Source organism: Convolutriloba macropyga, chromosome 15 (genome assembly GCF_964194025.1).
Source record: "Convolutriloba macropyga chromosome 15, txConMacr16.3, whole genome shotgun sequence".
NCBI classification, from domain to species: Eukaryota; Metazoa; Xenacoelomorpha; order Acoela; family Convolutidae; genus Convolutriloba; species Convolutriloba macropyga.
In genome coordinates, this window is record NC_134482.1 from 37,523,025 (window position 1) to 37,588,154 (window position 65,130).

The 65,130-nt window shown below is 36.8% G+C and overlaps 1 protein-coding gene across 1 annotated transcript; it reads right to left on the bottom strand.

The window, feature by feature from the left end:
* Positions 1 to 27,994: 27,994 nt before the first annotated feature.
* On the bottom strand, positions 27,995 to 60,567 carry LOC142354315 (uncharacterized). The gene is made up of 3 exons (XM_075406583.1): positions 60,283 to 60,567; positions 59,553 to 59,676; positions 27,995 to 28,887 (listed from the first exon to the last, which is right to left on the bottom strand). Exons 1-3 carry the CDS (start codon positions 60,520 to 60,522, stop codon positions 28,091 to 28,093), a joined length of 1,161 nt encoding a protein of 386 aa, XP_075262698.1. The 5' UTR covers positions 60,523 to 60,567; the 3' UTR covers positions 27,995 to 28,090.
* Between the last annotated feature and the right edge of the window lie 4,563 nt (positions 60,568 to 65,130).

Sequence of the window (65,130 nt, forward strand, 5' to 3'; positions counted from 1 at the left end):
TTTATTATACATCAATTTCCGTTCAGAGAAACAATTCTTTCACGACAATTTCAAAAGACAAGCCAGCAAATGTAAGTCATTTCAAAGATAATAACCCCTCTACTTCTCACTTTGGAAGCCTGGTTGAAGACGTGCCCGCCCGAAAAAAGAGGTTGCCATCTAAATCAAGTGTAAATGATAACACTTCTACAACAACAACAACAACTTCGACTTTTTCTCGTAAGCAATTGTATAGTTATGGAGACCTTGAAACGCTAGTTTGATTGATGGATTGATCATATCTTGCAAACGAGGAGGAGCAGTTGATGATCATTTTTAAAGCAGAGACTCGTGGCTGTCTGTCTGTCTCTCTATGTTTGTGTACCATATCTCGAAGTTTTGTATTGTATTTCAGCAAACATTTGTGATGAATTAGTCTTTATTGATGACAGTACTTGTTACTTTTTACATTACAAAAGATTGAAGTGAATGAAAAGAGAACTGCCAATTTGAGGCAATTTTTTGTAACTTTTAGATTTTTGATAGTTGTAGGTAGATCTAATTGTTTAATTACTAACCACCGCACTTATATGTTTTTCTTTTCGTTTTCATTTGTTTTTTCATTTGTGTACCTATTATTAATTGTGATGCAGGGGGGGGGCACTGATTCTTCAGAGTTTTGGTATGGAGTTTCGTCAAGGTGCCACCAGGAATTACGCGCATTTTGTGTTCTACCCCACCAATGATTGTGAGAAAGGAGCAATAGAGCAATGTGATCACATTTTGGAGGAGCTCTGTGTAATGCTACAGCGTGAGCACATTGAGTTTGTGATTGGTACCCATGTCTTTAACTGCCTAAAACAATGCGGTTTTCCAAATGCAGTTTGTGTGACACGAAAAACTTCACAGAATCAACATCGTGTTCCAAATTCAGCTCAAAGGTGCAATCTTATGTCGTCCACTAATAAGGAAGCACCGGAACTTTGCGAGAACCATCTTCATTTGTTGATATACTGTAGAGATGACTCCCAATCATCTACCAGTAATGCCCAACCAGCAACCACAACAAACTGGAGACTTGAAGAAGCCGTAGCACGCGTAAGGCACTATTTCAGTTTTCAACTACCGAGGTCAGAGATGAGATCAGGCTTCAAGTTCTTTCAAATACAAGTGTGGTGTCCCTTCTCTGTGTATGCTGCTTTCGCTGGACAAATAAAAAATAAACAACCTTATGCTCTTGCGCGCGGGGAACAATTCGACTTGTTCAGTTCTACATATGACGCAAATGCTGACTTGAACAAATATTTTCCAAAAAGAGCACCAATTCTCCGTTCCAAGTGCCTGTTCGAAATGCAGATAAAATTCTTGGTAAAATAGTGTTGTGCATATGGACCGCAATTTAGATTATGACATCTTTGGTTTTTCTTAATACAGTTTAATACATAAATGTAAGATTGAAGGCAGGCAAGTAGTATGTATCCTTGACTCAACTTTCACGCGCTCTACGCAACATTATCCTGGTTGGTAGCCTTTCTCATAACACAAGGTTTGGTCTTTTCAGAGAGAGATTTAATGGCTCTCCTGCCAATTTCTAGTCAATATTTTGTTCGCATTTGGTCAAAAGACTCGGTCCTCAATGCATCTTTGCATCAGAACCCGCTTTTGCAGCAGCATATCGAACCCAATATTGAGGTGTTTGAACGTATCAGCATTTTGAGCTGCGAAACACAAATTCCAGTGAGCACCAGGCACCTGTTTCTGACAATTCAGTTAGACGCTTCTCGTGTAGGAATCTTCAAGAGCATTGCTACTTTCTCCGTAACAGAAATGAATCGTATTTGGGGTTTGAAGCCAGCCATTGACAGCCTGCTTTTTTTACTACAATTCAGTCTACAAGCGGCAACATCATATTTGCCTCAAAACCAATTCCAGAATGCTTATAATCGGTTCGCTCGACAACAACAACAACAACAGCAAAGCAACAGCCAAATGAATTCATCACAGTTCTTTTGTCCACAGAATGATAGTGCATCGGACGCAACTTTGGATTTCAATCTGCATTGTTTCAACCAAAACAACAACAACGCACATTTACGTGAAGATAATCAGTCGCACGTTGCAGCTAGGTCAAGTATTTCCACACAGCAGATACCGTTTGCGGCTGCCGTTCAAATCGACTCTCATTCGCTTCCAGTGCAAAATCAGCAACCATCACCAGTGAGATATATTGCTGCACCATCTGCTACGTTGTTGCAGCAGCGAAACCGTTTTCAACAAAATCAATTTGGTAGAGCTGCCAATAACAATCTAAACGTTTGACATTATTCCTCGGCTGATCTTTCAAATCTTTCCAATTACACAATCGGAGAAGAAAGTGAAGAAAACAACAATTCCTTAGCGAGAGTAGCCTGTGTGTCTCAACACGTGAGAGATGGATCAAGCAATGATACCAAACAACAAGTTGCCGGGAGGGAAGACAGAAATCTTACTTCGTCGTCGGCAGAAGCTGTTGTAATAGCTGGTGTTCCTGATGGTTACTATGATGACGCTGAAGAAGAAGATGATGAAGAAAATATCAATACTACTGACGTTAATTAGAAGCTGATGCTATCTATTAAGCTGCTGTTTCGGAAAACACTTTTTTTTATTTCTTGCTACTCCTTTACATTTTACTTTACATTTTTTATAGCTGCTCGCTTCTTTGCTGCCAGAAAAAAAAGCTGCTCGCTTCTTTTTGTTTTTGTACTGTGTCTTCTTTTGTTACTACAAATGGCGCTTCTTTTCCTGTTTCCATCTAATTTTCTTAAATTTTCGTTGTGCATGGGAAAGTAATCAAAATTTACTGTTGTTGTTGTTGTTGATGATGATGATAGATTAATTAATATAAGAAAAATTGTTGTCAAAGACCTAGATCATACGCCTAGATATGCAGTTTTTCATTATCAAGTTCCTTTTTTAATGGTTGTTTAGTTGGTTGGTTGATTGATTGATTGATCGATTGATTGATTTATTCATAACAATAATTTTTTTGATAGATATTTGTTTGTATGGCAAAGGAAAAGCAAAGAAAACAGCAATGAGGAGTTTGTCAACAATGAGATGGATGAATGGATGGATAGATGTGATATACATCAATTTTTCATAAACTAATTTTTTTGGTATATTTTCACAAAAAAGGACCTGTATTTCTCAATAGAAAAAAAAGTATTTTGTTTTTCAGATGCTTTGAAGACAAAAAAAATCGTTACAAACAAATTTTCTGCCTGGTTTCAATTGACTGACTGGCTGCGTGTGTGCGTGTCAAACAAGTATTTTGCCCGATTTGTCAACTAATTTCTAAAGTGGTGGCTCCCCATCATTTGCAACTGCAGCGAAAAAACACATTATTCACAACAGCGAGAACAACGGGATGATTAGACAACAACAACAACAACAACAACAACAACAACAACAACAACAACAACAACAACAACAACAACAACAACAACAACAACAACAACAACAACAACAACAACAACAACAACAACAACAACAACAGGTGGCGGAAGAAAGAAGCAGTTGTTTTAATTCTGAGTTGAAGAACGACGGACCGCCCGCGGACGACGTGGGCGCGCGCTATCCGGACGGCGCCGATGGCGGACGCGCTGCCCGAACGAACGACGGGCCACCCGCGGACGACGCCGAGCGGGGCTACGGCGGCGGACGCGCTGCCCGGACTTCGGATGGCGCGCAACCTTCGGGCGGTGCGACGCCGTGCGGAAATTATATGAAATTGTTAGGAACTAACGCAACAACGACATCAATGGAAAGCAGCCACTTTGATTTAAATGGGAAGAGGAGCAGGAGGATGACTATATCCGAGCACGATGTAGACGAAAAAGGATTGAACTCAATGCGTCCAATTGCAAGTTCGCTCCCCTTTTGTGGCGTGTCAGCTCTACTGTCAAAGACAACGAGAGTGCATCCCTCCAGTCAGTCCACTGCACTGCGTTCAAATAGTCTTCAACATTTTGATCAAACAACAACAACAAATCATCCGCTGCGAAACCTTTGTCTTTTGGAGGCCTACCTCTGACATTTGGTCTAGTTTTCCCTCATCCAATTTGTTGAACTCAACACACAAACACACACGCATGAATCGAACTAACTAACTCAACTAATCAATTCAACTCAACTCAACTCAACTCAACTGAACTCAACTCAACTAACTAAAGAAAAAACTCAATGGAATTATTATACTACGCTGCTGATTGATGATACTGCAATCAATTGGATAAAGCAATTAGACAAAAATTCTGACTGTCAAAATTTTGGATTTTTAAGGCTACTTTTTTTTCATTTTGATACTAATCTATATCTATCTATCTATCTATCTATCTATCTATCTATCTATCTATCTATCTATCTATCTATCTATCTATCTATCTATCTATCTATCTATCTATCTATCTATCTATCTATCTATCTATCTATCTATCTATCTATCTATCTATCTATCTATCTATCTATCTATCTATCTATCTATCTATCTATCTATCTATCTATCTATCTATCTATCTGTCAATCAATGTCAATTGAAGTTTTTTTCTCTGTTTTTCTTTAGTCTTAATGAGATGTAATAAAAAATACAACAATTTGTCGCTCCAATAGAGGTAAGAGACGAAATTAAGCACGTGCTCTCTCTTTTTAATTTTGAAAGACACTAATCATCAGCAGCGGTCGTCTCATGTACAAGAACAAACAACAGATTTGAGCTTTGGAAGAACGTCTTACAACATTGGCGGAGATAATGTAACTGAAGATTGCAAGGTTCAAGGAAATTCAGTCTTTACCAAACCAAGACTCGGCACTCGTCGTTACTTTTGGCCCAATCAACAGATTGTATTTTTCACACAATGCATTGTGAAGTGTTTGTTACCTTTTTGTGTCTCTACAAGTTATCTAAGAGTGGGTTCTCTGGTCGAAAGAAAGCAACCGCGGGTTCTACAAGTGATGAAACGCACCATTCCTCGCCTTTCCTCTGCGAAGAGAATACGACGTATCTAACTCTGTTGAGCACTTGTATCGGCTATCTCGTGCCTGCTCCGAAGCCAACCACTGAAGTTCACGTTGTTAGAAAGTTGCAGAGAGGTAGTAAAGCTGGCGATTCTGACATTGATGATGCTGTTGACCAAATAGACGGAGCCGACAGGATTCAAAATGCTAAAACAGCAAAAACCTCACAGCAGCATAATGTTTGGGAGTTTGTGTGCTGTGCAATAGAAAAAACCCGTGCTACCTTCTATACTCAATTTTTTTTGTAATTGTGATGGTTTCAATTGCGTGTAGCCAGCTTGCGTTTGCTTCTGACAATCTCAGTTTTGAGCTAAAAACTGCATATTTTATGGTCATTACATGACTTTTTTGTTACCCCCCGTTCACTCCGCAGCACAAGTCAACCACATGTATGAGCAGTTATGAATAAATTAATATCAACGAAAAAGCGTGTTTTTATGTGTGTTTGCGGAAGCTCCGGAACTGGAAAAACTCAGCTGATCCTTTCAATGCTATCATTTCCTACTGTCCTACAGGGAGTTTTCCAACCACCCTTTGAACACATTGTTTACATTTATCGCTACTGGCAACCATTTTATTACGATTTTTTGAAGACTTTGGGAAAAAGTGTCAAAGTAGAAATCAAGTGCTGCATTCAGTCAAAAAATTTAATCATAAATACCCTTAACAACAGCAGCGGTGCTAGCAACGAAGAAAATTGTGTTGACGATCTTATTTTGAGTGAGCTTCATGCTATTTCCGAGAAGCACAGCAACATCGGCTACCCACAAAAGAAAAAGCTGCTAATTTTTGATGACTGCGGCGAGGAAGTTATGGAGAGCAAGGCTTTCGCTACATTGGCGACAGCCGGTAGGCATAAAAACATCTCTACAATTTTCATTAAACACAATCTCTATCAACAGGGCCGTTATTCGGTTACCATTGATAAGGGCACAACAAATATCGTTTTCACAAAATCACCACGCATTGGTAAGCAATTGAAAAACTTAGGCTCTGAGCTGGATACTGCAACGCCTGCGTTTCTCAACAGCTGCTATAAGCATTGCATGAGAGTTCCATTCGGTCATTTCCTAATTGACTTGACACCCACATGTCCCGATAGTCTGAGATTTTGCACATACATCTGCAATACTACCGTATGTAGCAAAAAAGATATTTTATTATCATCTGACACGCAATCAAAGCAAAGGAGAGCAGTCAGTGGTTCCTTTGCGAATGAAACAGATGATCAGTGCCAGTTGTCGTTAGACTCTAGTCAAAAACAGCCGGTACCTCGGCGCGGGGAGTGCACCCATTTCTTTCTCTCCTTTCAACAAAACGGCTCTATTCTAGTGGACGAATTACATGGTTCGATCCGTGAACTTTACCAAAATTGTGCAATCACACTAGCGAGTGGTGGCAAAAGTGATCTGCAAAATGTGAGTTAAACATTGCATGCACTGGAGATGAACAAAATCCGAAAAAATTTTTTCCCCTATTTTAACATTTTTTTTGTGCTTATTGTTATGTCATATCGAGCAAAGCAGGCCTCGTCGAATACAGCGTCAAAGTTTATTGAGTTTGCACTAGTTCCATTGTTGAAAGAACTAGAAGAGCCAAAAAATGCTATTCATACAAATTTTCTGGCAATGCAGCCACTGTCCAAAAGGTCATTTTCCTCTGTCCCAAAAACAGATAGCTTCAATACAACGGATATCAATAAAGAGGATCACGACAACGAGTCAGCTGCTCACAACAACAGACAAGACAACCTGTCAACAAATATTGAAGGAAACTCTTCTTTCGACCCTGTTAGGGAAGATTCGGTTGTCAGTTCTCCTTTGAAACAGTTGGATAGAAAAAAGAAAGGAGGTCCGCGCTCCCAAAAGTCAACAGTCAGAAAAAAAGATCGTGCTACGCTGAAACGTTATCGCATGCGAGCTCTTTTGTCTCTGATTGACTCCAATCCCAGTCTTTCTTTCAGCCAATCTAGTAATCGCTTACTCCTCGGATCTAATTCATTTCAGTCGGGCGATCAAGTTGACATTACAAATTCTGTTAACCTGATAGAGTTTCTTAAGAATTTGCAGATTCATAATAAAAAGTTGAATGGGATGGAACGTCAAATTGTTGAAACATTATTGCTGGTGCCGATAACAAAAGAGAAAGTTGATCATCTAAAGTCCTTGCTCCTAAACAGGTCGGCGATGCAAGTCATTGACGATAAAGTTAGCTCATCCAAGCTAAGTCTTGAGTGATAGTTATTGTTTTGTTCTACTCATAATTTCTATATACTGAATTGAAATCTTTAAAGCATGGTGTCTGTTAAAACTACAAAAAAGGCCGGTAAAAAAGCTGAAAGACTCTCAGAAGCTGAGTATCGTTACTTGAAAGGAATCTATACATCGCTGAACAACCCTGCGGCTTATGATGGAATTTCTAGTCTGAGAAAAGCCAGCGGGTTACCCTTGTCCAAAGTGCGAGAGTTTTTGGAGAGTAGTAAAGTGTATACAAATTTTAAAGCTGCAAGACAAAAGTTCAAAAGACTTAAAGTCAGAAATCTTGGAGTGAACCATATTTGGTCCGTTGATGTCGCTTTTATGAATAAATTTTCAAAGGAAAATGACGGCGTACAGTATCTCCTGATTGCATTTGATGTGTTAACACGTTTTCTACGAGTTCACACAATGAAATCAAAATCTGCTCAGGCAGCTTTTGATGCTTTTTCAAAGATGATTATTATCAAAAAACCAACATCAGTGCCCATACAACTTTGGACAGATCAAGGGAAAGAATTCAAGGGACATTTTAGAAAACACTGTGAGGAGCTAGAAGTTGAAGTTTATAGCACTTATGGTGATTCGAAAAGTGCTATTGCAGAGCGGTTTGTGCGGACGTTGAAGAAAATTTTATACAAATTTTTTGAAGAAAGTGGTTCATGTAGATATTTGGGTCATCTTCAACAATTTGTGAGGCTGATAAACGCTCGAGTCTACTCAAGCATCGGTTTAGCTCCCGCAGACGTCTCTAAGCAACATGTTAGGAGTCTTGTTCTGCAAAACAGTCCCAATGCTTACGATAAAAGACCAAATTCAGGTATGAAGAGTTATCGTACGCCACCAAAACTGTTTGGGCGAAAAAAAATGTTCAGGAAAAAACAAACTGTTCGCTTGTTTTTTCAGCGAAAGCCCTTCCAGAAAAGCTATAAGCAGCGATTTACAGATGAAGTCTTTACTGTTGCAAGAGTGTCCATTCCGAGTAATCGTAGTGAACCTATAACCTATGTACTGCATGATAACAAAGGCTAAGAAATTCTGGGACGTTTCTATGCTTCTGAACTAGTTGCTTTTAGGTATGACGAAGATAGACATCGTGGCCGCCAGCAAGTAGGCTTTGCAGCTGAAGGCCTGGTTAATTGGTCATCTTAAGAAATCGTTTGTGATTGGGTTGATGGGCAACCTGCAGTTCAGTACTCATATTGATTGTCAAGCGATTCAGTTGTCAACGCCTTGCTTCACCGTCAGCGGGGGAAAGGCAGAAACTTTTTTGTTTGTAGACAGTTCTTGAATGGACGTCAATTACCATTCTAATCGCATACTTTATTCACGAGCCACTCCTAGTTTTTATTCTGGTTCAACAAATGGTCAATACGGCAGTGGGCTGAGTTCTGCGCTGCGTCTCGGTTTGAAAAGTTTTGTGATACCACTTGCAAAGCGATACGGTCTACCCTTAGCCAAAAACTTGGTACAAAGTGCCGCTCCGGAAGTGCTAGGGATAATAGAGGGACGTACAAAACCAAAAGCTGCCCTGAAAAAAACTTTACGCGAAACGGTAAAAAAACAAATTGGAAGTGGTCGCTCGAGAAGAAAAAGAAAGAGAAGTTCAACAAAAAAGGGGCGACGACGTCTGTCATCGAAACCTAGACGGAGAACCAAAACAAAAAGAAGGACAAAATCAAAGAAAAAACGCTCCCGCTACCAGAGAAGAAAATCAAAAGGCTCCGCACGAAAAACGATCAGAAAGCGTTCCACAAGGAAAAAGCGTGTCTTGAGAACAAACCGTAGTCGTACAGCGAAAAAAAAGAAGAACTATAACAAGCAAGATTTCTTTTCCTCCATCGTCTACGCTGCGACTTAACTGATTGATTGCAATGTCTCATTCTTTCACCTATGCCGATCCCCCAGTTTCAGCAACCAGCTCAATGTTGGACCTCTTTGGTACAAGTCAAGTTTTGGTTGATTTTGTCCGCGCTTACGACAAACAAATTTCTCGCCAACAAACTCTGATGGCCCAGTGTTGGAGTTTGAATTTCAGGCGCCACGTACGGAAATATGTGAAACTGTAGCCGATCTAAACAACATTTTACTCAAAATGGAATTATTGTTGATTAAAAAATCATCAGGCGATGCAGCTGTTAGGAAGAAAAAAAGTGATGGCACAGACGGCGAGCCCCTACCAATTTTTGTGAATAACATCGCTAATAGTTTGTGGCAAAATGTTGAAGTTTTTTCGAATGGCACCATGGTCTCCTCGTCCAGCAATTTGCACCCCTACAAGTCAATCTTAGAGGCTGACCTCACAACCAAGCAGAGCATAATGGCAACTCAAGGCTATAGTTTTGAATCAGATCCTTTTGATTTCATCAATTTGAAAAACGATGCTTTTTCCAGGCGGCATGAAATTGTAAACTCAGGGCGTAGCTTTCACACTTATTCCACCATTTCTGACAATTTTTTGAACGGTGTTGACAAGTATTTGATACCTGGAGTTGAAGTTCGGATCAGACTGACACGTTCCTTGGACAAGTTCATTATGCTTCAGCCCGGAGGATGTCAGGATGCGAGTAGTTTCACAATCAAGGTCCTAAATGCTTCTCTATTTGTACACTTGTTGGAACTTCGAACGGAGACCTTTATTTCACTGGAGAGAGCTTTAAAGAAAAAAGCAGCTCAATATGAGTGGCAAGAGTCTTCCATTACTTCTTTTCTAATCACTACAGGCACCAGCGTTTATCACCAGGATGATTTGTTCAATAGAGCTCCAGCTTGCAAATTGGTCTTGGTACCAGAGAACTCTTTCACGGGAACGTACAAATCTAATCCTTTCAATTTCGAGGACTTTGATTTGAGTTCAGTGAGGGTCACACGAGAAGGATCGCAAGTAGGTGGCACACCCATTGATGTCTCTAAAAGCCACGTCCGTCTCTACCACACAACAATGACGGCCTTGGGTCACTCTGTTGGCGGTAACGGAATTACTCTAGAAAACTTTGTCAATCATTTTGCGTTGGTCTTCAATCTTACAGCCAATTCCAATTTACGGGACAGCACAATCCGTCCGGAACTTACTGGTGCACGGTTGGGGATCGAATTTAAATTCAAAACACCAACCAAGCAACCCATTAGAGTCATACTTATGGCTGAACGTCGATCTGTTGCTTTGGTTAATTGCAATAGAGAAGTTATTAAAACTCAGCTATTTACAATGGTTGACAACAGTGACATTGATCGTTTTGTCAGAATACACTCTGAGCTTAGCCTGCGTTACCTTGGCTGTTATTCTGCTGACAACTTCCCTTTCATTCAGCGAAACAAATTTGTTATTGTTAACAATCAACCATCTTGCTTTTTTGGGGAACACTGGCTTTTGATCGCAGACAGTAATGGACAACTACTTTTCTACGACTCCTTCAAAAGAGATCTTCACGAAGTTTTCCCGAGTATTTTTAAAAGACTGCAGAAACTCTACAAAAAATACATCTATTAAATTTATCGAAATTCGTCCCTTGTTCAAACAGCTAGCGACAAGTAAACTTTGTACATTGTACTGTTTATACGTTGCTCACTGTATCTATTTACCGACCCGAACTTTTCCTTTTTATCTAACCGAAGAAGAGTTGCTACACTTTGCTGCTGAAAAATTTAGTATTTCTAAAATGAAAATAAATTCTTTGAAAAGTTGTTTTTTTTGCAAAACGTGTGCAAGCTATCAAAATAAGATTTTTTTTGCAATAATAGGATGGAGTTGATCCGACAGACTGAAAAAAAAACAAAAAAAAACAAATGAATCAGTAAAATAAACAAACACGCAAACCTAAAAATTTCCAAAAAAGTTATTTAGTATGTCGAGCACCAACTCAAGTTTTACTTCTGCTTCTGCCATGTTAGTCGACTATCCTAACTCGGACAATAACGCGAGTGATGTGTCTATCCATCCGTCGACTCCGTCGAAATGGAGATTGGAGATGAGTTAGCACTAATGTTTGAAGACGGAAGTGCGCAAAATTCCCTGGAAGATGTGGAAGATGACGATGAGGAGGTCACTTCAATCAACCGGAGGCTCAGATTGAGACCTCGACGCCGAGGAGCGCAGTCTATTCTAGACTCCTCGTCTTCCTCCTCCTCGGACGATGATAATGGTAGTCGGATGGCCCTGGAAGAAGAAGAGACGGCGAATACGATGCCTTTAAGTTCACATCTGTTGCAGTTTTGCCATCTGCTCTGAATGTATGGATGTCCAAGAGACGGAGAAAGACAGGCTTTAACTCAAGCCTTGGTTTTCCTTGGGCGTCATGCAGGAGGGTATGATGACAGCAATGACGGCTTGCTGAATGAAGCCGCCAGAGTGTTAGAAGAAACAGTATTTCTCTCGTCGCCTGTGTCACCAATTACTGGTGAGGTGTCGAATCAGGCACTCGAAAATACCGGGGTATCCGATGATCCACCTCCCACATATGAAGAAAGTGAGGCTGCTGAAATACGGTTCCTTTCTCCACATGCTCCCAACAGAAATGCTTCACCCAACACGAGGAGAAGAAACAGAGAAGAGAGAGACAGGATGAGCTTAAATAGTTTCAATGCATTTTGATCCTGACTAATGTTGTTGATGTCTTGGGAAAAGCTGATGCGGGCAGTTCTACTAAAGGATTCTTTGTTTACTTTGTTTTTTACAGCAAACGGTTGATCAGTTCCGCAGCATCTTGAGGCAGGCAGATGATCTCGCCGGCCTTGAAGTTGAGCAGGCTGAAGAAATTGGTGACGACGAAGCCCCGTCACAATTGCTGCGTCGCCTTGAACGGGCTGAAACCCTAAACAACAACAGCCTCATAAAACACGTGCACCATATAGGCGGAATTATGAGGAGGTTGCAGCTCCGTGTCGGTGACCCAGCTACTTTTTATCAGATGCTGCGGGAGGGGAATCTAAATTTTAAAGAACTTCGTGTGCGGCAGTATCTCTCAATTCGGGCTACATGTGAGATGTGCCCAAGACTGTTGAGCGTGACAGGCTTCCAAAACTCTTCAAGTCTTTTGACGGGATACAAGAAATTGCAGAAAGCCTGCCATGAAGAGTGGGGGAGTTAAAGGCGGCTACTAGTTGATATTCATGCAAACCCTGTCCAGCGAGTGCGGGCAAACTGGTTTGCTGACTATCATTAGTTGAGCTGACCAAAAATAAACTCGAGTCTTAGTCGTACAAGCCCTATCTAGCGAGAGCAGACATTCTGGCTTGTAGACTTTGCAAAACACATCTCTTTTTATGTTAAGTTTCTTTAGTTTTGTAGTTTAATTGATTTATAATCTTAAAAATTGATTAGAGTAAATAAAATATCGAACAAACTGTCAGTTTTGAACCATGGACCCTTGGCGAACAAGTAATTTATAATTAAACACGCAGCCAATTCGATATTTGAACTAAGATGTCTAAACTTGTTATCGTTGGTGCGTCAAATATTGAAAAACATTATGAGTTGTGCTGGTGTCAAAATGTGGACCATAAATGTATAAAGGACATTCATTTGCCTGAGTGGGTGGAAAAATGCAAATTTGTGAGCGTGCCTGGTGCTCGTGTGAATCATGAAACAAAAAGCCTACAGTAATTTTTTCTTTGTTTTAATATGGAAAATGTTTAATTTTTGACATGTCTGTTTTTGTTTTGTATTTGTTTAGTAATCTTGTAATGGAGGCAATTACGCACGCACCAAAAGCTAATTTAATATATTGTGATATTGTTGGAAATTCGCTGGAGTACCATAACGGTCATGAAGCGCTGGATGGAAAAAGTTGCGCAAAGGTAATAGAGGCGCAAGCGAAAAAAATACTGACATCAAATTCGTGGTGATGCACGCGCAGTGGAGAAAAAGTCTCAAGTTGGCTCAAAATGAAGAAATTGGTTATTTTAATAACATTATCCATAGAACAAGTTGCATTATTGACGTTAAAATTCGAACCAGCGCTAAATTCACACGAATTATTGACGAGGAGACGGGACGGAAGGAGTCAAACATGAATGTTCACCACAGCCGTCAAACAGTGTGCTTCAATGTTGGTTTTCTTATTAGGAAGGCAAAGGGAGGTTAGTAATATTTTAATTTGTTTTTTCTAAAATGAAGTGTTTCTAAAATTAGAACAATTTCATTGTCGGGTAGGCTCCGAAAACCGAGGAAGAATGCATGTGCTGATTGGGTGCCGAGTATCACCCTATCGGCATATGTATTCTTCTCAAGTCTTTGGTTCGAGTGTGGTCTTTTCTTAGGTAAAGCAGAAGTCTTTTTATAGCACTCTCACGTCAAGCATGGTCTTTTCTTGGGCCACGCCAAATCCTTTTTGTAACCCTTTTTGGTCGAGCATTCTCTTTTCTTGGGTCAAGCAAAAGTCTTCTCAAAGTTCTTTTGAGTCTAGCATGGTCTTTTCTTGGGTCGAACAAAAGTCTTATCATGAGAGCCCTTGGGTCAAAAATGATCTTTTTATGTGTCAAGCAAAAGTCCTTCAGCGAGAGAACCTTTGGGTCAAGCATGGTCTTTTCAAGGGCTGAGCAAAAGTTTTTTTAGAACGTTTGGAAGGAGGTGCAGAGTGGGGGTGGTAAGTTTTGTGGGGGAGAGGATGGATTATTAAATGATTTGGGGGAGAGGTCCGGGTGAGTTGAGCAAAAGTCCAGGCAATTTATGAAGTCCATAAAAATTCTAGTATGGTCTACTAGAATTTGTACTACTAAGATGGGCTTGAGTCTAGTATGGTCTACACATGCCCAAATTTTGGCCAAGAATTGTCTTTTCATAGGTCCATGTTTAGACTAGGGTTTGAATCTACTATGAACCAAAAATTGCGATAATATTTTTCTTGCTCTAGAACTGTGTATGTCAGAGATCAGTTCGGTCTGGAAGATCTAATAAGAAAAGCAGTTGAGTCCGAACAGTCATTTCAATCGCGTTTCAGGTTGGACAATTTTTTGAATTTTGTCTGGTCAGAAAACATTTCGGACTGAGACTGTCTGATCACTGTTCATCTTGGAACCGCAAGCTGGGCGCTATTTATGTTCAATGATATTAATCACGACTTTCAAAATGTTTAATCAATTTTTAAGATTTTGGAGGTATGTGTATAATTTATTTAGAATTTGTCAGTGTCATCAGCAACTTGAAAGTTTAAATTGAGCCATAAAAGGAGCACACGTTCTTTTTTTTGTCTTCAGTGCGATTGACCCAAAGCAAAATAACCTCAGATCAGATCATGTCGAGACCTATCTCCTGACTTTTGTCCCTAAATATGTATTTCTAACGTGCAAAGTATATGGTTTGATCAGAAATTCTTTGCCCGTGTTGCTCATCATAATTGTTTCTTAACAATCATACAAAGTCATATATGATTCTTAGTAAACATACAAAGTCATATATGACTTGTATGAATTCTTGACATTCATACTATGAACATAAGAAAAATTAACTTATCCTCAAAAAACTGGCACAGCAACACTTCCTACCATAAGATCATCTAGAAATTAAACAAACGGGTGTGTGAATAATCACGCGCATTGACAGCGCATTGATTATTTATGGCAAAAGAACATAAATTGTTGTGGGGGGTATTGCGAATATAACTTGTGCTGAATTGATGTGGTATCTTTGATACTGTGTGGGCACATTAGGGCCCATTTGAGTGAATGCGAGACAGTTTAATGGTTCAGTGTCATTTACACACCCGGGTTATAACCAATTAGTACACCCGGGTTATAACAATCTTAACCAGCAATACCGTACCAATACACCTGAGTGAATGTTCATTTGGAATGCTATCAATACTCAGAGTGTAGCAGTGAGCATAAACGATTTTAGAAAATGATTTGCAAATTTTATTACGTCGTCAATTGTTACAATTTAGAAGAAACTGCATTTCAAAACTTTTGATAAAACTGAATTTTGAAGGAAGTTTTTTTGTTGCATCAATAATGTCTAATCGAATTAACGCAATTTTTGGATTTATTATTATGATTGCTGGTAGTTTTCCCAAATTTAGATAATTGGGATCTTTATTTCAATCACTCGAGAAATTGATCATATATAACTTGTTCAAAAAGCTTTTTGATTTTTTCAGGTCTCTCTACACGCAATTATGCTAACTGCACATGGTATTTATTTAGGCTAACTAATGCACCATTTGGTCACGTGATAAAGTATTTGATATGGAACGATTAACAAAAGAGAGACGACAAGTAGACAAATTCAATCAAAGCCTCCTTTGCAGATTTATTATACCTTTCAATTATTAATCGCTCGTCTAGAACACGTGAAAACATTCTATCAAATTGCAATAGTGTATAAAGACCCAATTTTGAACCCTCCCCTTTTTGATCCACCGTTTGTCAAGCTGCTTTGTTGATCACTTCTGCGTAGAAAACAGATTGAATTATTAATACGTCAAAAACAGAATTTCAAAGATATTTTTATACAGTTGCCTAAAATTAGGTTTCTTTAAGTTCGCAGATTTGTTTCTTCTCATTGTAAAATGGACGAATTTCTTGTTAAGAAACATTTCACGCTCGGCATGAAATCATCAAAATTCTAATAAAAAGAGCATTTTTAAATTGAGTACATTATATCCATTATAAAGTAAAATTGACACCTGATCAGAGGCTCTTGACTAAATAATCCCTGGTCAGACTCTTTACAGTCCGTTGACCATACTTTCGTGCACTCCGGAAACATGGTGTAAACAAGAATATGCCCGGGACACTTAAAAAATGGGCTAAGACCTGGAAATTTACATAGCCGGGTTGCCGATTTTTAGGAGTCACACAAGGATCATATATGATGACATAGACAATATACGCCACTTTGTGCACAATAATTTTTTGATTAACACATTCTCAACGGTTCTATTAAAAAAACGAGTCAAAGCTTAAACTATGCAAGAAAAGCTTCGAGAATTGTTACCGCTGCTGTCCTATCAACAACAATGGAAGCTTTACAACGCCCAGTTTTTTCAGCGACTAAAGATCTGTCCTGATATTAACTTTTTACAGTTTGAAAACTGTATTATCCCCTATGATGTAAATCACGGCTCCATCGGTTTATATTCAATTAGTCCCTACAAAAAAGCGTTTAGCTTTGCTAGCAACTTTGTATCTCACAAATAATTATGGAATGTTTGTACTGATATTCACGCGTTTTTTACATTTCAAAATTGCACCTTGCAATGGCCGGAGATAAAGATTGCAACAGTTAATGGACCGTTTTCCCTTAAAATTATTTTTTTTTAGTCTAAGTTTGATTTCACTGGATGACTGTAAACAATATATAAATTTTGTCGAATTTTCTGCGCCAACAACAGATTGATTCGCAAACCAATCGCTTAGACTTTAGGGCAAAAACAGATTTGATTTCTTAGTTTACAAATTTATTGCAATACTCAATCGACGGATATGGTATAGTTCGAGTTCGGAACTCAATTTAAGTCTCGTTTCATGATTGCTGGTAGTTTTTCCATATTTAGTTAAATGGTATCTTTATTTCAATCACTCGAGGAATTAATATTATAATAAAATTTGTTCTCAAAGCTTTTAGACTTTTTCATGTCTCTGTACACGCAATTATGCTAACTGCACATAGTATTTATTTAGGCTAAAAGAATCACCATTTGATCACGTAATAACGTATTTCATATGGAACGATTAACAAAAAAGAGACGGCAAGTAGAAAATTCAATCAAAGCCCCCTTTGCAGATTTATTATACCTTCCAATTTTTAATCGCTCGTCTAGAACACGCGAAAACATTCTATCAAATTGCAATAGTGTATAAAGACCCAATTTTGAACCCTCCCCTTTTTTGTTCCTGTGCTTGTCAGGCTGTTTTGTTGACCACTTCTGCGTAGAAAACAGATTGAATTTTTAATATGACAAAAACAGAATTTCAAAGATATTTTTAGACAGTTACCTAAAATTAGGTTTCCTTAAGTTAGCAGATTTGTTTCTTCTCATTGTAAAATGGACGATTTTCTTGTTAAGAAACATTTCACGCTGGGCACGAAATCATCATAATTCTAATAAAAAAGAGCATTTTTAAATTGATTATTTCATATCCATTGTAAAATAAAACTGACACCTGATCAGAGGGTCCCGACCAAATAATCCCTGGTCAGACTCTTTACAATCAGTTGTCCATACTTTCGTGCACTCCTAAAACATTGTGTAAAAAAGAATATGCTCGGGAAACTTCAAAAATGGACTAAGACCTAGGAAATTTACATACCCTGGTTGCCGATTTTTAGGAGTCACACAAGGATCATATATGATGACATAGACAATATACGCTACCTTGTGCACAATTATTTTTTGACTAACACATTCTCAGTGGGTCTATTAAAAAACCGAGTCAAAGCTTAAACAATGCAAGAAGAGCTTCGAGCATTGTTACCGTTGCTGTCCTATCAACGACAATGGAAACTTTACAACGCCCAATTTTTTCAGCGCCTAAAAATCTGTCCTGATATTATTTTTTTACAATTCGAAAGCTTTTTTATCCCCTATGTTGTAAATCACGGCTCCGTTGGTTTAAATTCAATTGGTCCCGACAGAAAAGCGTTTAGCTTTGCTAGCAACTTTGTATCTCACAAAGAGTTATGGAACGTTTGTACTGATATTAACGCGTGTTTACATTTCAAAATTGCACCTGGCAATGGCCCGAGATAAAGATTACAAGAGTTAATGGACAGTTTTCCATTAAAAAAAATTTTTTAGTCTACGTTTGACTTCAATGGATGACCGTAAACAATATATAATTTTTGTCGAATTTTCTGCGCCAACAAGGCCAACAACAGATTGATTCGCAATCCAATTGCCTAGAGTTTAGTGCAAAAACAGATTTGATTTCGTAGTTTGCAAATACATTGCAAGACTCAATCGACGGATATGGAATAGTTCGAGTTCGGAATTCAGTTTAAGTCTCTTTTCATGAATTATAATGTTCAAGTAGTAATTACAGCTAGCGTTGGAAGATGTTGAAAAATTTGAACAGCAAAGCGACTGCGCTATAGAATCTAGCATGAAATTCTGCTTATTTTGCTACTTATCAAAACAGCAGTTCGAATTTTTTCAAGAAATTGTATTTTGAAGAAAGTTTTTTTTGTTGCATGAAAAAAGCCCAATCGCATTGATGCAATTTATGGATTGTAGAGTAAAGTCAGGCTTTTTATCTTGATTGCTGGTAGTTTTTCCATATTTAGTTAAATGGTATCTTTATTCAAATCACTCGAGGAATTAATATTATAACAAAATTTGTTCTCAAAGTTTTTTGATTTTTCGTGTCTCTGTACACGCAATTATGCTAACTGCACATAGTATTTATTTAGGCTAACTGAATCACCATTTGATCACGTGATAACGTATTTGATATGGAACGATTAACAAATAAGAGACGACAAGTAGGCAATTTCAATCAAAGCCCCTTTGCAGATTTATTATACCTTTCATTTATTAATCGCTCGTCTAGAACACGTGAAAACATTCTATCAAATTGCAATAGTGTATAAAGACCCAATTTGAACCCTCCACCTTTTTGTTCCTGTGCTTGTCGGGCTTTTTTGTTGATCACTTCTGCGTACAAAACAGACTGAATTATTAATACGACAAAAACAGTATTTCAAAGATATTTTTAGAGAGTTGCCTAAAATTAGGTTTCTATAGGTTCTTTTTTTTCATTGTAAAATGGACGAATTTCTTGTTAAAAAACATTTCACGCTCGGCATGTAATCATCATAATTCTAATAAAAAAGAGCAATTTTAAATTGATTACTTTATATCCATTATAAAAAAAACTGACACCTGATCTGAGGGTCCCGAACAAACAATCCCTGATCAGACTCTTTACAGTCCGTTGACCATACTTTTGTGCACTCCGGAAACATGGTGTAAACAGCAATATGCCCGGGACACCTAAAAATAGACTAAGACCTGGAAACTTACAAAAGGAGTCACTCAAGGATCATATACGATGACATAGACAATATACGCTACTTTGTGCACAATAATTTTTCGATTAACACATTCTCAACGGGTCTATTAAAAAAACGAGTCAAAGCTTAAACTATGCAAGAAAAGCTTCGAGAATTGTTACCGTTGCTGTCCTATCAACAACAATGGAAGCTTTACAACGCCCAGTTTTTTCAGCGCTTCAAAATCTGACCTGATAGTAACTTTTACAGTTTGAAAACTATGTTATCCCCTATGATATAAATCACGGCTCCATTGGTTTATATTCAATTGGTCCCGACAAAAAAGCGTTTAGCTTTGCTAGCAAATTTGTATCTTACAAATAGTTATGGAACGTTTGTACTGATATTAACGCGTGTATACATTTCAAAATTGCACCTGGCAATGGCAGGAGGTAAAGATTACAAAAGTTAATGGACAGTTTTCCATTAAAAAAGATTTTTTTTAGTCTACGTTTGACTTCAATGGATGACCTTAAACAATATATAATTTTTGTCGAATATTCTGCGCCAACAACGCCAACAACAGATTGATTCGCAAACCAATTGCTTAGAGTTTACGGCAAAAACAGATTTGATTTCGTAGTTTGCAAATACATTGCAATACTCAATCGACGGATATGGTATAGTTCGAGTTCGGAATTCAATTTAAGTCTCTTTTCATGAATTATAATGTTCAAGTAGTAATTACAGCTAGTTTCTTCCCACGATACAAATTTGCTCTCCGCGTTATCGATTCCAAATGAGACTTGCAGCTTGTCCAAAAACAATTCCATAGAGTCAAATTATTCTGTGCGTGGTGGACAGGCACTAAAATATTCGCTTAGTAAGAACCGACTGTGCCTTCAGTTTGTTCATTTGAATCTCAACTGACTGATGTCAAAGGCCTTGCGTCCACCGTTCCTTCACTAGCACACAAATTTCCTGAAAACACGTGCATTGTTTTTGATCAGCTCCCCAACACGGCGCACATAGCTATCTTGTATTTTCAATGAAAACCTTTCCTATTGTCCTCCAACGCTGCGTAATGTGGGTTGATATTCCATCTGGTCCCATGCTGAATCAGATATTTTTTTATCGCTTCTTCGCTCGATGCCTCATCATACTCTGCAAACCCTTGTTCAGTTCAACTGAAAACGGTCCAGTTTTCTCTGATAACTCTACCTTATTTGTCTATCCATGCAATTATTTGCATAATTGCACTGGGACAAGTGTCGGTGACTAATTGTGCAATTGATAAAATTGCACCGCTCACACTGCCAGAGAAGTGAACAGACATTAACATCGCTTTTGATTTATTTGCCGAGTCTTTTAATTGGTAGAGACAAAGTAGGCAACTCCAAACTTTGTAAAATTTTTTAAGGCAATTAAAAACTTTTCAGGCGAATTTGCCATTGTTTTTGGTGCTAACGTTCGTGTTCTGGACTTTAAAAGGTAACACAATTGTTCTTTATTGAAATTAAGGCGACGTGTATGCCCAAGAACTGTATATTTCGCTGATAAAGTTTTCTTACAAGCTCGTTCTTATTGATTGCTTTGTGCTCTTTATGCAGAGATAACTCACCAGCAGAATCATTCAGATTGAACAGAAACAAGTGGTTCGGATATAAGGCTTATTGACTTTTGTTTATTCTGACATTGGAGCAAAAGAAACCTACGCCATCATAGAAGGGCGTGAACTGTTGGATTTCACTGCATATTTTTTTCAGTTCGGAGTGATTTTCTTCAGCAAACTGTTCTTCCTGTATTATATTGAAGAAAATTGCTTTTTCTCTTCTTTCAACCCTTAAATTTGTTCTGCAGATTGAGCTCGCGACTTCCGATATATGCGCGCCATTGTTTTTCTTTATTCTGTTGAAATTTCCAAATCTATGCCACCGTATAACAAATATGTTTTCTCCAGCTTATGTCGTGATGCGCGTTTGCTCGCTTCATCTGATTCAACTAATCGATTTAATTGCACTTAACTTTCTATTTTTCGTCGCATCAAAAAGGCCGGGCCAGACAGCCATCCGCTGCTCTTGTGTTCACAGATGCTGATTGCTCTCATGCCAATAGCCTCCTGTTGATTGGTATTTTCGACGAGTCAAAGTGAAATATCAGCTGTATCTAGAATCTCCACTACTCAATCGAGAAAACACTTCCTAATTACGATATCAGTATCCACTTTTTATATCCACATTATCAATGTTTTTGAGTTTGAACAAAATGTGCAACTTTGTATCTTCACTTGATGTATCTTGACAATCTGTTCTTTAAAACCGAATGCCATGAGCGCTGCCCGCATTTCAAAATGTGGTATTGAAAGATCTCTGCTCGGGTTCACTCTGCAGTTTTGTTTTACAAATGCTAATTCGGTGGAGTAGTTTTTGGTTGAGAACGTAGGCAGGCTACTCCAATCATCATGTATTCAGACGCCTCAGCGAATACGTGAACATCAGTTAAGTCCCTCTTTCCCAGTATTACAGCATTTTGGTCGTTCCAGCCACAGTTAGGTTGTTTCTACATTAAAAATTTTGCTTCCTCACCGGTTGTTTCCCGAAGTTTGTCCAATGTTGATTAATAAAGGCTTTAACGATAATTCACTGGACCAGCCTCCTTATCTGAGCACTGAACGGAGCAAACAGTCAAATTGGTGAAAATACGGAGAATACCAGTGTTGGAAAATTCCATTAGGTTATTGCGATACAAATTACCTCGTTAGTCTTTCTGCACATGTATAAATTTTCGCCAGTAACATATAATTTTAGTTCAAGTGATATTCTCCCACCGTGATATTCTCAAACTCAAAATGTTTGGTGCTTTTGACTGACTACAAGTTGTCCGAGATTGCTTTGCTAACTGCATGATTTTAAATTAATAATCTCTTCAATGAAAATACAAATCCCGAGAGATGGACCTTAAACTGATTGAAGACATCAAAAGTTTCTTCTATTCTTGCTTCTGATGAAACCATTAATGCACAAATTTTTTTTGCGTTGACTGCAACTGCTCTTGTTTTTCATTATCGCATGCCAATCGATTGAGAGCATAAGTTGCACAAGTTGCACAACTCCCTTTTTTGGACGCCTCATTAAACTCAGAAAAACGCCAATTTTATCTTGTTCAAGCAATTTCATTTGCAAAACATCGATTCGATATTAACGGTCAGGGCTACTATTGGTCTTTCACTAAAATTATGTATCGATCTACTCAGCCCGTTTTTTCTCCTGTTAATTTTTTCTCCTTTATGCATACATTCTGTTCTCGTTTTTTGTTTTAGGATTGCAAGTGTTGAACTTTGCGGGTTTGCTTGAGAAAAAGATGCTTTGCAAAACGTAATCAGAGGAAAATTAGAACCCTATGATTAGAAACCCTTGAGATTGGAACCCTTTGGAATCCTCACTTGAACAGGTAAGGCTTACACAGGCATAGCTGTAGTTGTTTCTAAGGATATGCTGGGATCACTCTGCACCAACATTGCTTCCTACTGCTCTCCTGTTTGTTCAACTTACTCTCTACAATATTTTATGCAGTTTCAACAAATTTTGACGGCACTGCGGTTGAAATTTAAAGCTTTGATCCTAATCAACGCTCACAGCTTCCGTTACAGAGCGAAGACATAAAGATTGTATTTTCTTTCTCATCATAGATGACTGACTGCCCATCCGTGTTCTGTTAAGACGGCAAACGATTCGGTTCGTTTTCATATCTCATTGTCTATAGATTGTTGCAGATTAAAAAACAAGTTAAAACAGGCTGATGCGAACTCATGAAGCTCTTGTTTTGGGATAATCTTCAAGGTTTTGCCGTTCTGCTTCAGCTTGCTATGGTTGTAGTTTGTCATGCCCTTAAAATTGATGGATTCGCAAAAGCTTTTTTCTCAATCATCTCTGATTGTAGTCCATCTTTTCGTGAATTTTGTTTCTAGTTTTGTTGGTTGTCGTTTTACAGTTATGTTGAGAGTAACACCATTGCGCTATGCTCATAGCCTCTCTTGAACACTTGAATCGATGCAACACATTCGATCCACTGCCACAACTCTGTATTGCGACAATAAAAATCTGTAGAAAATTCAAAAGTTGGTTACTCTGGTTGATTATTTCTCTGCCTAGGCTGAGTACGGGATTGCAGTCATCTTCTTAGTGTATCGATCGGTTGCTCGTTTGATTTATCTTTTTTACTGCGCTTGTTGAAAGTACAATCATTGATTGCAAACATTTTCTGGCATACAAAACCTCAGCGTTGCTTCCTCAATGCTTCGTACCAAGCGTTCACACTCATGGTACACAGAACTGAACAGCTCGAATTTTTGGGCGTTAACAGCTTGTCTTCACTGATCGTTTTGATTTGCATCAGTTCTTTCATGTTCGAATACGTACTGCTGGATGTCGATGTCCTTGAGAACACTTTGTCTTTGTTCGCGTTCTTCTTCATTTCGCTGTCTTTTAACCCCTAAGCCCCTACAAGCAGGGATGAAATCTTAACTAACCACGAATCCAAGGGTAATAGGTGAAAATTTATTCAAAGAAGTTGTGTTTATTCAAACAGCTTTTTTTCTTTTTAGTTTTGAGGCAACCTTCATAGCCCGAGCTAAAGTGTTGAACTTGGGTTCAACTCATACTCATGTTCATTTTGCTTCAGAACGTACAAAAACTGTTAATCATTGTTGATTAGTTCTTCAAAATATCACAATCGGGATTCGTTACCGGTTATTGTTTACACAGTGTTTCAAGATCTCACACAGTGTGTGAGAAGGGTTATTGCGTCGAAGCACAGTTGAAAGAAATATGCTCGACACCTGAGACCGTTGTTGAGAGTTTCCAATGAAAGAAAAACGTTTTTGGACAGTTGACTGCTTTTTATGGTTTTGTATTGATCGTGTCGTAAATTGCACTGGTTTCTGCTTGCTTATCTTGATTGGCAATGTGATTCACACCAATAAATTACCCTAGATCATGTGTTGTCCAGCTCCAAAGCATAACGATCAGATTCGCTTATCTGTTCCTAGATATCTTATCTGTCTGGCCAGGCTGGCACCTCTTTGTTTCTTTTGTCCTTCTAATTGAGAAAATACGCTTCCTATCAAGGAAACTTTGCTCTTCAAATTAATGTAACTCACTCAACAACTAATTTCATTTGAAAGCAAACTATACTTTCTTTAACCAAAACTTGCATGGGAACTGCTTTCACAGAGCCGCTAAATTCTCCGTTTTCCTTGTCTTCCTGTTTGAAGTGCTTTTCGACCATTTGTCTTGGTTTTTGTTTGCGTCCTCAGCTGAAAGAGAGATATTTTCATCTCATCTAGAGGCTGCGAAATTTTGTGTATTAAAAGTCATCAAAAAGACCGGCAATTAGCATCAATTTGTTTCTTTTATAATGGAGAAAGAAACAGCTTAATGGCTAATATCGATCAATAACCAGAAATTCATGAAAGAACGATGTAGAAAGTTTTTAAACGTAAAAAATTTTTTCTTAATGTATGCTCCTAAAATGTATCTTTTTTAGACCTAAAATTTACTTCGTATGACTTAAAGTGAAATTTCATTCTGTTTGCTTGGTGTTAAAAGTTTTCTTTGTTTGGATTTATTCGAATGTTGATCCAAGTTTGCTGGGTAAATTGAATTTGTTCAAAATTGGATATCCTTTTTGCAATCTTAACGTTTACATATTAAATTGTTCTCCTCAACCATTTTTAGTTGCCTTTTATATATTGAAAGATTTATTTATTGAACTTTCCATGTCCTCAGTAAAACTTCTCCCTCAGTCTCGATAGTTCTGCTTGTTCAGCAGGTTCTGAACAGTACATTTAGATTCTGCGAAGGCTCTATGAGAGGTACTGGAAATTAGAGGTATTGAAAGGTACTGCGAAGACTCCTTGAAAACGGGAAATTTAGAGCAATATTTCAAGTAATTTAATGAATGTTTCGAAAACATTCAAAAAGGCCGAACAACAATCTTGCAATAAGACACACACTTCTACGTTAATTGCTTCAGAGTTCATTTGACAGCAATTATAGAGCTATCAAAAAGCAATTCAAAATAAGATTTATGATTGAACGAGTGTATTATACATCTGACTACCTTGCTTAAAACTGTTGGCCTTAAATGACTACTGGTGTTCTACAGGAGGGGTTCGGGTAATTAGCAACTGAGCTTTAAAAGTTTTTTGTCTTTTCACGTGCCGTTTGATCCTCAATTAGAAACAAGAGGTGTTTTTTTGAAATTAGCAGCCAACTTGGCTTTCCTTTATTCAATCTGAAACCGCAAATAAACAAAATCTGAGGTGGAACTCCAGCTTGCTCATATTAATAGCTTGCAAGTGTTTTATCAACGCATATGGTGATAAAACATCAATTTTTGTAACCAAAGTATTCCAGACAGTGAAATAAATTTTTTTGTTTCCTCCGAACAATACATGGGTATCTTGTTTATAGATGGGTTTACCATCTCTTTATTTACTTTAGATTTACTTATCATATATATTAAACGGATTTGCTTTGTTTCTATAAATAAGGTTGTTTTCTATGCAAAATGATAAAAACAGCTTTAATTATAGAAACACATCAAACCCGGTAATCACTATGGTAACATTTTGAAGTTCAAACTTATAAACAGGATACAAAAACGAAAATAGGATTTCCCATGTTATGGAAATTGTTTTTTGCCCGACGCGTCTACCATGAATATACTTTAGACTAGGTGTCGAAAGAAGCGCTAGCTAAGCTACAGATTAACCTCACCAAAAGCCATCTCCTAGTTTTTGTTAACATTTTTGTGCTTGATATACTATGATAAGCATGATAAGCATGGTTTGTGCATGATAAGCAGAAATTTCAATTTCCTCTGCTTATTTTCAAAAATTTCATTTGCGTTCTGGTTGAGATTGTGTATAGGTCTCCTGACGAGATTAGTTTTGTTCAAAATTAATTATTCGTTTGCATTGTCAACATGTACCCAATAAGTTGATCTCATCAGACTTTCTTTTGTGCTTTTTTTATAAAATAATAATTTTATAGGGAACCTACCATGTCTGTCAAACCTCAAATTTTCCATTTAGTCCTTATAGTTTCCCAGTCAGTACCAATTCAAGACGATTTAGAAAACAGGAATTCCAGAGTAACCGCTCAAGTAATGGAAATGTTTTAGAAAATATTCATAACTTTTGGCAAAACGTTCACTTAAAAAAACATATTTATGATACTGAAGAGCTCCATTCGAGAGCGACCAAAAGCAACTAAACTGTAATTAATAGCGGTTGCATGCATCAAATATGCAACTGCTTCAATGGAATTCAACGGTATTATTGAATCTACGTAAAAATCAAATCATTGGAGTTAATTGTTTATCATATAACTGACAGCTGTGCTTAATACCGATGGCCTTAAACATATGCCTCTTTCTGTACTTCAGAAACTCTCCTAAGGTGATAGGTCTTCCTATGCGGCTATAACGTCTCTACAAAAGTATTAGCGTTGGTCTTGAACCATCATCTCTTACTTGCAACCCTGGTACACTAATATTTATACCAGCTGTTCGTAAGGTCTCCAACTTGAGCATCTCTTATTATCCATTCACTTGTTTTCTGTGTGTTCATCAAGGCTCCAATTCTCTAGCCAAGTTTAATTTGAACAGATAGAGTTTCTTGACAACCCTGTCAGTTATATATTCAGCAAGATTTACATGTGTTTTCTCTCTGCCAACCGTCTCACATTAGGCAATAAAATAAAGTAGAGGAAAGTTTTTCTGACAATTTAGCCCTTTTTTAGACATCAACTGAAGTTTCCTGACATAATTCATCATATATTAAAATTAAGTTTTGTGTTTGTTTCTTGATCAAGTTAGATTGTTGCGAACTTGTTTGATACATTCGCTCTGAAAAAAGCCCAGGTCGAGGTAGCCATACCGAAGTGACATCTGATCAGACCATCTTTGAGCACACACAATTTCCTGGTCTGCAGAAGACTTCGAGCGCACTTTTGTCTGGACAATTGTCTGGAACTTGTCTGATCAGAAGTCACTTCGTATGGGACGGTCTGACCAGAGTCAGTTTTGAGCGCATTTGATCAAAGGCCGATTCGAGCGCACACTAGTCTGATCAGAGGCCGATTCGTTCTCTGATCAGACTATTTTGAACGCACTTTAGTCGGAGGCAATTTCGGACGCACATTATTCTGATCATAGGCAATTTCGAGCGCATTTCAGTCTGATCAGAGCCCTATTCGAGCGCACTTCAGTCTGATCAGAGTCGTATTCGAGCGCACATTTGTCTGATCAGAGGGTTACATTCGAGCGCACAATAGTCTGATCAGAGGAACTTTTCTAGCACACTTTAAGCACACACGGAGCTTCGAGCGCAGTAAAGTCTGATCACTAAATCAGTCTGGGGCGGTCTGATCAGAGGCCATTTCGGTCTGGACCTCAACGGTCTGTGAGGTGTTCGTGTGTGCTTCTATGACGGTTTTAAGCCCATATCTGTTATAAACTTTTTGACAAAATTTTTTTCACTTGACGTCATTTTTAGGAAAAAATAGTTCAGAAATTTCAAGCGATTCACTCTATTTCTTTTTTTGTTTCTTTTCTATAGCATTTATCTAACACAGCAAAGCCGAAATTAATTCCATCCATAATACCTCCCACATAATTTAATCAAGTTTTCATAATGCTATTTTTATAATCACTATAATGCAATTTAATGGGAGTTTCAAGTTCTATTGTGTTTGAAAAACGGTCAAAAAGACTGTGTAAAAATATTGAATTACTCTATTGTTCCTGCGTTGAATAAAATTCTATCATGATTAATAAATAAACAAATTATTCTTCACCTTGAGTAATTTTACTCTGAAACTAAACTCGCCTCGGGCGAATGAAATACTGCATAAAGAATGCCGTTTAGTATAAGTAATAACGAAAAGATTAAAGCGTTAAATCTGTTTATAATTTCGGCATGTTGTTGCCATTCTAGCGTGTAATCTCTTTCCTCGTCATCATCGTTATCATCATCTAATTCCTGCGTCGCTAAAACCTCCCGGATGTCACCCGAACCCGTAAATTGCCGATTGAGAAGTCGGAAATTTGGGCTGGCCATCGACTGTTTTCGTTTGCGTTTTACGCCATTGCTCACTTTCTTTCCAGCTGTGCGCATTGGCGATAAAATATGATTTAAACTATTTTGTGTCGAAAATGAAACGGGTATCTGGTCATAAGTGTTTAATAAGTTATTATTTATATTATTACCATTACCCATTGAAGCCGCGCGTTCGTAATTTGCAGTCGAGTCCGGATAAGTTTCGCTAAACCGAAACGAGTTTGTTCGGCCGTTCGGAATTGTAGTCGTGGTTGAAACTTTGGGCAATTTGTAATCATTAGTTATCGAGGCCGATTTTTGTATCATGTCGTTTAAATCATCCTCGTCTTCGCTTAAGTTTGCGCCCTCGAAATCGGATTCCTTGAGGCTATTTCGGACGAATGACATCTGTCGGCGGGCTAGCACAATGTCGGGGAGGGGGTCGTTGGGTCCCACGAGCACCTTGAGCTTGTTACAAAGGGATCTCAATCTGGGCCAGGGTCGCTCTTTCGTGTGGGAGGGAGAGTAGATGCGAAGTGTGATCACGTTCATCAAAAGGGAAAGACCTGAAATTAGTCCTTTTATTCATAAAATAAACATGGGGGCGTTTTTTTCTTTTTGCGCATGAACAAATTATTTGTTTTCATCATTTTGCACAAAGAAGCAAATGCTGGTTTCGGCATCAATACTGGTCTGTTTGGCTAATTAAGAGGTGAGACGTTATTTAAAAAGATACGTGATTAAAAAGTGATTAAAAAGATAACCTGAAAAGAAACGAATTTATTTTGCTCCGGTAGATTATGACTTCTCAGTGAATCGAAACCTTAATCATCTTACCAAAAATTGGAACCATCAATATTTCTTTGCAAAGCATGATCAGTCTCTCATCAACGTAAAGATTCTCAACAGCTCTTGAATATACCCGGGTTGACTCCATAATTCAAAAAATTATAAAATTACAACTTCATATTATGGCGTCTATGAAAAGTTGTAGTCATAGAACTTTCATAAAAGGGAGTTCTATGGAATTAAATTTTTATGCAAAATTTTTTTATATCATGAAAAGGAAGGAAAAAGTATGTTTCAAAAAACTAACTTGAAAAAAAATTGAAAAATTGAGTCTTAAGCGAACAGAGAATTATGGAAAAGTTGTAGCCATAGAACTTCATAGAAAAAGAAAAAAATTTGGAGAAAAGTGAAAAATATTTTTTCAAGTTAAAAAACTCCATGCATTGCCCTGAATTGTTCAATGAAAAGCCGTTGCATCAAGTGAGATCGCAACTAGCAATCAACAATGAAAAAGTTGTAGTCATAGAACTTCATAGAACAGTTTTGGTTCAATCTTTTCCGTAAAAGCACTAATTTCTTCCTTAAGAAGGACTGTTTTCAAGTTATTTTCGCAAGTTGGTTTTACGTGCTTTTTACACGGTCTCACTAGTTACACTATTATCTGGGGACGTCCACTGGAGTCAGTGGGGATAGAAACCAAACTATATATCTGATAACGGTTAATTACCAGCTTAACTTTGTACTAGTGGATTGCACTAAGTGAGACAAGAAGTAATCGATTTAAAATGAATAAGAATGGGAAATATAGAGAAATATGTATATATAGTAGTGGATAAAAGTTGGTATTCAATCAAGCACCATTACACGTTAGTGTTGAGTGCTTGAGTGCTTGATTGAATGTGTATATGTAGTAGTGGATAAAAGTTATTTACCAATCAAGCACGAATACGCGTTAGCGTTGAATGTTTGGTTGTTAAACACCTTTTATCCACTACTTTCATGCATTGCCCTGAATTGTTCAATGAAAAGCCGTTGCATCAAGTGAGATCGCAACTAGCAATCAACAATGAAAAAGTTGTAGTCATAGAACTTCATAGAACAGTTTTGGTTCAATCTTTTCCGTAAAAGAACTAATTTCTTCCTTAAGAAGGACTGTTTTCTTGCCATTCCAATTTTTGGTACAAAACAGACCACTTTTCAAGCGTATCTTGTGTTTTTGAATTGATAACAAGCAAAAACTCACATTATAACGAACTAAAAGCAATAAATCACTGTTTTCTCTTTCGATGTTACCCCTTCTCATATTATCAATATCTGGCACCATATAAAACGTTTTATCTGTCGTTCGCGTTTGAAGTTCATGTGCACTGGTGTAAAATTGGCGTATAGCACAAAAACGTTTGGGACAATGAAAATTCGATAGAACATGGTTTCAGTGTTCTTCCAAAAAAATTTTGGGGTAAATCGGACACCCAAAATTTTGGTTAATGTAGCTAATTTTTTTAAAAAAAGACCAATTGCTATTGCCAATGAGTTGTTCCGAGGAACCAAACTCCTTTGAATCACTTTTTGTGTTTTTCAGCTGATATCAAGCAAAGTTTTACCTCATCGAGAATTGAACCACCCCATCTCAATGTTTTGGCCTACAAAATTTATCCATATAAGAACAATTATTTTTTGTCACTATCAAAAACGCTTTAGTTGTGATCCTCCACTCAGTTTCATCTCCAGGTGTAGAAAAGTAGCTCATAGCAAAAAAATTATGGGAAAATGAAAACTCGATGGAATATAGAAAAAGCTTCTTCCCAAAAAAAAATTTTTGGGGTAAATCGGACAACAAAGATTTTGGTTAATGTAGCAATTCTTCCTTGAAAAGACCGATTGCTATAACACTTGGTTTTCAGCAAGTTATGAGACGTTTTTGAAGCATACTCTGGGTTTTCAGCTGATATCAGTTTCATTCGACTTCACAACTTCAAAAAAATTTTTTTCAGGCAAATTTTGTTGTAGTTTTTGTTTTTAATCATTTCTGAGCGTCCTGTGCAAAAAAACAATCATCACATCAAAGGGGCTGGTACCCCAATCAACAATTTGTGTTTTAGTTCAAAAGTGGGCTTTTTGATCAAACTTTACCACGAAGAATTTTGGAACATCTTATTTGTTTTTTTTTTGCAATGGACTGCAAGTGGTCTGACAGTTGTTTCGATGTAAGAAAAGTTCATTCATTTAAATTAAATCCATTGTTGTCTGCCTGGACTGATATCACATCCAATCAATTTTCAGAATTTCATCTGAAAGTACTTCGGAATCTACTTCAAATGAATTTGTACGAGAACGTGTCCCAAACAATTGAGAAAAGAGATCTTTTTTAATAATGTAATGATTTTTTTCTCAACTACGGATTCAAAATGGTGATCAAGATCTCCATGTAAAACAACCTCAGTTCACTAGTTTAGAAAAAAAATTGGAAAAACGGAATTTTGTCTATCTGGCTGAGGAAAAACTTTATTCGACTTCAAAATGCAAAAAAAAAAGTTTTGTCTAATCATTGTAGATAATTTCATCTTTCTTTGTTTCTGAGAGTTTTCGAAAAGTAAAAACTGCTTTATGGAGTTAATCACAAAGCTCGCTAAACACTCTATGTCTTCTTTCTAATTTTCTTACCCTAATTTGGTTTTTCATCAATTTTTCTCATTATGAAATTCGGAAATTTTATGAATTTTTTTTCATTGCAAATAGTCTGACACCCCTGTCGATGTGAAAAGTGGCCATCCAATTCATTTTAACCGTTGTGGTGTTTACTTCAACTAAAAATGCATCTAATTAACTGACAAAAACACTTTTGAAGATCATTACAGAAGCTATTTAACATTAATTTTTTTTAGCAAATGTTCAGAGTAAAGACAAATATTAGGAGTCCGTTTCTCGTTTTTGATGGTTTCGTCTCAACTTCGCGACCAAAAAGGTTAAAAAGGTTGTGTTTTACAACCAGTAAGCTGGACCAGCTTGTCTAATTAGTTTGTTTCACTTATTGCGCGGACAAAATGTTTAGTTCGACACTTAGCTTTCAAAAAATTGTCATGCGAGAGATTTTGAAGTTTTTCTGATGTTTTGCTGATTCAGTGTGCTAAAGATGCATACACATGCTGCTCTTCAATCTCCTACGGAAGACCAAAATAGGCTAAAGACAAAAATTGTGTTGAATTTTTTTTTGCCTGAAAATAATTTTTCGCCCGATCCCTTACGGAAAGTTTCATATAAACTTTGCCGTCGATAACGTATTTGAAACACTCTTTTCCACAAATAGAGTACAAAGATCATTTCAATGGTTTCAACTGTTCACACCAAGCAAGAATGACGTGGTAAGCACTAAAAAAATTATAAAAAAGCATCCAGTACGTTCCAGCTTATGATATACAATGATTCAATCCAATTTTTTCTCTGAAACACACTGGCTTCTATGGTGAAGTGGGAACTTTTTCTCACTTGACGGTAGAGGTTTCCTGTGTCCAGTAGCTACCAATTGAAATTATATTGATCCCAAAATTACCTCCGAGCCCCAGATTTAGTAGTTTTCCAAGAATTTGTGAAAAAGTTAGTTTTATCGGTAACCCAAAAAATGGGGTTTCGGGCAAATGTTTGATGATTTCTTCACAACTACTGTGCCAAATTGAACAATCAAGTGCGCGTTTTATAGGCATTGAACTTATCTTGCGTGCCAAGTGAGTGGTTCTTGTAACCGGGACGGTGAAAAAGTGATTCAAGGTCAGTTATTAAAAAAAAACCTTGAATTATGAGGTCATGTTGGTATCACCCAAAATTCAAATCCAAAAATAACAAAGTAACCCTGCATATATGAGTTCTTTAGATTCTTCGGATAGTGCAAAGTATCCCCGTACATATTTTCCTATAATTTTATGGCGTTGAAAGGTTAATTTTTGTCCTGAAGGTGTCAAAACGCAGAAAAACAAAATATTTTCTCAAATTTAATGGCTAGGTGGTGTTTTTCGCAATTGAACAAGTTTTCTGGTGTGCTTTATATGTTTTCTAGGCATTATTTGAGTTCCTGAAGCTATTTGTATCTCTTAATGGGGTTAAATCAACAATTTTTCTTTTTTCTTGAATTCGGCAAATTTCGGTGAGTGTTGTTTTGTGTCAAAACACACAAAACATCATAGCCTTCATGGCGATATGGGAAATTTTTTCCCACCTCCCCATGAAGGTTCTCCTTGACCAAGAAGGTCTAAGTGGACCAGAATCACACCCACAAATACGCCGGCAACTCTGTTTTACGTTGTTTTACGTCATTTCCGGAGATTTTGGGCTCCGATTTTAGCCCAAAAAATGGGGTACCGAACAGTATTTTGTTAATATCTTCTGAAGTACTGGACCAAATCAAACGGGAGTGGTCGCATTTTGTTAGCACTGAACCCTTCTTGCTTGCAGTGTTTGGTTGGTTTCCCAATTCGGCCTAGTCAAAAAGTTATTAATGTTCAAAGTTGAAATAGGTCGAATTTTCGGGCTATTCTGGGTGACCCAAATTTCGGTACAACAAAACACGCGATTTACCCAACAAGTGTTAGTGTTTTAGAATCCCCAGTTAGTGGGGAGTCTCCCCTTATATATTTTACGTACTCTTTTCTGATGTTCAGACGGTCAATTTTGGCTCTGGACATCTGTCACTTCGCTTTTTCGCAATTTGGTACGGTACCTTGTTTTTGCTATAACTCCTTCTAGGGTGCACCGATTGGGCTCATTTTTTAATATGATGCGTATCTCAAGCAGTGCTACAAATTGTACTAAGGGCGTTTTTTTGTTCAGCAGTTTTTGAGAAATTGGCCAGGGAACTTGCCCTCCGTTTTAGCCCCAGAAGCGGATGACACCATCCGGCACCAGATTTGAAGCTTTGAATTTTGTTACTTCAGGTTACAAAATTAGTGTTCTGATTACCCCTTCTAACATAGATTCCGAATATGTATACTTTATATAGCTTTTTTGCAGGTTTAGATGGTCAATTTTGGCTCTGCAGCCAGAGTACCCTGGCTTTTTGGTGATTTGGTACTGTACCTTAACTTTGCAATAACTCGTTGTAGAGTGAATTGATTTTGATGATTTTTTTTGTTAGATCCAGCTTGAGCTAAGCTTTGTTTTGATATAGGTCTCGTTCCGTTTCGTTCAGCCGTTTTCGAGAAATTGGCCAGGACATGTGCCCCAATTTTGACCCGGTGAAGCAGGGTACCTGTACTTGGTACCCGTTTTGAACCTTTAAATTTTGTTACTTCGGGTGACAAAATAAGTGTTTTGAACAGCTGGATTTACGTAGATTCCAAATATGTATACTTTATATAGCGTTTTTAGAGGTTTAGGTGTTCAATTTTAGCTCTGAAGGTCATGTACATCTCCTCTATGGTCATTTGGTACGGTACCTTATTTTTGCTATAACTCCTTGAAGAATGCACCGATTGGGCTCATTTTTGAATATGATGCGTATCTCAAGCAGTGCTACAAACTGTACGAAGGGCGTTTTTTTTTGTTCAGCCGTTTTCGAGAAATTGGCCAGGGAACTTGGCCCCGGTACGACCTCCTGAGGAGAGAAGAACGACCATGAACACGATATTAAACTTATTATATGTAGAATTAAAGGGCAGATTTGAGTGTTTTAGATTCGTGAGTTAGTGGAGAGTCTCCCCATATATATATTTGTGGTTATAATCAGTGGTTATAATGAGTGGTTATAGGTTACAGTACAGAAACAGGACCAGAAATTGGTCATTTTGGACATCTGGTACGAATCGTTTATTTTGAAATATCTCCTCGTAGAGTGAACCGATTTTTGATCTGTTTTTTGATTTGAACTCAACTTGAGCAGTGCTTGAATCCCTGTAAATGGCGTTTTGTTTCTTTCAGCCGTTTTTGAGAAATTGGCCTCGACACATACGGTCATTTTGACCCTTTAGTGACTGGTACGTTTCACGTTTCTATATGTGAAATGTTGAAATTAATGACTTTTACTGCAGGAATAGGCTCGTTGATCTCCATTTGTAATGGGGAATCTCCCCATATATATTTTGTATAGGGTTTTCTGAGATCTAGGGGGTCAATTTTCACTCTGCAAGTGACCCCCCCACCCCAACCCCCTGATTTTATGCTTAGAATCAGGTTATTCACTTGGGAAGATGTGAAAACTATCAGTTTGGGTCACCCAAACTGGTCCCATAGACCCGGTATATTGTCCTGGTGCCGTGGTTATAGTTATAATTTGTTATTATTTATAACAGTTGATATTTATAACGCGAAACAGCACCCGAAATGGGTCATTTTGGTCATTTGGTACATACGGTACATTGATGTTGGAATATCTCCTCGTAGAGTGAACCGATTTTCGACCTGTTTGTTGATTTGAACCCAGCTTGAGCCCTGCTTGAATCCCTGTAAATGGCGTTTTGTTTTTTTCAGCCGTTTTTGAGAAATTGGCCAGGACACATACCGCAATTTTGACATTTTAGTGACCGGTACGTTTAACGTCTCTACTTGTGAAATAGTGAAAAAAGTGATTTTGGTTACAGTAATAGGTGCGTCGAGCTCCATTTCTAATGCGGAAGCTCCCCATATATAATTTATATGGCGTTTTCAGAGTTTTAGGGGGTCAATTTTGGGTCTGTAGATGACCCCACCGACTCTCGTGATTTTGGTCATGTAGTCATGTAATCTACACTGAAATTTGGGAAAAACCTCTATTGGGGTTGCAATATTGGGCACCCAAGGCCCATTCACTAACCAGAATGTTACGTGACGTTTCCATATTGATGCAGTTTATGTGTTCTGCTGTTTGTTTCATGCTTTTCTTTCAGCGGTAAGTGTCAGCCCCAGCTGCACGGGTCGAGGCAGCGCCTAAAAAAGCTGGTCGAAGACCGGAAAGGCGATAAATTAGTAGGCTAGGATTAAGGCATTGTACCCTCATCAAACTTTATTCTGAAAAAACGTTCTAAATGCAGGCAGAGTGTTAGACATCTTTTTCTTTAAGACTACCATGAATTCGAATCTGAAAATTGGATTACTTGGCGACTCACATTTAATTAGGATGTCCGAGTTTATTGGCCCGGAGTTCAATATTTATGGAAAAGGAGGCGAGATGGCGCTCAACTGGCGCAACTATCAAAATGCTATGGTCGAAAATGATTTCCTCGTTGTGTTTATGGGTGGGAACGACATAACTGGTCGACTTGGCGAACGTGCACCCTCATCGCTCAGTGGACTGTGCCAAAGTCTTAAGGAAATCGACAATTTCTGTAAGGAGAATCAAACGGTGCTATTGAGTTGTGACCTTGTGCCCCGAATGGCAAATTTGGTGGGGACTGACCATGCAAACCATAGGTTACAAAAGAGATATAAAGCTCGGCATATCGGATTTGCTCCGTTCATCTTTGTGAATGCAAGTGATGGTGTGCATCTTTATCCCGAAGGATATGTAGAACTATGGCCTGTATTTAAGAAGAAGATTCTCAGTAAAGTTACTAAATTGTCAAATAGCCTGTAACTTGTTATTATGAGCCTTCAAGTTGTAATTTGTTGCTTTGCTTTTTGTCTTTTTTTATTTTGGAAATAAAAAAATTTGACTGTCATTTTTTCAGCTGAGCTGTGGCTAATTAGAATAATCATGACAATAAGCTGATGTGCAGCTGTTTAGAGATAGCATAGCAATGGGGTGATAAGAATCAACATATCTATCGGCTGATATATATATATCTGATAAGATCTAAGTTTATATTCAGCTGACGTGTGGCTGCTAGGATTTAAATTCTCTTTCAGCGGACGTGTGGCTGATAAAGCTTGGGGAAAAAAATCAGCTGAAGTGTGGCTGATATTATTAAGCATGGCAATCAGGTGATGTGTGGCTGATAAGACTTAACATATCAATCAATTGATATGTCTGATAAGATTTAAGTTCAGCTGACGTGTGGCTGCTAGGATTTAAAATGTCTTTCAGCTGACCTGTGGCTGACAAGGCTTGCAGTAAAAATCAGCTGAAGTGTGGCTGATATTATTAGGCATGTCAATCAGCTGATGTGTGGCTGATAAGATTTAACATATCAATCAATTGATATATGTCTGAAAAGATTAAAGTTTTAAATTCAGCTGACGTGTGGCTGCTAGGATTTAAATTCTCTTTCAGCTGATGTGTGGCTGATAAAGCTTGGGAAAAAATCATCTGAAGTGTGGCTGATATTAATAAGCATGGCAATCAGCTGATGTGTGGCTGATAAGACTTAACATATCAATCAATTGATATGTCTGATAAGATTTAAGTTCAGCTGACTTGTGGCTGCTAGGATTTAAAATGTCTTTCAGCTGACCAGTGGCTGATAAGGATTGCGGTAAAAATCAGCTGAAATGTGGCTGATATTATCAAGCATAGCAATCAGCTGATGTGTGGCTGATAAGATTTAACATATCAATCAATTGATATATGTCTGAAAAGATTAAAGTTTTAAATTCAGCTGACGTGTGGCTGCTAGGATTTAAATTCTCTTTCAGCTGACTTGTGGCTGATAAAGATTGGGAAAAAATCAGCTGAAGTGTGGTTGATATTAATAAGCATGGCAATCAGCTGATGTGTGGCTGATAAAATTTAACATATCAATCAATTGATATATGTCTGAAAAGATTTAGGTTTTAAGTTCAGCTGACGTGTGGCTGCTAGGATTTAAATTGTCTTTCAGCTGACGTGTGGCTGATAAAGCTTGCGAAAAAATCAGCTAAAGTGTGGCTGATATTATTAAGCATGGCAATCAGCTGATGTGTGGCTGATAAGACTTAACATATCAATTAATTGTTATGTCTGATAAGATTTAAGTTCAGCTGACGTGTGGCAGCTAGGATTTAAAATGTCTTTCAGCTGACCTGTGGCTGATAAGGCTTGCGGTAAAATTCAGCTGAAGTGTGGCTGATAAAGTTAAGCAGGGCAATCAGCTGAAGTGTGGCTGATAATATTCATCGTGGCAATCTGCTGATGTGTGGCTGATAAGATTTAACATATAAATCAGTTGATATATGTCTAAGAAGATTTAAGTTTAAATTCAGGCGAGGTGTGGCTGCTAGGATTTAACTGTCGTTTAACTGAAGTGTGGCAAATAAGGCTTCAGCTAACAGTCAGATGATACGTGGCAGATAAAATTGAATCGCTGCCTTCAAGTGTTGAAGAAACTTGAACCAAACTGTTGATGGCAATTTCGATTTGATTGATTCGGTCAATCTTATCCGATTGTCTTGCAACTTGTTTTCCAGCCGTCCAGTGCGGTGGGTGGGAATTTTATTGTCGGCATTTTTTTTATTGTAGGTGATTTTTTCATGAAGTTGCTTTTGGCGGTGGGCAAAATATTTCACTAAAAGTTTTACTGAGTAAAGCAAAAACATTTCATTGAAAATAGTGCGTGCTTGCTTGCAAAATTTAACGATGAAAGGGGTTTAGAAATGTACATTTCTCTTATCAAGTGGTTCTAAATTTTCTTTGAGTGTTCATCATTACTGTATAGATAAATTTTGATTTTTGAGTTTCTGATTCTCCTTGAGTTTCCTCTTTCTCAAGAAAACATTTATTCTGTCTGTTGAACTGCTCACCTTTGATTTTTCTAAATATCTTAACAAGTAACTATATGTCCCCTAATAACAGATTTCTCGAGCACAGACCCGCAATTGACGCTCTGTTGATGAGTTGAATTGAAATGTTGCTGCTTTTCAGAACAAATCATGTCAAAAACATCAACAGATAACCTAATTGTCGAAGGTCCTCGCTCAACTAGAGGTTCTATTCCGACAAAAGCCTTATATTACGAGACTGCTGCTGACGAAAAAAAAAGCCAAAGGGTTGAACTGGGTCTTCTACAGAAAATATGACATCAATCCTATTGTCTTAGTGCACAATCATTCTGCTTGGCCGACTGAAATTACGTTAGCTGACAAACTTTCGATGACAAAACCGCGAAAAATAAATTTCAAGGACTCAGTTGTCGGGAAATTTAGAGCTTCTTTCGTGAAAATTGTTCCGGCTAAGGAGTCTGACGACTATTCCAAAAGCGTTACTGCAAAAATTGCCAGTACGGATAGGAGCTTGTCGGATATCAGTTCTATTGCGTAAGTTAATCTCTGCTCGGTTTTTGATCTCACAAATTGGTAGTGTTCATAAATTTTGGATAACCTAAACGGCTCTGCCTTATGTCACATGCTTGCTCAATGTACCAGCCAAAACTTTTTTCTGGTATCCATTCGATTTGCTTGGATATTTCAATTATTTAATGAAACCAACTTGTTTTAGTTTGTGATAATTAGTTGGATCGAAAGCTTGCAGAACTGTTTTGACTTGAATATTTTTTCAGTGAAACGAGCTTTCACTACGATGGCACAGAGAACATCCCACATTCACAAGAACCAGTTGTTCCTACTGGGTTAGTATATCCGTTGCTTTTTAGCACACAATTGTTTAATTTTTTTGAAGCTTAACAAAAAGCGTTTAATCAATCCATCATCTGAGAGTAGTAGGCGACTGAGTAGTCCATATAAAAATAAGTAGACGATACTAATCTTGTACTTTCCAAAACGTCAAACAACTTTTATCGTAACATTTACGATATAATATAATGTTTGTTTTGCTTAGCGGTAAAGAAAACGCGGTTCCGGACAAAGGGGTCAAGAAGCGACCATCCGAGGCAAATGAGAGTGCAGTCAGACGAAAGATCCATTTCCCTAGGGATCTTGATGTAATAGACGATAACTACCGAAGCCCTCATGTAGACTTGGCCAAAACCAATTGTTCAACGCCAAGTAACTTGCGATCTAATACGGAAACAGTCGATAACTCGCAATACTCGATGGATGATGAAATGGATTTTGTAAATAGTAAACTGAATGAGGTTATGGATGCACAGGAGAGCCATATGAGGAAAGTTATGAAAGAAAATTCTGTCTTCAGGAAGAAACTTCTGGAGGTTTTGCGAAACGGTGGGAATCCCGAAAGCCTCAAAAAAGTCAAGAAAGCTATCCAAGCAAATAGAGTTGAACAGGAACCTCTGATGTTTAACGGGAAAGACCTTATGAACATCAAACCGACAGAAGAGGGGCCCTCAGTTTTTGGGCGAAATCTTGCGCCGGAAATTTTTGGTGCAGAAAAAGCTTGCAAACTTATTAAAGAGCGGATGGGTTGGAAGGTTAACCGTCGAGATTCGAGAGTTGCGTGCGACGAAAAACTCGAGGAGATTTTTCAGTTGTGCGTTCGGAGAAATTACAGTAATGATGCTGAGGAGGCCGTTAGCCGCGCAATAATTGGTGCCAACCAATACGGCGCAGAAATGAAATCAAAATACTGTCTCTAATATGGGATGTTAAGAAACAAGCACGGCTCTCATGCCAAGATTCATTCATCTTTGTTTATGTTACTGCTCAGCGAAAAAAATTCAACAATATCCTGACTTTAAACTTTGATGTTTTAACCTGACGCTGATAATTTTCATTTGTTCATTGTTTGTTTTCATTGAAGATGCTTCTTGCCGCTCAAGTTTTGTAGCTATCGTTATTACTTCTGAACAAGTGTGCAGCGTTAGTTTCAATAAGCTCTGTTTGCTTATGTTTTCTTAAAAAACAAGAGGTTTTCTATCAGTATAAAAAAGTTTCAGATTCTTTGTAATATGATACCAATTTGTTCTCTTCGTGTAATAGTCCTCATCTAATTTTATTCCTTTTTGATAGTTCAAATGTCAAAAAGTGTTTCTTTTTCAAAAGCCGAGAATATCTAGCTTCTGCCTTTTCCTTTCTTAATTTTGTATTCTGTATGATCTTGGGTTTTAATTCGTGAGCGATCAGACTGATTTAAGTTATCAAACATCAGCCCCTCATTGAACGCTCTTGAAACTTTTATCTATCTACAAACATTACAAATGTGGTTCCGTATTTAAAAACATTGTTCAATTTTGTTGTCAATAGATATTGTGTTTCGTTTTACACGGTCACTTCTTTTTCATGTTAGAAATGTCTTATTCTGATTCCAACTCATCCTCCGATGACGAAGTAACTCTAAAGAGAAAAATACCCAAAGTGTCAACTGGGCACCCGAAAATAAAATGGCATCAGACAGCGAGACTGACAGTGACACTAGCGATGATGATGTTGATGCTCTAGATACAACAATAATGCCTGCGAAAAGCTCAACTTGTTCCCGCGAATCGTCAGTTTTGGTGCAAAGTAGTAATTTCAAGGTCTTTAAAGTGAAACTATGTCGGATGGTTGAAGAGTATAAAGATTGTCTGAAGAGACTGCGACAGAAAGAACGAGCCGACAATGAAGAATTTTTTGCATTAGTGTCCTATAACCAGACAGGTGAGCTGCCATCAGCCGACAACACCAAGCATTATCCACCGCTGATACACAATGGCATAAATTTAATACAAAATCCTGCCGGAGCGAGTGCTGCGAAGTTTGGTCGGCATCTTGGCGGAATAATGTACGGAAAAGACAAAGACTGCAAGCTGCAGAAGTTTATTATAGGTGCCCAGAGGCTAAGAAAAGATACTCGAACGCCGGTTCCGGAGACCGAAAGAGAGAGCTTTGAACTTGTTGTGCGTCGAAAGTACCCGAAATTTCCAGAAACTGCTTATAACGAAGCTCGTCACGGAACTAACCAAATGGGGCTGGATATTAAATATCGGAAAGAAAAACAATCTGTTTCTACTGAGTAATTTAATTGCTGCCAAGTTTTGAGTGCTGTTAGTTTCATCATTTCTGGAATTAAGCATGAAAATAAGCAGGTGATTGTTCTTGCGTTTCAATCGTGAGTGTTTTGTTTTTATCGTAATCAAACTTAACTCTCGTTTGTTTTTTTCTCAATGCTTTAATGGCTCTGGTGTGTTAATGGCTCTGGTGTGTTGACTCATTGTTTCAAAAACTTAAATGAATCCTAAAATTTTTGTCGCAACTATTTTTTTTCAGAGATGCTCAAGTGTTTCAGCCTTGCGCAGGCTGATGCGCATGTAACCAAAGAGTTAATAGAGACTGAAGTTGTTCAAGTTCAATCGTTAGTTGAAATGCTTTCGCATAGCGAATATCGAAAGGCGTTGGGCACTGATCCTGTTTTAAAAGAATTTGATCGTTTATTGCGTGAAAATTATGGTGCCGCGAGAGAAAGTAACTTTGAGTTTAAAAAGGATTCTTTTGGGGGATGTGGTCTTTATTACGTAGGAGACGAAGTGATCTCGCCAAAAAATTCACATCCAGTCAAAGTGCTTCCCTCAGTCATTGGATTCGTTGAGAAAATACCTAAGGAGGCTTTATCGAGTTTTAAGGACATTTCATTTTTCGGAAAACAGATTCTTGCAGTTTTGATCGAGTCATGTTGGGTTCTACGCGGTTCGCTAACCATTCTTGTAAGCCCAACTGCAGGTTCATCTTGAAAGAGATAAACTCACGACGCTGCATACAGTTAGAAGTAATAAAGAATATCTTCAAAAACGACGAAATTACAGTTTTCTACGGTTCCAATTTTTTTGGCGAAGGCAAACAAGACTGTCTCTGTGAGCATCGCAATGAGCACCAGCAAAGTTCTGGTTCTATTTCTGCTCACTTAAAAGCAGGGTCAAGAGCCCGTCTTGTTTTGCGACCTATCTCTATTCGCAGCAAGCGTCAATCCATTCTAAAAGCCAAATGGAGAAAAAAATCCAGAATATCAAAACTTGAAATGAGACGTTACAAGTCCGATAGCTCATCCGTTTCATCAGACAACGATTCTTTACAAAGTTCCACTTCTACAGATGAATTAAATTGTGAACCTAACTACTTGAGCGAAAACTTAGTGTCGTCACCTAACCGCCAAAACGATTTGGTTTTAACGGATTTCTCTGTCAGCACGCTTGATAATCACAGGCATGAGTCTTCATCCAACACTAACGATGATTATGAGACAGAGCGAAGCTGTAATTTTAGCTTGCATAATTTTTCAATGTGCGTTAATGAGATCGTTTCTGAGACTGGATGTTCTGATGCTCAAGCATCTTCCTGGTTAAAACTAGTAAGAACAGCTTTTCCAGAAGCCCGAATTCCTACTTATAAGTCTATAAAGAAAAAGTTTCTTCAAAGTGTGAACTCGTCCCATGTTAGTATCTCAAATTGTGCCGAAGGTGAATGCTCATCATTGGACTTTTCCTAAAATTTGTTTCACATAATCAAAAGCAATATCAATGCAATTACTGAATACTCACTGTCACGTGACGCTAAAAAAGACATTGTTATTCCACCCAGTTTTAATGCAAATAATATCATGACAATATTGTTGGCGATGAATTCTGACGGTGTTCGAATGATAAATTCCAGGAAGAAGTCCCTTTGGCCGCTGTGGTTAAGTGTACTCAATTTACCTCCGACTCTGAGATGTATGTTTGTCAAAATTGTGCTTGCGAAATTGTGGTTCGGTCGAGGCAAGCCAGATTGGAAAATATTTTTTGAACAAATTAAAGAAGGTCTGGATCGAAGACCTACAATTGAAATCAATGGCGTATCATGGACTCTGATGTTTGAAGTGAAGATATTAGTAGCTGACCTGCCTGCAAAGGCATCAATTTTAAACATTAAGCAGTTTAACGCCTATTTTGGCTGCTCACTTTGCCTAATTAAATGTAAATCTATTGGCGAAGGTAAAAAAGGCCTCTTTTATCCGAATCAGAGGAACAAGATGAGGACCAAAGAAAGGCAGGAGGAGTATTTAAATTTGATTCAAAATGAAGGTTTGTCGTCTTTTCGAGGTGTGAAAGGACCAAGTGCTGTTGCGGATATAGTTGATAATTTGCCTCTCTCAGCGCCAATTGATTATATGCATCAAGTCTTGCCTGGTGTAACCAGAACTCTCCTTTTCGCAGTGAAGAATAAGACAAACAAATTGGGGCTGGGCAGAATTCGGAAAGCAGTTGAAGGTATTCAATTGACAAGTGACTTCAAGAGGTCTCTTAGGAGTCTCGATGAACTGGAGTATTTTAAAGCGAATGAACTGAAGGTTTGGTTGTTGTATATTGGACCGGTGGTTTTAGTAGGAAACGTAAATGCTGTATTGTACGAGAGGTTACATCTTTTGAGCTACATTAATCGACTGCTCCTTTTCTCCACTCAGCATTGCCTTTTAGCTGATCAGTTGATCAAAAGGTTTCACTCAGTAACTGCAGAAGCGCATACAGAAAAAAATTTTCTCCCAACATTCACTCTCTGAATCACCTTGCTTGGCAAGTCAGTTGCTATGGCCCCCTCTGGTGCACTTCTGCGATAATGTTTGAGTCAGCGAACTACCTTCTGAAATGCAAGTTCACAGGTACTGTAAATCATCTAAGACTTCTGGTTGAAAGATATGTGAGAAACAAGATGTCTAGTCGGGAAGTTCCACAGAAAGACCCTCTTTACGACTTGTGTTTCAATCTAAGGAAACAGAAGTGCTTCAGGAGACGCTCCGTCAACTTGCACCAAGTACCATTGGACTTGCAACATTTAAATGCAAATTTTTACTCAAATCAGAAGCTTCAGAATTTTCATCTCGATTCCCAAGTACATACTTCATCAAGGAATTCCTATGTCTCTTTTGTCTCCGGCAACGAAAAGACTGTTGGCCAAGTTCGCGTCTTCTTTGTTCAAGATAGACAAGACTATGCTTCAATTCAGATCTTTAATGTAGTCTCGGACTTCCGACCACCTGAGTCTAACTGTGATGTATGCAGCTACTACGAAGTTCTTGAATCTCAAAATGCGAAATCAGTCACATCGGACTCAATTTTTGAGAAATTCCAACTTGTAAAACTAGAAGACAAATTGTTTTTAGTGCCTTTGGTCAATGTTTTTGAGCACGATTAATTTATATGTATGCTTTATGTGCTGATTACGATTAGTTTTGTCATATTTTCTCAAATAGTTCTTACTTGAAAACACGATTTTTCAGTTGTGCGTTCGGAGAAATTACAGTAATGATGCTGAGGAGGCCGTTAGCCGCGCAATAATTGGTGCCAACCAATACGGCGCAGAAATGAAATCAAAATACTGTCTCTAATATGGGATGTTAAGAAACAAGCACGGCTCTCATGCCAAGATTCATTCATCTTTGTTTATGTTACTGCTCAGCGAAAAAAATTCAACAATATCCTGACTTTAAACTTTGATGTTTTAACCTGACGCTGATAATTTTCATTTGTTCATTGTTTGTTTTCATTGAAGATGCTTCTTGCCGCTCAAGTTTTGTAGCTATCGTTATTACTTCTGAACAAGTGTGCAGCGTTAGTTTCACTAAGCTCTGTTTGCTTATGTTTTCTTAAAAAACAAGAGTTTTTCTATCAGTATAAAAAAGTTTCAGATTCTTTGTAATATGATACCAATTTGTTCTCTTCGTGTAATAGTCCTCATCTAATTTTATTCCTTTTTGATAGTTCAAATGTCAAAAAGTGTTTCTTTTTCAAAAGCCGAGAATATCTAGCTTCTGACTTTTCCTTTCTTAATTTTGTATTCTGTATGATCTTGGGTTTTAATTCGTGAGCGATCAGACTGATTTAAGTTATCAAACATCAGCCCCTCATTGAACGCTCTTGAAACTTTTATCTATCTACAAACATTACAAATGTGGTTCCGTATTTAAAAACATTGTTCAATTTTGTTGTCAATAGATATTGTGTTTCGTTTTACACGGTCACTTCTTTTTCATGTTAGAAATGTCTTATTCTGATTCCAACTCATCCTCCGATGACGAAGTAACTCTAAAGAGAAAAATACCCAAAGTGTCAACTGGGCACCCGAAAATAAAATGGCATCAGACAGCGAGACTGACAGTGACACTAGCGATGATGATGTTGATGCTCTAGATACAACAATAATGCCTGCGAAAAGCTCAACTTGTTCCCGCGAATCGTCAGTTTTGGTGCAAAGTAGTAATTTCAAGGTCTTTAAAGTGAAACTATGTCGGATGGTTGAAGAGTATAAAGATTGTCTGAAGAGACTGCGACAGAAAGAACGAGCCGACAATGAAGAATTTTTTGCATTAGTGTCCTATAACCAGACAGGTGAGCTGCCATCAGCCGACAACACCAAGCATTATCCACCGCTGTACACAATGGCATAAATTTAATACAAAATCCTGCCGGAGCGAGTGCTGCGAAGTTTGGTCGGCATCTTGGCGGAATAATGTACGGAAAAGACAAAGACTGCAAGCTGCAGAAGTTTATTATAGGTGCCCAGAGGCTAAGAAAAGATACTCGAACGCCGGTTCCGGAGACCGAAAGAGAGAGCTTTGAACTTGTTGTGCGTCGAAAGTACCCGAAATTTCCAGAAACTGCTTATAACGAAGCTCGTCACGGAACTAACCAAATGGGGCTGGATATTAAATATCGGAAAGAAAAACAATCTGTTTCTACTGAGTAATTTAATTGCTGCCAAGTTTTGAGTGCTGTTAGTTTCATCATTTCTGGAATTAAGCATGAAAATAAGCAGGTGATTGTTCTTGCGTTTCAATCGTGAGTGTTTTGTTTTTATCGTAATCAAACTTAACTCTCGTTTGTTTTTTTCTCAATGCTTTAATGGCTCTGGTGTGTTAATGGCTCTGGTGTGTTGACTCATTGTTTCAAAAACTTAAATGAATCCTAAAATTTTTGTCGCAACTATTTTTTTTCAGAGATGCTCAAGTGTTTCAGCCTTGCGCAGGCTGATGCGCATGTAACCAAAGAGTTAATAGAGACTGAAGTTGTTCAAGTTCAATCGTTAGTTGAAATGCTTTCGCATAGCGAATATCGAAAGGCGTTGGGCACTGATCCTGTTTTAAAAGAATTTGATCGTTTATTGCGTGAAAATTATGGTGCCGCGAGAGAAAGTAACTTTGAGTTTAAAAAGGATTCTTTTGGGGGATGTGGTCTTTATTACGTAGGAGACGAAGTGATCTCGCCAAAAAATTCACATCCAGTCAAAGTGCTTCCCTCAGTCATTGGATTCGTTGAGAAAATACCTAAGGAGGCTTTATCGAGTTTTAAGGACATTTCCATTTTTCGGAAAACAGATTCTTGCAGTTTTGATCGAGTCATGTTGGGTTCTACGCGGTTCGCTAACCATTCTTGTAAGCCCAACTGCAGGTTCATCTTGAAAGAGATAAACTCACGACGCTGCATACAGTTAGAAGTAATAAAGAATATCTTCAAAAACGACGAAATTACAGTTTTCTACGGTTCCAATTTTTTTGGCGAAGGCAAACAAGACTGTCTCTGTGAGCATCGCAATGAGCACCAGCAAAGTTCTGGTTCTATTTCTGCTCACTTAAAAGCAGGGTCAAGAGCCCGTCTTGTTTTGCGACCTATCTCTATTCGCAGCAAGCGTCAATCCATTCTAAAAGCCAAATGGAGAAAAAAATCCAGAATATCAAAACTTGAAATGAGACGTTACAAGTCCGATAGCTCATCCGTTTCATCAGACAACGATTCTTTACAAAGTTCCACTTCTACAGATGAATTAAATTGTGAACCTAACTACTTGAGCGAAAACTTAGTGTCGTCACCTAACCGCCAAAACGATTTGGTTTTAACGGATTTCTCTGTCAGCACGCTTGATAATCACAGGCATGAGTCTTCATCCAACACTAACGATGATTATGAGACAGAGCGAAGCTGTAATTTTAGCTTGCATAATTTTTCAATGTGCGTTAATGAGATCGTTTCTGAGACTGGATGTTCTGATGCTCAAGCATCTTCCTGGTTAAAACTAGTAAGAACAGCTTTTCCAGAAGCCCGAATTCCTACTTATAAGTCTATAAAGAAAAAGTTTCTTCAAAGTGTGAACTCGTCCCATGTTAGTATCTCAAATTGTGCCGAAGGTGAATGCTCATCATTGGACTTTTCCTAAAATTTGTTTCACATAATCAAAAGCAATATCAATGCAATTACTGAATACTCACTGTCACGTGACGCTAAAAAAGACATTGTTATTCCACCCAGTTTTAATGCAAATAATATCATGACAATATTGTTGGCGATGAATTCTGACGGTGTTCGAATGATAAATTCCAGGAAGAAGTCCCTTTGGCCGCTGTGGTTAAGTGTACTCAATTTACCTCCGACTCTGAGATGTATGTTTGTCAAAATTGTGCTTGCGAAATTGTGGTTCGGTCGAGGCAAGCCAGATTGGAAAATATTTTTTGAACAAATTAAAGAAGGTCTGGATCGAAGACCTACAATTGAAATCAATGGCGTATCGTGGACTCTGATGTTTGAAGTGAAGATATTAGTAGCTGACCTGCCTGCAAAGGCATCAATTTTAAACATTAAGCAGTTTAACGCCTATTTTGGCTGCTCACTTTGCCTAATTAAATGTAAATCTATTGGCGAAGGTAAAAAAGGCCTCTTTTATCCGAATCAGAGGAACAAGATGAGGACCAAAGAAAGGCAGGAGGAGTATTTAAATTTGATTCAAAATGAAGGTTTGTCGTCTTTTCGAGGTGTGAAAGGACCAAGTGCTGTTGCGGATATAGTTGATAATTTGCCTCTCTCAGCGCCAATTGATTATATGCATCAAGTCTTGCCTGGTGTAACCAGAACTCTCCTTTTCGCAGTGAAGAATAAGACAAACAAATTGGGGCTGGGCAGAATTCGGAAAGCAGTTGAAGGTATTCAATTGACAAGTGACTTCAAGAGGTCTCTTAGGAGTCTCGATGAACTGGAGTATTTTAAAGCGAATGAACTGAAGGTTTGGTTGTTGTATATTGGACCGGTGGTTTTAGTAGGAAACGTAAATGCTGTATTGTACGAGAGGTTACATCTTTTGAGCTACATTAATCGACTGCTCCTTTTCTCCACTCAGCATTGCCTTTTAGCTGATCAGTTGATCAAAAGGTTTCACTCAGTAACTGCAGAAGCACATACAGAAAAAAATTTTCTCCCAACATTCACTCTCTGAATCACCTTGCTTGGCAAGTCAGTTGCTATGGCCCCCTCTGGTGCACTTCTGCGATAATGTTTGAGTCAGCGAACTACCTTCTGAAATGCAAGTTCACAGGTACTGTAAATCATCTAAGACTTCTGGTTGAAAGATATGTGAGAAACAAGATGTCTAGTCGGGAAGTTCCACAGAAAGACCCTCTTTACGACTTGTGTTTCAATCTAAGGAAACAGAAGTGCTTCAGGAGACGCTCAGTCAACTTGCACCAAGTACCATTGGACTTGCAACATTTAAATGCAAATTTTTACTCAAATCAGAAGCTTCAGAATTTTCATCTCGATTCCCAAGTACATACTTCATCAAGGAATTCCTATGTCTCTTTTGTCTCCGGCAACGAAAAGACTGTTGGCCAAGTTCGCGTCTTCTTTGTTCAAGATAGACAAGACTATGCTTCAATTCAGATCTTTAATGTAGTCTCGGACTTCCGACCACCTGAGTCTAACTGTGATGTATGCAGCTACTACGAAGTTCTTGAATCTCAAAATGCGAAATCAGTCACATCGGACTCAATTTTTGAGAAATTCCAACTTGTAAAACTAGAAGACAAATTGTTTTTAGTGCCTTTGGTCAATGTTTTTGAGCACGATTAATTTATATGTATGCTTTATGTGCTGATTACGATTAGTTTTGTCCTATTTTCTCAAATAGTTCTTACTTGAAAACACGGTTTTTCTGATTTTATTGCTGAAGTTTTGTAGATTCTAGTGACTTTTGGTCGAGATTGAAAACATAAGCAAAACCTTGTTTTTTGAGAAAAAGACCTTTGGACGCATTTTGAATGCGAATTTAGATCCCATTAAAAAGTGTTTCTTGCCATGTTGTTGAGTGCGACTAGGACAAAAGTTTTGGCAAAATTGAAAAACAAACCTGAAAAAAAATGTTTTAAAAAAACATTTAGCGGCATTTTGAATCCTGTTTTAGATTACTTTTTATCTCACTTTCAAATTTGTTCATAATTTCTGGTAATTGTTTGCATTTACTAACGTTATTAATGTTGAGTGGCAGAAAGCTTTTGAGAATTTTTAAAAAGGTTTAAAAATCTTTTGAAAAAAATAACGTTTTGAAGCGTTTTGTGTCCTATTATAGATATCTTTAAACGTTTCTTACTGATTATTTTGCTGTTTTTTTGGTACTAGTGTGCTTATACCAATGTTAATGAGCCTGACTGGAGGAAAAATTTTGTCAATTTTGGAAACAAATTTCAGAAGTTCTGTTTCTGAAAGAAAAGACGCTTAGACCCATTTTGAATCCTATTTTAGACCTTTGTGCTCGACTTTTTGGCTCAATGAGTTGTTCAATATTACCCATACTATTTCGGTGGTGCGATCTATCTATAAGAGTAGTAAAACACCCAGAGATGTTTCTTCTGGGTTAATAATTAAAATTTTGATACGTAAAACTGGTGTAGTTTGGTAAAGCAGATTTTTCGACCATTTTTTATGTAAAAATTGCTCTCATTTCATTACTACTAAGATTTGGTTCATCAAATTGACTTGACATAATGTGTAACGCTAACGTTGGCTATGGGACAAAGAAATTTCCCATAATTAATATATAAGTTTAAGCTATGCAATTTTGTCAAATGTTTCTCAAAAAGTCAATCGTATATAAAAAAATATAATAGGACCTTTTGGCTCAATGAGCTGTTCAATATTGCCCATACTATTTTGGCGGTGACTCCTATCCATGATGATGGCAAGAACACCCAGAGATTTTCCTTCTGGGTCAATGCCTAAAAATTGGATTCATAAAAATGTGTAGTTCGGAAACGCAGATTAGGTTTTTCGACAGTTTTTTTTTTGTGAAAATTTCTCATTTCTTTACTACTGGGCTTTGGTTGCTCAAATTGATATGACAATCGTGTGCTAAGCTGATGTTTGCTATCGGCTAGGAATATTTCCCATTATCGATGTATATGTTCAAGTTTTGCAGTTTCGTCAAGTGTTTCTCAAAAAGTCAATCGTATTTAAAAAATTGAATAGAACCTTTTGGCTCAATGTGCTGTTCTATATTACCCATACTATTTTGGCGTTGCCTCCTATCCATAAGGATGGTAAAACATCTAGAGATTATCCTTCTGGGTCAATGCTTGAAGATTTGACACATAAAACGTGTTGTTCGGAAACGCAGATTTTTGACTATTTTTAATGTAAAAACTGTTCTCCTTTCTTTACTATTGAGCTTTGGTTGCTCAAATTGGTATCACAATCGTGTGTTACGCTAACGTTGGTTTCCTATTGAATAATTTCTATAGAATAAGAAAATTTCCCATAATTGATGTATAAGTTCAAAATTTGCAATTTCTCCAAGTCTTCCTCAAAAAGTCAATCGTATTGAAATTATATAATAGGACCTTTTGGCTCAACGAGCTGTTCTATATTACCGATAACATTTTGGTGGTGACTCCTATCTATAGGGATGGTAAAACAACCAAAGATTTCCCCTCTGAGTCAATGCTTAAAAATTTGATAATTAAAAAATGTTTAGTTCGGAAACGCAGATTTTTCTGGGTCAATGCTTGAAGATTTGACACATAAAACGTGTTGTTCGGAAACGCAGATTTTCGACTGTTTTTATGTAAAAATTGCTCTCATTTCTTTACTACTGGGCTTTGGTTGCTCAAATTGATATGTCAATCGTGTGCTGTGCTAACGTTGGCTATGGAATAAGAAAAATAAAAAAAAATTACCCATAATTGACTTTTACGTTCAAGTTTGCAATTTCGTCAAGTGTTTCTCAAAAAGTCAATCGTATCTAAAAAATATAATAAAATCTTTTGGCTCACTGACATGTTCCATATTACCCACACTTTTTTGGCGTTGCCTGCTATCTATAAGGATTGTAAAAAACCCATAGATTTTCCTACTGGGTCATTGCTTAAAATTTGATATATAAAAAAAGGTGTAGTTCGGAAACGCAGATTTTTCGACCCTTTTTTATGTAAAAATTGCTCTCATTTCTTCGCTACTGGGCACTGGTTGCTGAAAATTATATGACAATCGTGTGTTAGGCTAACGTTGGCTATGAAAAATGAAAATTTCCCATAATTGATTTATAAGTTCAAGTTTTGCGATTTCGTCAAGTGTTTCTCAAAAAGTCAATCGTGTTTAAAAAATATAATAGGACCTATTGGCTCAATGAGCTGTTCAATACTACCCATACTATTTTGGCGGTGCCTGCTATCCATAAGGATGTTAAAAAACCCATAGATTTTTCTTTTGGGTCAATGCTTGAAATCCGTTACATATAAAAATGTGTAGTTCGGAAACGCATATTTTTCGACCGTTTTTTCTGTAAAAAATGCTCTCATTTCTTTACTTCTGGGCTTTAGTTGCTCAAATTGATATGACAATCGTGTGCTAGGCTAACGTTGGCTATGGAAAAAGAAAATGTTCCATAATTGATTTATAAGTACAAGTGTTGCATTTTCGTCAAGTGTTTCTCAAAAAGTCAATCTTATTTAAGAAATATAATGGGATCTTCTGGTTCAAGGAGTTGCTCAATGTTACCCATACTGTTTTGGCAGTACTTCCTATCCATATAGATTCTGTAACTACCCGAGATTTTTCTTTTGGGTCAATACTTTAAAAATTGTTTTATAAAACAGGTGAAGGTCGGAAACGCTAATTATTCTAAAGTTTTTTATGTAAAAAGTAGTCTCATTTCTTTACTTATGAGTCTAGGCTATTCAAATTGATATAACAAGCGTGCGTTAGGCTAAAATTTGCCATGAATCAAGAAAATTTTGCATAAGGGTTATATAAAGTCAAGTTTTGCGATTTCGTCAACTGTTTCTCAAAAAGTCAATCTTATTTCAAAAAATTAATAAGAACTTCTGGGTCAATTAGTCGTTCAATGTTACCCATACTGTTTTTGTAGTGCTTCCTATCCATATAGATGTTATAACTACCCGAGATTTTTCTTTTGGGTCAATATTTTAAAAATTGTTACATAAAACAGGTGAAGGTCGGAAACGCTAATTTTTCTAACGTTTTTTATGTAAAAACAGTCTCATTTCTTTACTTATGAGTCTAGGCTATTCAAATTGATATAACAAGCGTGCGTTGGGGTAAAATTTGCCATGAATCAAGAAAATTTTGCATAAGTGATATATAAAGTCACGTTTTGCGATTTCGTCAAATGTTTCTCAAAAAGTCAATCGTATTTCAAAAAAGTAATAAGACATTCTGGGTCAATTAGTCGTTCAATGTTACCCATACTGTTTTGGTAGTGCTTCCTATCCATACAGATGTTATAACCACCCGAGATTTTTCTTTTGGGTCAATACTTTAAAAATTGTTACATAAGACATGTGAAGGTCGGAAACGCTAATTTTTCTAACGTTTTTTATGTAAAAAGTAGCCTCATTTCTTTACTACTGAGTCTAGGCTATTCAAATTGATATAACAAGCGTGCGTTAGGCTAACGTTGGCCATGAATCAAGAAAATTTTGCATAAGTGATATATAAAGTCAATTTCTGCGATTTCGTCAAATGTTTCTCAAAAAGTCAATCTTATTTCAAAAAAGTAATAAGAACTTCTGGGTCAATTAGTTGTTCAATGTTACCCATACTGTTTTGGTAGTGGCTCCTATTCATATAGATGCTATAACTACCCGAGATTTTTCATTTGGGTTAATACTTTAAAAATTGTTACATAAGACAGGTGAAGGTCGGAAACGCTAATTTTTCTAACGTTTTTTAGGTAAAAAGTAGCCTCATTTCTTTACTACTGAGTCTAGGCTATTCAAATTGATATGACAAGCGTGCGTTAAGCTAACGTTGGCCATGAATCAAGAAAATTTTGCATAAGTGATATATAAAGTCAATTTCTGCGATTTCGTCAAAATGTTTCTCAAAAAGTCAATCTTATTTCAAAAAAGTAATAAGAACTTCTGGGTCAATTAGTTGTTCAATGTTACCCATACTGTTTTGGTAGTGGCTCCTATTCATATAGATGCTATAACTACCCGAGATTTTTCATTTGGGTTAATACTTTAAAAATTGTTACATAAGACAGGTGAAGGTCGGAAACGCTAATTTTTCTAACGTTTTTTAGGTAAAAAGTAGCCTCATTTCTTTACTAATGAGTCTAGGCTATTCAAATTGATATGACAAGCGTGCGTTAGGCTAACGTTGGCCATGAATCAAGAAAATTTTGCATAAGTGATATATAAAGTCAATTTCTGCGATTTCGTCAAATGTTTCTCAAAAAGTCAATCTTATTTTAAAAAAAGTAATAAGAACTTCTGGGTCAATTAGTTGTTCAATGTTACCCATACTGTTTTGGTAGTGGCTCCTATTCATATAGATGCTATAACTACCCGAGATTTTTCTATTGGGTCAATATTTCAAAAATTCTTACATAAAACAGGTGAAGGTCGGAAACGCTAATTTTTCTAACGTTTTTTATGTAAAAAGTAGTCTCATTTCTTTACTACTGAGTCTAGGCTATTCAAATTGATATAACAAGCGTGCGTTAGGCTAACGTTGGCCATGGATCAAGAAAATTTTGCCTTAGTGATATATAAAGTCAGGTTTTGCGATTTCGTCAAATGTTTCTCAAAAAGCCAATCTTATTTAAAAAATGTAATATGACCTTCTGGGTCAACGGAGGTGTTCAATGTTACGCAAACTGTTTTGGGAGTGCCTTCTATCCATAAGGATTGTGAGGCACCAATTTTTTCTTTTTTGGCGTCTTCGTTTAAATTTTGGGGGTTAAAATGTTTTTTTTTTAAAAAAACTCGATTTTTTGTTAAATGTCCATCCCTTTGTGCCCTTAAAGGCACCTTCTCCCATTGTGCTGTATTTTAATTGTGCTTTGTTTCTTTCTTCTATGATGTGCTATAATATTCCTGGCCTATCCGGGATTTTAGATTTTAGCTATATATATGTCTTGGAAAAAAAGAGCCTCTATTTTTGCTTATTCTGCAAGAAAAACAGTCTGTTTTCCCTTGTAGTTTAAGAAGCTCATGAGGACTCACGAAAAAACCAAGACCCTTTAAATGCCTCGTTTCTGTTATGGATAATTAGTAGCCATAGAACGTCATATTATGGAGAAGTTGTAGTCATAGAACCTCCATTTATGAGAAATTTGTAGTCATAAAACTTCCATTTATGGCAAAGTTGTAGTCATGCCAATTTCCTAAAACTTTTTTGAATTATGAAGTCAATGGTCCATAATATGAAAGTTTTATGATTACAACTTTTTGTCATCCCGGGTATCTTGGTGATTGTTGATACCATTTTTGTTGTTATTTGCTCCCTCCAATTTTTGGTCATTTTAAAAAGCCTCTGAATATATCAAACTTCATGATCTCAACTTAGAAAATGAAGTTGAAGTGGATTATAAGTAACGATTTTCAAGCTCTTAACCCTGAAAAACTGTTAATCGTTTTAGTGTGAAACCGAAAAATAGATGTCCGCAAGGACTATAAAAATGGTCAGTATCATTTGTTTTCAAAAATTTTTATTGCTGATAATTTAACATTTCATTATGTCATTTATAAGTTATATTGATTAGTTCCACCTTGTACCTTAAAAGTGTCGACAGGTACACAAAAAAAAAAATCATCATACAAACAATCTGCATGGCGCTTCAGATCGCGAAACTACGCAATATGGGTAAAACCATTAATTTTACGCAAGCAGTTTTTAAATCAGACTTAATCATCCTACAAGAGAAATAACTTTCATTCACCTCTGGAGGGTAGTTGCTTTGGGCGTAAATAGATTTTGCAAAAGGCAATGCAGTTTTAAATGAAACAGAAAAAAAGGTTAAAGTAATTCCATATAATTTTTGTGAAAACAATTATCACAATGAGAGCTATTGGGCAAAAACACAAACTTGTAGATTATACAACTTTATCAATTAAATAATTTGAACTCTCCAATCTATCAAAATGTCACTATAATTGTTCCGTCCCCACTTGTGGGGGGAGGAACAATATACTCAAATAGGTTTTTCTTTTGTTCAAACATTTTTGGCCTATCGATATATTCATCGTAGAGAATTGTGAGCGGTATCATTCAAAATTTCGTCCAGCGTAGAAATCAAAATTGAGAAAATTTTTTGAATTTTTTTATAATTTTCGTGGAGTTAGCATGGTTTAAATTACGTCTGAACACTGGATCTTTGTTTCACTTTTGTTCATTTTTAGTGTAATTTTTGTTCGAAATATCTCTTCTCCTACGAAAAAATTTAATTCAAAATTACCTTTCACGTTAGAAAATGCATCAATTTGGTGTTCCTAATAGACGAAATTAGATTAAAACGACTAGTTCTGGTCTCACGAGGAAACTTACTATAAAATAATTCAATTTCTTTTTGAGAGCTGTCTTTTAGAAAAAAATTTTAAGTCACAAAGAGAATAGTCACCTTTCATATTGACATTCAAATGATGCCCAATGAACAGAAAGCTTTCAAGGAGTTGCTCATATTTTTTGGCTGCGAACCTGAGTGTTTTTAATACTTGATAAAGTTTTGATTTTCATTTTGAGATTTTTCTGAATTTTTGAAGTCCTAAGCCAAAGTCACGTTGACTGAAAGTGCAATAATCTTCCTAATAATTTTTTTTATTGCACCTCTCTAGTGCTTTGAGTGGAGAGCTAATGGCTGTTGAGTCCTTAAAAAAATTTTTTCAAAATTTTTTTGTACTTCAGAAAGTCTCAATAATGTAAAGACCGCCATATTTTCTACTGCGACCAAAATTAATCTGCTTAGTTGTTCTATCTTCGATTATTGGCATTATATTTTCGATGCGACGAGTTTTCATATACATTTTTTTAATTTTTGGATATTTTTTTTCGGAATTTCGTTTCTTTTTGGAATCTTATCACATTATCTTAATATTGATAGTTCCCCTTGGCTCAAAGAAGACAAAAACAGGATCATGGATAAAATTTTTAGAGAAAAACTTGTTGATTAAATGGCTTCGACACTTTTTTCTTGCACTTTTCTAATTAATTTTTAGTTACTCGCTAATTTTGTTATTGTTTTCATTGTCATAAGACATAATGTGATGTCCTGTTGAGAGCTGGTCTCCACCAAAAAATTTTTTCTTCCCATCGATGCACAACATAGCGTAATTATTGACTTCCTTTAAAAACTATTGAATTTAATGTTGATGATACTACGGGTTTCCTCAGAGATTTCGTGGTCTTAAAGTATTTGTTCATCTTTGTTGATTTTTTTAAGTCTTGTAGTTAAATAAAGAGGAATTCTATTGTTTCCAATCATTTCCTTGGAAATAGAAACGTTTTTACAGAAAGTTCATTTTTCAATGTCTTCGACACTTTAGTCTCCTTTTTTTGAATTCGCAGTTTTTGCAGTTTTTTTATTCATTACGTAGTCGTAAAGTGCTGAGAAGTCTCATAAGCTTCTAATTGAAGATTGCATTAATGCTATTACTTTAGGCAATCAGTTTATAACAAATAGTCTCAGATAATGATATTATTATTTTCCAATTCTTTTTTATTTTTTTGTTTTTGTTGCTAGTATTGTTCTTTGTATAGTTTCTGTTGTTCTTTTCGTCAACTTGTAACTACTTCTCATCATCATTGATGGGCTCATCCAACTCATTGTAATTCAAAAAATAAAATTTTTATCGACAGTATGATATGATGTTTTTTGTGGGAAATATGCGTTTTCGTAAATGTTTTGTGAGTTGTCAACATTTGTGTTTTTTTCTCTTCTTTCATTATATTCGCAAGAAAACAGATACCAGTTTTTTTCAATTGAGGTCCGAGTGAATTTATTTAATCGTTCAGTTTAATATTAGCTTAATTAGTACAGATAACAATTGAAACAAAAAAAACAAGATAAAAGCTAATGATTTTAATGGCCTCAATAGTTTGTGTTTTCGCAGATTTTTTGAGCTTTTCTGCATCTTTAGACCGCTTCTATGGCTTAGTATAACCAAAGATAGGTCCCATCGGTTTTGTAGTGACTTTATAGTGATTTATCGAGAATTGTTTTGTTAAAAAGATTTCTAAGACATTTGAAATTATTTGGTTTAAGTATGTTGATAGACTATTGGATTTCGCCGCACTATTTTTTTCTTTTTACTTGATACCTGGTCTCAATAAGGAAAAGTCCCATATGCTGTATACTAAAGATAAAAGAAAATTTGCGCACTTAAGGTTTCATCTGATTGCATTCTGACGTTGTTTACTAGGTGCTTTTACGTTTAGATATTGTGTTTTTGCCGATAATTTTTTTGTTTTGCTTATTTTGTTTGTTTTTTTCTCGGAGCCTTTTTATTGGCAGATCTTGTGAGCGCTGTTATGAGACATGGTATTTTGTAATACATAGTTGTTTGGGAACAATTTTTTAAGACTCAAACATCGATTTTTGGTTTTCTGCTCATTTGGTTGATAATTAAGTCAAAAATGTAGATCAGCTCGGGTCGGAACTTTATGTGCGAACACACATTAATGAGCTTCCTTATGTATATAAAGAATCTTAAAAACAAGACAATAAAATTTCCACAAATTTATCAGAAGAAGAAAGAAAATTGATTATTTTTGGTAACATAGTGTCCAGCTATATTGAACATCGTCCACCTAAAGACTCTTGAGAAACTAAATAAATATTTTTTGATTTTGGGCAAAAAGCTTTTCTCAGATATGCTATTTGAAAAGATGGTAAAACATAGTCCTGCTGTCCGGATATGATAGTGAACTGAAAAACATACGTATTCAAAAATATATTATTAGTGGTAGTCATATGACTACCACTATTAATAGTTGTTTTTTCAGGTTCTGCTTTTCCAACCTATTGCATTTGTATGTCTCTGGGTCATTTATGTGCAGGATCCAAAACAAAATCAATCTGTTGTCTGAATGGTTCCAGAAAATCGATATGAGAAAGAGATTCCAAACTGCGAAAAAAAAACAATTTAAAAGTTTTCTACATATAGTCAGTTTCGGAAAAAAATTATTTCCATAAGAAATCGACGCAAATCTCTTTCCTTATTTGAGTTCTTAGTATCCAGGTTTGTTATTCTCTTGCTTTTCTGCTAATAACCTTGAGAATAAAGGCTTTTAAAATTTGTGAACGACTTTTTTTCATATAGAACGGTTCTCAAAAGTCGTTTCAATCTCATGTTAAGTCCGTTTCCCCACTCAGGCATCTTTTTGAGTCACGGGGTTGCTTATAGACATGGGGCTGCTCCGGAATAAGCAATTTTTTCTAGTTCCAAAAGAACAAAATTTTTCCCAGTTTTCATTGCTTCCCTACTTCAAAACTGATGCCAAATTTGCAAACATTTGCGTATTTTTGATCGATAAAGCCAAATTTGTAAAGTTTTGCAAATTATCTCTTCGCAAGGTCAAGTTTGCAAAATTCTTTATAAATAATCGCAAATTTGACATTAGGCTTAAACTAGGGTGCATAAGAGGTGTAACTCGCTATTGGAAAGGTTTATTTTGATGAAATATTGAATTCAGCCCTGATTATAACTTACCAATGAGTAGAATGGATACTGCTAAGAATATTCCTAGTATGGACATGCCCCCCTGAGGCATCATTTCCATCACAACCATCAAGTTCACACTCTGGGCTAGGAACACAGTGATTCCATAACCAACCTGAACAAAATTTTCAATGTTGTAATTTAAAAGATGTTTATGCCCACAATTATGTATCAGTTCAGTTTTTACAACTGAACCTGGAACCTGGATGAATTGCGATGAATTAGGGAAAATCATTTAGCTATTTATTTAGAGTGGTACATTATAGTGGCAATATTTGAATACTTTTTTTGAAATTTTTCGTTAACACTACAGTATTCTCTTTCTGGATGCAATTATGCCGAAATTGCAAAATAAATTCAGAGCAATACCTGGACGCAAATTTATGTAGTCCTCATACAGAGATCTTAAAAGTTACCAGTAGGGAATCATGATGACCTTCTACGGTTGCCAGGAGTATTATGTTAGAGATAAATAGAACTGAAGTCCGTATCAAACCTACTGGAGGCCAAATCAGCATTATAATTGTCACGATTTAACCACACTTTAAAAATCTTCTGTCTCTTCGATAGTTACCAGAAATTCACACAAGTCATAAATAAACTTACATGGCTTATTTAAGACTTAGTTTCCAGCTGAAAACTGGACCCTTAGAATTATCAGAAAACTGCTGAAGTTTAGAAAATTTCTGCTAATTCAACGCATTGCTTAATGAAAACTAACCTTCTCGCCAGATGAGCATGGGATTGCGAAGTTTAGCATGCAGAGTACGTTGATCATAAGACTAGGCATGATGAGATTGATGACAAAGTAGGCTGCCACTCTGTAGAACCGAATCGTGTATCTCAGAGCTGAAACGACAAAAAATGACAAGATTGACCTCACTCTGATATAACTTAAACAATTGTGCCCTACCAAATTGCAAAAAATAATCTGCTTTCGAAAGATTGTTCGTAGTTTCATTTCATGGGTAGCATCCCTTTGTTTCGTAAAAAAAATCAGGTCAGGGATTAATTAATACCTTTAAATTGTATTTTGCACCCAGAAAAAAATTTAGGAGCTAGATTTTATATTGATTTTGGAACCCGCATGACTCCTTTTCTTTTTTTTCTCTTATAGCCCTACATTAATTACCAAAACAACCTTTATCACTTTCCATGGAGTTTTTTTGTCGATTAATATAATCACATTACTGCAATCCAGGTTAACAATACACCCGAACAGAGCAATTAAACGCTAAGCCAGAGCACATTTTAAGAACAAAAAAGTTGTTTCAGTTCTAAATCATTTCATCTCCAGATTATTATATTTCTCATCACGCACAATATTTTTTTTTGATAATGTCGAGTTCATAGAAAAAATTTATTCTGTATAATCTGAAACTTACTCATACCCCAAAAACAGATATGAGCAGAGTAATGTCTCAATTTTTAGCTGATAACTGGAAATTGCTATAGTATTATAAACACTCTTTTTACATAAGACAGTTTATAGGCAGTTATCGCCTTAAACGTATTGGTTACGACTTGCTACGCAATTTAAATGTTGCAAATACCCATGTGGAAGCTCGAATTGTATATAAAGCATACTTTTTGGCAGGAGTTAATCTGAACATTTTTTATTTCATTCAGTAAATTTTAATCAAAAATCAAGACTAGCCGGTCTGTAGTGTGATATGACTTGAGAAGTGACAATCCAGAAAAAAACAGAACGTCTATAGGCTGAATCAGAGCTGATTTGCTCTGAAATCAGATTCCGGTTTTTACCTATGAGGAAGTAGAGAAAACCTATTTGGTAAATAATTGCGTAAAAGCAATCAGACTGCTAATTGAGAGTATATAACACCACTGGCGACTAAAAACTACTCATATCGCGGCTGTTAAGTAAATTTACTATTTCAAAAAAATCTCAGTGGAATGAATCTCTTTGCAAAAGCAAGCTTTAGTTTGTACACATTCTTTTGCGTAAAAAACAGGGGCAAAAAAATTATATTTTGATAAAAATGTGACATTTTGTATGTTATGATGTCTGGTGTACAAAAAAATGTTTCACTTGGAAGTACGTTAGATATGTCTGGTGGCTTCGATTTTAATTACATAAAAATTCCTGAATTGATATCAGTATTTGGACATATATCATACATTTTTTCCTAAAACTTTCAAAATAACGAAACTGCAGTTTAAAACGTTGAATCTAGAGTTCGTATCATATACCATTTGAATTAATTCCTCAGAAACCTGGTTTGATTTTTGGGTTTTATGAATTCTGTTATGACCCACTTGAGCAGATTGCGGTCGAAAATGTAAGAAAGGAGGCCGTTTTTCATCTACAATTTTTTATTGAGAAATTTTTGACTGTCATTTTTTAAAGAGGACGCTGTATTTTTTCTCGTTGCCGTTTTTTAACTGTACTTTTTTAATGGCCGCTTTTGAGCGATATTCCTTGAACTTTAGATCAAAACCATTTATTTCTAATGTCTTGCACAGTATTTAAGTTAGTTGGACAGCCGGCAGGGCAAGGATCTTTGAATAAACATGACATTTTAGTCAAAGATTGACTTCTTAATCTATTGAAATGTAATTGTCATTTAACCCCTTCATTGTGGAGACCACTTGATTCTAAAATTGTCTCTTTAATTGTTCCAATGATTACTGAAGCGACGAATGATTACAAAAGGAGGCAGGTAAATTTAATAACCTCATTTTTGCTTCACTGGTTAAAAACTATAAGACTCCACCGTAGCGACGACTTGATTGGCGTTTTTTGCTGACCTTGTACGCCTTTAAGTGAACTCATATTTAAATAGTCCAAAATGGATCAAATTAATTTCAGCTTTGATAACTTTCAACCAGTTTAACTCTTATCCACAATTTTCAAGGACAGGAAGAGTGTTCATTTAGCTATTTATCATTTTAGTTTTGCTATTTTGCATTAAAGCATGCCTTAATCTGAAAATTTTAGAAGAGAAAAACTATAGAGTTCTTGCCAGATTAAAAAACGCAACAACAAAACTGACATGTCCAGTATAAGATGTCCAGCACTCACTAATTTTTTTTAACTTTAAAATATTTCTCAATGTAAAATCTACTATGCTTTCTTTTTGTTAATGTAATTCTTCTATTTTATTTGAAACTATTCAGGAAAATAGTCAAGTCCGAATGGATGGTGTCGAAATGGAATTTCTAACTTAAGCTATCTTACGAAATTTAAGATAACTTAAGAAATTAAAGGAAAGTACTCCCATTGGGTTATTTCTCAGAATTTGAATGAAAGAATAACGGCTGAGTAAATTAGGACTTTTTAAGCGGTTTATTCAACAAATATTGATCTTGATAAGTAATGGCATTCCTGACATTGTCTAAACTGAACATATTTAGAACCTTTGGTGGCACTTAGACTTCTCAGCTCAAATAAGAGTTTACTTAATAAATTGAGGATAAAATTGTTTTAATCTTGTGACTCTTTGCATAGAATTGCTTTACAAAAAGAAATAGACTTGACTATATCTCTATTATTTGCTTTTGCGTAGTATATAAGCCGCTTAATTTCTGTAAGTTTTCAGAGCTTCTCTCCAATCGAATTTCGTAAGTGAAGTCGTCTCTCCTTTCTATTGATAAGGCAGAGAATAACTCTCTAGATTTTGGCGTGTTTTTGATAAAAATTTTTAGTAGGCATAAATAGTAGAGGTTTGATGTAATTTTAGGTTGCAATTTTAGGATCTCAAAGGTTTGCTGATGAGGTTTCAGAACTATGTGAACAGTTTGTGAGGTGTTGAATTCACTTTTTAAAAGTTCTTTTACTGTTTAATTTTACTCGTAACGAAGCGCTAAATAGTTTATTTTTTTCTCTTTGCTTATTTACCAGTGGAACACAAAAATTTTTCAAAGCGAAAGCCTTGATTCCATGTTTGTATCAGTCCTCGATTCATATAATCAGTTAAAAATCCCAAAAAACGATAGATGATAGATGTCCGGGCACGTTTATTCAAAGGCTGAATCTTTGACTGCTTTTGTTATGATTTTGGCTCAATTAATTTGGCTCATCTGCATTTTTTTCGCTCAAATTCCGCTCATTTCTAGCATCTTTTTTCAACAATTCCGCTCCTTCCGTTCAAATTCCGCTCATTTGTTATATCTTTTTTCAACAATTCCGCACCTTCCGGTCAAATTCCGATCATTTCTTTCATCTTTTTTCAACAATACCGCTCATTCCGGTCGAATTCCGCTCATTTCTTGAATCTTTTTTCAACAATTCCGCTCCTTCCGGTCAAATTCCGATCATTTCTTGTATCTTTTTTCAACAGTTCTGCTCATTCCGGTCAAAATCCGCTCATTCGGGTCATTTCTTGCATTTTTGAGCGGAATTTGAGCGAACTCCTCGACTTGGTGGGTATTTTGGTTTTTTGGATATTCTGGCATTGGGTACGTTGTTATGTAACCTCTTAACGGAGTACTTTTTACTATTTTTGATGCAGTCTAAGTAGTCTGGAGAACTGATTTGATGCTCAGCTTAGATAGAATTTTTAATCAGCATGTTCGTGAATTTGAATATGGCGTCTTCAAATATCGATTTCATCAAATTTAAGAGACAGTCATCTCTCGCGTCTATAATTAAGTAGTCGCTTCTTTGGTGCGCTATATACATCAAAACACAGACGTCATTTATTCTAGCTTTTGATTCAACCCGCTTTTCAAAGACTCCTTTCAAACGCAACCGAATCATAAAATCTGCGCTCGAAACAACCCTTCTGAAATCTTTTATTCTTATATTAGAGCTCAGATGTCTTCATATAAAAACTGCGTCACATGACAGACAAAGTTATGTCTAAGATTTTTTTGGCTGTTTATTGTGTTTGTGTGTTTGTTTGTTTACGTCATAATGTTGGTAAAAATTTGTCAGCTTTTTAATCATCATTGGAGTCGTTATGAAGCGTGTGGTTGTCGAAAACATAATGGGTCCTTTCTCAAAATGAGGTGATATAATTTCGTTTGCATGAGTGTGTGTGTTTGTGTCTGTTTGTTTGTGTGGTGTGTGTGGGGGGGGGGGGGGGGGGGGGGGGGTGCTCCGCAATCGCCTCGTAATATTAAACGGAGTTCAACTAGGTTCAAAATTTCATGCAATAAATTTAATCTTCTGTCTAAGGCATCGACCAGCAGTAAGGAGAAAATGATAACCCGGGAATTTTGTGAACCCATAAAGCGATTAATATTAGCCCAGTTCTATTTTTTAAGCTATACCACGCACAGACAAATGGTTAATAAAAGGGGAAATTTTTCTAAGGTTTATTGTCTAACTTATCATGCTGTGATGTCATCACAAACAGGAAAAACTTGAAATTATATAAGTATAAATTTGCTTTCATCCAAGGCACACTTATTATCCATGTTTTGTCCTAAATAATAGCTCGCATTTCAAGTATGAACAAATTGCCTACCATAAATCGCTTTGATGTTGAAGAGTGAAAAACGAAGAAAAGTATAAGAAATATCTCGATCACGTGGTTATAGGGGCTTTTATTGAGCGGGTTACATCAAAGCTTTCCTCCTTTGAATTCCTGGAGCCTTTCAAGGG

Bases quoted from the DNA above. Each gene is read 5' to 3' on its own strand.
- LOC142354315 (XM_075406583.1), bottom strand. From the start codon at position 60,522: ATGAAACTACGAACAATCTTTCGAAAGCAGATTATTTTTTGCAATTTG. The intron at 59,677-60,282 runs GTTAGTTTTCAT...AATTTTGTTCAG, and splicing joins CATGCTCATCTGGCGAGAAG to GTTGGTTATGGAATCACTGT. The intron at 28,888-59,552 runs GTAAGTTATAAT...GACTAATTTCAG, and splicing joins AGTATCCATTCTACTCATTG to GTCTTTCCCTTTTGATGAAC.